The sequence below is a fragment of the Mytilus galloprovincialis genome, chromosome 11 (assembly GCF_965363235.1).
Source record: "Mytilus galloprovincialis chromosome 11, xbMytGall1.hap1.1, whole genome shotgun sequence".
Taxonomy (NCBI): Eukaryota; Metazoa; Mollusca; class Bivalvia; order Mytilida; family Mytilidae; genus Mytilus; species Mytilus galloprovincialis.
The window spans coordinates 84191386-84263474 of NC_134848.1; the positions used below are offsets into that span (position 1 = coordinate 84191386).

Genomic DNA, 72089 nt, shown 5'->3' on the forward strand with positions numbered 1-72089 from the left:
TGATTCCATACGGTTTTTAGAGGTACTGATTGTTTATCAATATTTTTTTAAAAGTACATGCAACAAAAACAACGTCTGCTTCCGCACTTAATTCTCAAAATAGTGCTCTTAAAGATATTAAATACAACAATAAGTTATAAAGTTTCAGACTTGAACAAGCATATTACAATATACCTTGCAGGTTTACCACTACTGGTTTTAACTCTTTTTTTTTATATCTGAATCATCCTCATTTAACACTAGGACACAATGAATAAACACCTTCAATACTATATTTGTTCGTAGATAACGTAGATTTATTGAATTCATTATTGATATCATATCAGTAAATAAATAAACTAAATTATCTTGGTTTCTTTATAATTTTATAAACGGACAGCTACTTAAAGGTCTATTATATATCAAGTCAATACCCAAGCTGATGATGCCACCGAGGACAAACTAATTGTTAACAAGCAGACGTATCGATCAAGGATGAATGTTACAATAAACATACTTTTGTAGTTATCGTGATCTGATTTGTTTAAAAGGTCGTCTTGAGTCTTGGTTCCACATGTGGAGCAGGATCTGCTTACCCATCCTGAGATCACCCCTATTTTTTGGTTGGGTTCGTGTTGTTTATTCTTTGGTTTTTTATGTTGTTTCATGTGTACTATTGTATGTCTGTTTGTCCGTTTCAATTTTTAGCCATGGCGTTGTCAGTTTATTTTCGATTGAGGAGTTTGGCTGTCCCTCTGGTATCTTTCATGTTCCTCTTTTAAAAGGATTATATGTGGGTTTTTTTATATACATGTCAACTGATATGATACATCTTTCAATCTGCTGCTCGATTGAATTGAATCTAAAAATAAGATCATGTTTTGCTGTTCATTTAACATCTTCTTGGTCATATAATTCTTAACGCTTAGATTTTTGTTCATACATTTCTAGCTTTCAAATGATTATTTTTGAACGTTATTGGTGAAGGATAATCAAAGAAACCGCTTGCTTTTCTCTTCTTGAACTTCTTTTATTAATTAAACTCAGGTTGTCTTTCCGTTGGATACTTATTATCTTAATGTGCAGAACGTTGCATTTTTTTGTCGACTTTTTTCTTTATTCATATGCGGCTGGATTCATACAGGAGTTTCTTATGAAGAAAACGATGATGTTCTTGAACTGCCTTCTTATCACGAGTGTGAACTACCAACTAAGACATATTACTTCCTTGTTAGTACAAATGTCTACTGTCTTCTTATCACGAGTGTGAACTACCAACTAAGACATATTACTTCCTTGTTAGTACAAATGTCTACTGTCTTCTTATCACGAGTGTGAACTACCAACTAAGACATATTACTTCCTTGTTAGTACAAATGTTTACTGTCTTCTTATCACGAGTGTGAACTACCAACTAAGACATATTACTTCCTTGTTAGTACAAATGTCTACTGTCTTCTTATCACGAGTGTGAACTACGTATACCAACTAAGACATATTACTTCCTTGTTAGTACAAATGTATACTGTCTTCTTATCACGAGTGTGAACTATCAACTAAGACATATTACTTCCTGTCTAGTACTTATCACGAGTGGGAACTACCAACTAAGACATATAATTTCCTGTCTAGTACTTATCACGAGTGTGAACTACCAACTAAGACATATTACTTCCTATCTAGTACAAATGTCTACTGGCTAATCTTATCACGAGTGTCAACTACCAACTAAGACATATTACTTCCTATCTAGTACAAATGTCTACTGGCTAATCTTATCACGAGGGTCAACTACCAACTAAGACATATTACTTCCTGTCTAGTACTTATCACGAGTGTGAACTACCAACTAAGACATATTACTTCCTATCTAGTACAAATGTCTACTGGCTAATCTTATCACGAGTGTCAACTACCAACTAAGACATATTACTTCCTATCTAGTACAAATGTCTACTGGCTAATCTTATCACGAGTGTGAACTACCAACTAAGACATATTACTTCATATCTAGTACAATGTCTACTGGCTAATCTTATCACTAGTGTGAACTACCAACTAAGACATATTACTTCCTTGTTAGTACAAATGTCTACTGTCTTCTTATCACGAGTGTGAACTACCAACTAAGACATATTACTTCCTTGTTAGTACAAATGTCTACTGTCTTCTTATCACGAGTGTGAACTACCAACTAAGACATATTACTTCCTTGTTAGTACAAATGTTTACTGTCTTCTTATCACGAGTGTGAACTACCAACTAAGACATATTACTTCCTTGTTAGTACAAATGTCTACTGTCTTCTTATCACGAGTGTGAACTACGTATACCAACTAAGACATATTACTTCCTTGTTAGTACAAATGTATACTGTCTTCTTATCACGAGTGTGAACTATCAACTAAGACATATTACTTCCTGTCTAGTACTTATCACGAGTGGGAACTACCAACTAAGACATATAATTTCCTGTCTAGTACTTATCACGAGTGTGAACTACCAACTAAGACATATTACTTCCTATCTAGTACAAATGTCTACTGGCTAATCTTATCACGAGTGTCAACTACCAACTAAGACATATTACTTCCTATCTAGTACAAATGTCTACTGGCTAATCTTATCACGAGGGTCAACTACCAACTAAGACATATTACTTCCTGTCTAGTACTTATCACGAGTGTGAACTACCAACTAAGACATATTACTTCCTATCTAGTACAAATGTCTACTGGCTAATCTTATCACGAGTGTCAACTACCAACTAAGACATATTACTTCCTATCTAGTACAAATGTCTACTGGCTAATCTTATCACGAGTGTGAACTACCAACTAAGACATATTACTTCATATCTAGTACAATGTCTACTGGCTAATCTTATCACGAGTGTGAACTACCAACTAAGACATATTACTTCATATCTAGTACAAATGTCTACTGGCTAATCTTATCACGAGTGTGAACTACCAACTAAGATATATTACTTCCTATCTAGTACAACTGTCTACTGGCTAATCTTATCAAGAGTGTGAACTACCAACTAATATATATTACTTCCTGTCTAGTACAAATGTCTACTCTTCAACTGTCTTCTTATCAAGAGTGTGAACTACCAACTAAGATATATTACCTCCTGTCTATTACAAATGTCTACTCTTCAACTGTCTTCTTAACACGAGTGTGAACTACCAACTAAGATATAGTACTTCCTGTCTAGTACAAATGTCTACTTATCACGAGTGTGAACTACCAACTAAGACATATTACTTCCTGTCTAGTACAAATGTCTACTTATCACGAGTGTGAACTACCAACTAAGACATATTACTTCCTATCTAGTACAAATGTCTACTGGCTAATCGTCACAGAATGAGGATGTTACTGTTCTGTGTACAAACAAAATACAGCACTTAAGCGAGGATCAGGACAGAAATGTTGATTGATAAGTCATGCATATGCAGGAAGCTAATTTGTCAAATAAAAGGCATGCAGTGATAGCAGAAGAACAGCTCATTCTAATAAAAGTGAATACAATACTAACCCTTCTTTTGTGACCCCTAACAACAGTAAAAATATAATCCCGGTCGGAAATGTTAAATGAATATTGTGTTGGTCTTCGTAATGTATCCGGGTTTTGTTTTCTGTAATTAGTTAATACTTCGGTTTTATCATGTATAATCTTTTATATTCCTTTGATAAAATTTACTGTTTGCAATAGCATAAATTGTTCTAAATAATAAGGATGTTCTTATCCCAAGCACAAAACCCTAGCCGTATTTGACACAACCTTTTTGAACTTTTGATCCTCAGTGCTGTACAACTTTTATTACTTTCGAACTTTTATATCTGGGCGTCACTGGTGAGTCTTGTGTGGACGACGCGCGTTTCTGGCGTATTGAATTTTAAACCTGATGCCTTTTGTTAGCTATTATTCATGTGTTTCTTTGTCAAATATGTTCTCCTATTTATTTGTATTTAAAAAAATGTCCTGTACCAAGTCGGGAATATGGTCATTGTTATATTATAGTTTGTTTTTGTGTTTCTTTTGTGTCGTTTGTTTTCTCTTATATTTGAGAGTGAATTACTATAAGACGTGTCGCGGTACTTTTCTATCCCAAATTCATGTATTTGGTTTTGATGTTATATTTGATATTCTCATCGGATTTTGTCTAATGCTTAGTCCGTTGCTGTGTGTGTTACATTTTAATCTTGTGTCGATGTTCTCCTCTTATATTAAATGCGTTTCCCTCAGTCTTAGTTTGTTACCCCGATTTTGCTTTTTGTCCATAGATTTACCAACAGCGATATACTACTGTTGCCTTTATTTAAAACAAAAACAACTCTCGGTTGCAAGTGATATTTTTTCAAAACACCCATCTTACCTTAGTGAAAAATGTAGAACACTATTTGTACTAACATTATCATCATTTTCAACACATGTCTAGAAGAATCTGCATACTATTCCTGATTACTTACCTGATACCACCCCTATTTTGAAGGGTTTTGTGTTACTCAATCTTTTGTGTTTTGTGTATTATTGTTAGTCTGTTTGCCATTGCTTTTTTTTCCTGTGTTGTTGTAAATGCGTATGAAGCAGATGCTATTTGACGTCGAGCATTTATGATTAATCAGTAAAAATTAGGATGTTGACTGTATAACCATACTTTATTAATTTTATCAATCAATTGTAATTTGCAAATATACAAATGAATGTTTACAAAATCAGAACTTTGTGTCTTTCAAGTCAGGAATGTGACAGTAGTTGTGCATTCGTTTTTAATGTGTTTTGTCATTTTATTTTGCCACGTGATTATGGACGTTCCGATTAGATTTTCCTCTGAGTTCAGTATTTTTGTGATTTTACTTTTTAACATATTTTCTAGAACAATGTCTTAAGCACGCATCATTTTCTTCGGATAATTGAGGTTCCAAGTCAGGAATATGACAATTGTATAACAGTAGATTTATATATTTTAGGATTCGGTGTTATCTTTTTTCTGAACTTTCTATTGTTTTCATTTACCTGAAATTGTTTGTGGTTAAAGTGTTTAAAGTTTGTTTAGTATAAAGATACTGTATTGTTAAAAAGCAATTGTATCAAAATCAAGTTAATTTTGTTAAACGGTATGTATATACATAACATTAACAACCCCTGTATATACATGACATTAACAACCCATGTATAACTAAACATGCTTCTAAAAAGTAAAATCACAAAAACTGAACTTGGAGGAAAATCAAATCGGAAAGTCCATAATCACAAGGCAAAATCAAATGACAAAATACATCAAAAACGAATGGACAACAAGACAATAACAATCAAAACCAAGGAGTAAACAAAGACTTACAAAACCAAAAGACATTTACATCAACAGTTATAAATAAGAAATAAGAAACAACACGAACTCAACTAAAAACAGGGAGTGAAATTATGTGCTCTGGAAGTGTAAGCATTTCCTGCACCGTATACGGCAACCGTCGTGTTATTTCTTCGTTCAGTTCGGTAATGATGGAGGGTTATTATGACTGAGGAAGAATATCAGATATGATTTCTGACACACTTTTGTCATAATGGCCAATCATCTCATGATAGCGACCGTAAAATTTATTTAGTGATGACCTTAATTTGATTAATTCATAGCCCTGTCTTAGCAACTTTTGAGAAAGCAGTTTTACTCGTTCAACAAAATCAGCGTACTTTGAGATAGCTCTATCGTAACGCATCAATTGAGACACATATGCTCCGTATGCTGGTGCCGCTGCAATGTTGCTACACAGAAATGGAAATTTGACTATAGGAAAATTAAAATCATCGCGTTTGTCATAAATTTTTGTATTTAATCTACCATCAGTAGTCATTTCGAGAAAAAAAGGTCTAAATATGAAGCAGATTTATCTGTGCAGGTAGTATCTTTAATTTCAAGTTCACTTGCATATATATTAAATAAAAGTGATCATAGAATCTATTAGTATTAAAAGACAGTACATCATCAATATACCGAAAGGTGAAATTAAAAGACTTGGCTAATTTATTTCTCCTTTCTGTACAAGCCCTTGGATACATTCTGCTTCATAGGAATATAAAAACAAATCTGCAAATAAAGGAGGAGAGCTATTGGTACCCATTGGGATTCCAATAGTCTGTTGGAAGACCACACCTCCAATTTCAACAAATATTTTGTCAATTAAAAAGTCCAGCATGGCAGTGATATCCTCTTCGGTGTATTTTTTGCTTGACTCGGTATGACTTTTCACAAAGTAAGCTGAATTCCTGCCAAAAACTAGACATTTAAAACGTCTAGTGCTATTCTGTTAAAGAAACATAAGCTGACGAGTTCTTTCAGTGGCGCTTAAGTTTAGTATGTGGAATAGTGATATACAGAGTTGAAAAATCAAAGGTTTTAATGTTGGTACAATGTTTAAATGATTGAGCATATAAATTCGCCACTAACTATTTTGAATTTTTAAGTATCAACATCTGACAACTGTCATATTCCTGATTTGATACAGACATTTTCAAATGTAGAAAATTATGGATTAAACCTGGTTTTATAGCGCTAAACCTCTCACTTTGTACGAAGGTCTCATCAAACTCCGTTATATTTACATTAATATATTGATGCGTGAACTAAAACATACATAATAAATAAAATGGTCAAGCAGTCATCATCGTGTTACAATTTTAAAACAATTCCACAGAACATGTTTAAAGTGATTTCATAACGTCCAAAGTCACTGTACTGTTATCTGATCCTATAATATTACGTACAGTACATGTATAATTCCCATGATCAGTATATGCCACACGTTGTATCAGAAGTCCATCTTCTCTGACTAGAAATTTGTTATTGTTCGATATTCTACTTCTGTTTACTGTCCACGTGACATAAGGTAGTGGATATCCGGTAACGTGACATGGTATGAGTAGGGTTGTTTTATGTGTTGCATACATGTGATTGGTTGAATTATTGATCAAAGGCGCCTCTGAAAAAAATATCAGACTTTAAATGGCATTTATTACTTCAAAAGTAAACAAAAGTGATAAAATACGATGAATAACTTTAATTAACTTTAAATTAGAAGATTAAGGATAAATTTATCATCGGTAATAGTAAATGAAATAAGATGTATTGTTTTAGGTGTCATAATTTGAAATCATTGTTTTGGTTTGTATAAATATGTTACACTCAAACACTAAAGTCTTTTGAATACTATTTTGTTATTGTAAATAGTTATCAAAGGTACCAGGATTATAATTTAGTTCGCAAGACGCGCGTTTCGTCTACATAAGACTCCTCAGTGACGCTCATATCAAAATATTTATAAAGCAAAACAAAAGTACAAAGTTGAAGTGCATTGAGGATCAACAATTCCAATAAGTTGTGCCAATACGGCTAAGGTAATCTATGCCTGGGATAAGAAAATCCTTAGTTTTTTGGAAAAATTCAAACCTTTGTAAAAGGAAATTTATAAAATTGACCACATTATTGATATTCATGTCAACACCGAAGTACTGACTACATTATTGATATTCATGTCAACACCGAAGTACTGATCACATTATTGATATTCATGTCAACACCGAAGTACTGACTACATTATTGATATTCATGTCAACACCGAAGTACTGATCACATTATTGATATTCATGTCAACACCGAAGTACTGATCACATTATTGATATTCATGTCAACCCCGAAGTGCTGACTACTGGGCTGTAATTATATATGTTCTTATGTTCTTATATCATATACAGGAATCTATATGCACTAATGAGGACAATGACAAGAGTTACATGTAAAACAAGGTGATATAACTGGCAATGGATATCAAACAATAACGTCTATTGGGATTACGAATCTTACTATATCGGAGTGGGGATGTTTTCTGTTCATAAAAAGTGCACACAAATATTTTTGTGGTTGTTTGAGCTAATATAAATCTACACAAATATGTTATTATGTCGTTATAATTTATATACAAAAGCAGCTACTTTACATTTAAACGTTACAATTTCAAACTATGTGCTTCATTGGTGTTTAAACAGTTTACTTACCAATGCATTTGCAATCACGTGATTCATGATCTGAACAAATGTGGGTACTATTACGACAGTGTTCCAACAGTATTTGACTCTAAGATATGCGAATGTAAAATAGAAAGTAACTATCATCAAAAATAAAAAATTTAGAAATTTTATTCACGGGTTTCATCTTACTTGGGTTAAAAGATTATTGAAGTCAAAATCTAAATGAATACAATTATTTACCGCCATATAACATATCAATTGTACAGAGTTTGAATTATTTTGTAATCATTTAAAAATTAAAAATAACCATATTTTGGGATGATTATTTTAATTCCTGAATTAGTATGACAGACGTCCTTTTCATTTTAGAAACTAATTTCGGTATCTCCATGCCATATCAAAATTGATAAGGTCAGCGTTTAGTATAAAAACAAATGCACATATGAGGTATGTACTGTGAATTACCTGTTAGATGAACAATGAAATATATCAACATATGAACATTTCCAAATAATGTATAATTTCATACCCATGATTCAAATTATTAGAGATTCCATAATATTATAGATGTGTTTGGATAGTTGTCTCATTGGCACTCACACCACATCTTCCTTTATATATATATCTCAGGAATAGAGAATCTAAGTATTTTCTTCCTCAGGGATAGAATACCTTAGCTGTATTTGGCAAAACGTCTAGGAATTTTTGATTCTCAAAGCTCTTCAGCTTCGTACTTTATTTGGCCTTTTTTGACATTGTTTTTTCTAGCGTGATTGTTTATTTTTGTGTCTACAAAACTCGCGTCTGGCGTAAATATAAAATTTCAATCCTGATGTCTATGATGAGTTTATATACCTGTACTTTTATCAGTTGTTCGACCAAAGCGTTGGATCTCTTCACGATTCTGTTTTCATGTATATCACAATCGACCTACAAATAGAAATAAGCCTGAAAATATTTATAAAACAAACTATAGAAAATTAGTCATAGAGTTTAATACCTCCACAATACATACACAACAAAACAAAAAGAAATTGAAATCTAAAGGACAAGCAAAATCATGAGACAGCAAAAACAAGTTGTTACAATTAATTCCAACGTGAAAGAAATAATTTTTGTTAAAAGACAAATTAAAGAATGGAAAATATTGATGAGACAGAACTAATGTTACACACTTACTCCATTTTGTGTTGTCACTATGACTGCTTCTAGTTTGAAAACCTTCAGTGCCAGATAAACCGTTATACACAAATGTACTACAGAAAAACAACTGATCCCTACCACGAATATCCTGTCTATTCTGTTAATACGGTGTTGTTCAGTGTGGAATAACATTTTGACTTTAATAAGATGAATGATCTGTCTTATCTATGTACATAGTGTGAACACAAAGGAATAATATAGCCTATATATAATTGACCTTATAATAAATAATAAATATTTTGGAAAGAAACTCAAATTCATTTGTACTCATGTGAAGAAAAAGGGTAAGATAAACAAAATACCGACTTCCTAGGATAATCTAAAACGGAAGTCCGGAATCAAATGGCAAATTCAACATTAAACCACACTAGACGAATTGAACAAATGCCGTATTCGTGACCAGGTACAGGCATTTTCGTATGTAGAAAATTGTGGATAACACCTGGTGTTATAATTAGCTGAACCTCTCACTTGTATGAAAACATTTACAATTCCATTATATTGAAAACGATGTGTGAACAAAACAAAGAAACACAATAGACAAACATGATAGAATAGGGGTGTAGCAGTCAACATTGTGTTTAATCTAAGCCACTTTCAAAACAAACAAATATGTAACAAAGAAACTCACATACGGCATATAGAAAAAACACCTTAGCAAAAACGAACGATAAGAATAAAAAGAAAATCACCCTAGCATAACAACACAATAACGGGACGTATAAGTAGAGAGCTACGTCAAATGGATATCCCCAAATGTAGACTAAACAGTTGAAGTAATATTCATAAAGACAAATAAAAAAGGAAACAGTAGTATACCGCTGTTCAAAACTCATAAATCCATGGACAAAAAACAAAATCGGGGTAACAAACTAAAACTGAGGGAAACGCATTAAATATAAGAGGAGAACAACGACACAACATTAAAATGTAACACACACAGAAACGGACTACTTTAACAGGTTATTAAGATGATAAATTGTCATAGAAAAATAACACAATAACGGGATGTATAAATACAGAGCAAGTCAAATGAAAATCACCAAAAATATACTAAACATCAACATTTAAAATCATAACGACAAATAAAAGAATGTTATAACTCGTTATCAATATGATAAGCAATGACAATACCCAGAATATATACTAAAAATCCATCGTATATCATTTGTGAGAAACACGACGGTGCCACATGTGGAGCAGGATCTGCTTACCCGTCTTGAACACCTGATACCATCCCAGACCAAATGACACAGAAATTAACAGCTATAGACCAGCATACGGCCTTTAACAATGAGCAAAGTCCATACCACATATCGCACCGAATTGGCAAAGTCAAATGAGAAAACTAAAGGCATAATCTATGAACAAAACATGAACGAAAAACAATATGTAACACATCAACAAAAGACAACCACTGACTTTAACTTCACTTTCAGTGACTTATTTTTTGGAAGTAACTAGAATCTAAAAGTTGCAGTACTGTGGTCATTTAACCATGCACAGGTTGTCGTTAAACACTAAAAAAGAAAAATTACGCTGACCTCAAAAGTGTTGCTATCATATCATACAGCAATGTAATTTAAAGGCAAATTATTGTACTTATTTCTGTTGAGTTATGTTAATGGTCATGCAGTGAATTTTGAAATAATTAGGCTTTTCTTCATCAGAAGTAGATTATCTTAGCTGTATACGGCAAAACTGCAAAAAATGCTCTTCAAACTTTCTTTTGCTTTTTCAACTTCTTTTTATTCTGATGAATCTTTTGTAGACGAAACTCGCGTCTGACGAAAATACAAATTTCATTTCTGGTGTCTATGAAGAGGTTTTTAGCAATCAGATATATGTTGTCTGTTATTTATAAGCTAATTCATTAAAGTTAAACAAAAGAAATTATCTCCAAAGTACAGTTTAGAAGGCTACCAATGAGTCTCCAGCATATCTTGAAAATTCTGCACTAGGAGGTGGCCCTTAAAAAATGTGTATTACTTCCTTCAAATACCGAAAAATATAAATGACCCAAAAGTCCAGAGGCTCCTGACTTGGGATGGCTCAAAACCGCGGTGTGGATAAACATGTGTTGTGAGATCTGAACCCTCTCCTAAATAGCATTGAATATTGAAACACCTATAAAAACAATTCAAACGAGAAACTAAAGGCCAGATTTATGTACAAAACAATGAACGAAAAACGAATATGATATACAGTAACAAACGATAAATATTTATCAAAACTAGCAAGGTTATAATTTTATACGCCAGACCCGCGTTTCGCCTACATAATACTCTTCAGTGACGTTCAGATCAAAATAGTGGTACAGCCAAAAAAGTACAAAGTTGAAGAGCATTGAGGACCCGAAATTCTAAACAAATTGTGCCAAATACGGCTAAGGTTACATATGCCGGTGATAAGAAAATCCTTTGTTTTTCGAAAAATACAAAGTTTTATAAACAGAAAATTTATTAAACTGACCACATAATTGATATTCATGTCAACACCGAAGTACTGACTACTGGGATAGTGATACCCTCGGGGGAAGACTGAATAACAAACACCTTCATTCGGTCAAGCACACATTGTTTGTGACCAGGTTAAACTAGTTTCTTGGCAACATTGTGTATGTTTCAAGACATACTTTTAAAAAACTGACTTATGGAAAAAATGTTAATCTGCCAGCATGATTATTTTCACATTTTTTAGTTAAGGGGTGATTTTTTTTCTCAAGATAAGCAATATTTCACTTTTCTAAAAAATATTTTGTTGTCAATAACATACAGAAACAAGATATTTTGAAAAATCAAACATCAAGAAGCCTCCGTTCAGCGGTAAGTTGGCCTGTGACTTAGCTTTTATTGGTGACCTGTGCTGTCCTTAGCAACGATCGATGATTAATTTTAAAAACTAAAGAAACACTAGTCAATATAATGAAATTCAATGCGATTGTCATACAAGTGAAACGTCAAGCTAGCTTTAAAACTAGGTTGAATCCACTATTTTCTACATGAAAATATGCCTGCACCAAGTCAAGAATATGAAATGTGTAATTTCTTCGTTTGATGTGTTTGAACTTTTGATTTAGAATTTACGTTAGAGATTTTCCGTTTTGAATTTCCCTCGAAGTTCGTTATTTTTTATTTTGCTTTCATTTAAAAATGTACTTTGAATTTATCGTGTTCATTCTGGACAAACTAGTTATAACACAAATTTTACTCCAGTAATAAAAATATTTATTTTCGGTTTCTATATTATCTGTTCTGTGCATGGATGTCTAGCTTTATTTGTGTTGATCCAATCAATGAACGAGGATACTCTAGTATACACTCCTGGTGCATGTCTTTTGGCGCAACCATATCCCCACGAGACTACTCCTGTTATTTTGTAGACACTGTCCTTCTTACAAACAAGAGGTCCACCAGAATCTCCCTGTATAGAGTTTAAAATATAATTATACACATGAAACATAGTTTTAGACTAACCTATACATAACGATTTGATAACTCAAGCACCTACATGTAGCGAAATTACAACTTCAACTATTTGTAACGAGATTATAAAATCACCTACACATTTTACCTTCACCTTCACGTTGTTACTTTAGCAACACATTTAGGAGATAGCTGTATTGTATTTTAAGCTCCGACGGCATCAATAAATGATTTAATGGTCGCAAATATCCATTTTTTGACTATGCTAACGCATCGCCAGTAAACTTTATTTGCGACCATCAAATCACCAATTGATACCATCAAGGCTTGAAATACAATGAGGTTATCCCCTTATTGACTCAGTGACAATTATATAAGCGTTACCTCATTTAATTTGATAAGTTAACAATTATCTTAACGCCAAGTGACTTATATTCAATTCATATTGAGCATTATTGTTTTCTCCATTTAAATGAAACTGATAGCAAACAACGTTAAAACATACATTAACAATCAGTCATACATCGTCTGCGCTTGCGCGTAAGTCCCGACATCAAATGTAAATCGATGCCATGAACATAAGTGACTTTGTCCAATTAAAATAGACGTTACAAACGATGTTGAGCATAGTAAACATATTACCTGGCAAGCGTCTCTGCCACCTTGATTATATCCAGCACAAATGTTACTTCCGTAAATAACGTTGCCAAGGTATTATTTGCATCTGTTACTGTCCATGATTGGGACATCGACTTCATTTAATAATCTAGTTCCTGGACCATCTGATAAATATAAATCATTACACATATATTCGGAAACTTTGGTTTTGGTGAATAACGATGTATAATTACAAATGCCTTTTGAGTCCTAAGGTATAACAAACAAGTACTGTTAAATATACGATTCTCCGTTTGATAATCAAATGCATTCTGGGTTACATTTTTCAAAGCGTACATACAAACGTCATGATGGGTTGGAAAGATATTTGAATGAGTCACTTTTTTCATAGTACGAAAAATGAAATTAGCCATAGTCCTTTAGATTTTGAAACAGCGAATTTAAAAATTAAGATTTGGCTTGATTTTAGATGACACATATATATGTTTATGTCGTAACATTCGTAACACGTATTTCATTTCAATGATATAATAAAATCTAGCGGCATTTTACGTTACCAAATATCACATAAGAATAAATAGTTATATACCTTATTATTAAGCAAGGTAATGAAGTAACCAGTCAATGAACCACATGTATGATGGTTGTACTTAACACTACAGGGAGATAACACTGTAAAATCAGCTAAACATTTTAATCACGTTGCATTGTTAAAAAAGTATTAAGCGTCTCAATGATCAAAATTAGTGTTTGTCAAACTGCTATCTATCCAACCAACTTTTTCCGATAAAACCCTTGTTTCAACTTTTTTTTATGTAGTGTTTTGTTAAAGTGTCAAAGTAAATATTTTCTTAAAATTTTATGAAAGGAGTAGGTCCAGTAAGACACCTTTTTGGCCCCAAAATATAGCAGTTAAAGTGTTCACCTCTATACTTAATTCAAGACTTAATACTCTGTCAGACAAGATCGGAATTATAACTGATGCCCAGGATGGTTTTCGTAAGGGGTATTCTGTCCAAGATAGTATGTTTGTCATACATGCTTTAATTTTACTATATTTGAGTTTGGGAAAGAGATTATTCTGCGCTTTTGTCGATTTTGAAACAGTGCGTAGGGTGGGACTATGGCAAAAAGTATTAGAATATAACATTGTTGGGAAATTTTTTTAAGTTTTATTGAGCATGTATACGTATATTAAGTCTTGTGTTAAAAAAAAGAACTAAACATATGTTTTTCCCCTTGTGAGGTAGTCGTAAGACAGAGAGAAAACATGTCATCTTTTTTCTTTGCCTTATACCTGAATGACTTGGAGGAATATCTGGATGAACACTCTGTGGAAGGTCTAACATTTATTAATGAAAAATTTACAGAGAATATTGATTTGTATATCAAGTTATTCATTCTTCTGTACGCCAACGACCCTATTATTTTTGCGGAGTCGGCAGAAGGGTTGCAAAAGGCTCTGGATGTTTTTGAGCAATTGTGTTAGCAGTGGAAACTCGATGTGAATGTATCAAAAACTGAGATTGAATTTTTTTCAAAGAGATCGTTTAATAAGAATGTTTCTTGTAAACTATGTAATGATATTATTGGAATTAAAGACGCATATGTTTATCTAGGTCTGCTGTATTATTACAACGGAAACTTCTTTCAAGCCTAAAAAAAATGGTAGAATAAGCTCAAAAAGCACTTGATGCTCTTTACAAGAAGATACAAAATATCTCACTCCCGATTGACCTACAGTTTAAATTATTGGATGCATTGGTGGTTCCTATTTTTATCCTCTAAGCAAAATTTTATGGTAAACGGAAAACTTGGAAGATTTCCACTTGAACTGCAGATCAAGTTAGAAATGGTATGTTTTTGACACAATCTTGCAACAAATGATAAAAATTTATCAGATAAACTGTATAAGATACTTTGGTTCATGCATGAGCATGAAGGTTGTAATTTCAAATGGTTTAACTATGTTTAATGACTGTAGCTTTAGTGAACTATACAATATTCCGGAGCAAGTTGATTATAATTATATTAAAACTAATTTTAGGCAGCGCCTCCAGGACCAGTTTATTTGAAAAATGGTTCTCTGATATGAACGACTCATCAAGGGGGAATTTTATTTACACTTTAAAGAAGAGTTTTGCTTAAAACTATATGTGTTTAAATTAAGGCGGGGTCATAGAGGTAATATATGTAAATGAAGAGTATGTAATACAAAGTTTCCCATTAAAACAGGAAGATGGAGAAATGTACCACGAAATGAGAAAATGTGTCCACTTTGTAAAGGTGGTCTTGGGGATATGTACCACTATATATGTATGTACCAATTGTGAAGTTTAAGATTAAAGGGGGAAGTTCATACCTCCATATCATTTAAAATATCTAAATGTTAAAAAAGTACTGGGCATGCTTATATATTGTAATATCAATGTGATGTCTGTCAATTTTTATTCAAAAGGTAGAAAATATGCTTGTCTGATTTAAAATTTCAATAAACAAAGATTTATTTCTGAAGATGTATCATTTAAAAATGTATACTGTATGTATTATGAAATATATTGTGATTTTTATTGTGTATAATATACTCCTGTTACAATGTCTTCTGCAGCTGGGTTTTCTTTGATTAATTATGAAACTATGTAACTGCTAGTAGTGTTTTATTTATTTATGTATAATTGTCATTTTGTTTAGTTTCTTTTGTTATATATTCTGACATTGGACTCGGACTGCTCTTAAACTGAGTTTAGCTATACGTTTTGTTGTTTGTTTGTTTTTGTCTACATTTGCTAGAGGTATAGAGGGAAGATTGAGATATCAAAAAACAGTTTTAACCTCGCTTCATTTTTGCGCCTATCCAAAGTCAGAAGATTCTGGCCTTGATGATTTTTATATTTTTTCATTTTTAATTATTGTGTATAAGAATGAGTTTAGTATGACGATCATTATCACTGAACTAGTAAACATATGTGTTAAGGGGCCAGCTGAATGACTCTTCCTGGTGCGGGAGCTTTTGCTGCATTAAAAACCCATTGGTGGCCTTCGCCTATTGGCTCTTTGACACCTTCCCTATTCTCATTCTAAATTTTATCAAAAATCTGTAGATACCTGTATCTTGGCATTATCCAAGGTAATGTTTTCCTCTAACTGTTAATTGCGTATTTACACTTCCTTAATTTGAAGATTGATGTGTTCTGATTGATAATTAAGTCTTAATGGCATTTTTTAACGGCTACTCTGTGTTATTGTTTTATATATTTCTATTTGTATCCAACTGATGAGTTAAACCTTTTTCAACTGATTTTTACATTCAGTTCTTATGATGTACTGATGCAATACTGTCCTAGGTTCTTTATTTTCCTGTCAGGAGACTGTAATTCAGTGATTGTCTTTTTTTGATATATTTATTGTTCGTTCTTAAGTTTGTAATGTCTAAAGCTAAAATTTTGAAATCATTTGTTTTCGTTTATTTTTTCTGTTCTTTTCTGATAGACAGATAGCCGGACTCTTCTTTATGCAATTAATTGTTTTACATGCTATAAAAGTATAAATTCTTCATAGATTGTCGTGAAATATTCCAGATGAAGAAAAATGTGAAAAGAAAATTTTAGATTTATTTTTAAATCCCTTTTTTATAAGGAATTTATGATAAATTGATTCACTTTTTGTGGGAAGAAATCATAAGTGTTCCCGATTTTTTTTATATTGCTCCTCTTAGAATTTTTTTTTTTTCGTGTTTATTAAAAGGTGCTTTTGTCGATTATATGCTCACTCACGGCACCCTTTAAACGTATTTAAAAGTAATATTGGTTTGGACGTTTTCTGTAAGACCAATGACCATTAGGCTAGCTTCCAGTTTAACACTATGAATACATTAACATGTTACAAAATTTAACCAAAACAAGTAAACCATTTAGATTCAAAAGTATGTTGTTATCAATGATTTTTTACTGACATGAATCATGGTACATTCTCGATAGCTTTTTCTTTCGAACCCACTACCAGCAGGTGCTTTAACATTGAGCGGTTGGAACCCCTCATATCCCTCGCCAAGGTTCGGGCGTACACGTAAAAATGACCCAGCTACGCCACTGGCCGTACGCTGACTTGTCATTGTTAATGTATATTTCTTTTGCAATCATACCACACCAAGGTCAGATGAAACCTGCTAGACGAAAATACACATCTTATCTGCAAATTGTACACCAAAGTGAGATCTTTAAAAAACGTTTTCAAACAGTCACTGAATTATATAAATGACACCAACAATAGACATATGAGAGGACATTTCGTTAGATAAGGCACCTCTAAAAAAGAGAACAGAGACTCCACGTATCTTACCCTCTGGAATATACCGATTACACAAACATATAAGCATTCTTTAAAAAACAAGATAATATACCTTTTTGCTCCGTCACTTTTTCCAATAATTTATGTTTTGGATCTGAACAGTCTTCGTTTTCTGAAAACAAAATTGTTAATGTGTTCATATGACCTCATGCACTTAATTTTAGTTGATATCTATTAAGTTTTGTATTATTACATTTAAAGTTTACATATCGAATACTAATTATAAATTTAAAAAAAATTGTCAAACACCGATAGTGTTCAAAAGTGTGACCTGGTACTGATGATATTTTCATAAGCAAAATGATACTTATGATATTCCAAAAAGGCATCTCATACTGAATAATTTTATATATCAAACTATCTGATACGGATTTCATTTAACATCAACAATCTTATACAGATTATTATACACATAAGCAGTTATAACAGATTGCATCTGAATGTGTCATTTGATACGGGTTGCTATCAGATGCGCAATCAAATGCGTAAACTGAAGTTGATTATAATTGCATGATAATTATGATACTGATTATATGTCTCAAGAAAATTTGATCCTACAAATTACAGAATATTTATGTTATATGCAAAAAATGTCAATCAAAGAAATGTTTAAACCTATTCAGAAAGTTGTTTCAATTTGGCATATGAAGCTATTTTGCATAGCATACCTTTAATCCATGTTTACATTGTTATATAATACGATACCTTTTTGATCAGTTTCTATTTCCAATGAGTTCAATTCAATAACAGAACTGCCGGATTTTCCTTAAAATAAACTTAAATGAATTGACATGATCCCATGCAATAGTTTTACATTGTACATATGCATCAGATACTGAATACCAAGCCATATGATACAGATTATATTTTACTGAAGTCATCTAATGCTTATTACATTTACATGAGTCAGATGATATGTTATATTCAATCGTAGCTAGAAATACAGTATACAACAGATACAGATAAGTCAACCTCAAATATTGACTTACATCATGAAATTGACAATGAGGGTCGGTTGAAAACAAAACTTTAAGACAAAAGAGATGATTTCAGCTTTCCAATTGTGACCTTTCAAATTCTGAGTAGCAACATTACAGCAGCACCAGCATAAGGGTTATTATCTCCCAATTCATACGATATTCACGTGCTTTTATTTCCTATCATTATTTTCTTGATAGAGGGTTGCTCTTTACAACGAAGCTATTAAACCAAGAGTTCCAAATGATGAAGTTGAAATCATGCATTCGTAAAGTTTACAGACGCCATCACGAGTTGGTTGGCTGTTATGGAATAACCGTGTCACAGATGATATCGGATATTTACTACAACCCCCATTCCTTTTCATGCATGTGACCTCCCGAATTATACTTTTTACCATATTTGGTATAACATGAACAACACGACAAATGCAATATGTTGAGCAGGATCTGCTGATCCTTGCAGAACACCTAAGATTACCTCCAACACACACACACACACACACACACATGTTTGGTGGGGTCCGTGTTGTTTATTATTTAGTATTATATGTTGTGTCATGTGTACTATTGTTTATCTAGGTTTTTTTTTTCTTTTTCAGTCAGTTGTCAGTTTATTTTCGATTTATGAGTTTGACTGTCTTTCTGGTATCTTTCGTCCCTCTTTTATATTAAACATAAGTCATTGCCCTCTAAGTATGTTAACGTAAGTCATCGCATATTGATCATATTGACCACGAGTCGTTTGATACTTCATTTGTACATGAGTTTTCTGATACTAATTTTATTGACATGAACAAGCTGATACTGATTATACTGCACTTGAGTCATTGGCTCTGAGTTTAGTATTTTTGTGATTTTACTTTTTGATATATCATATTGAATACGGGGCATCTGATACTGATTTTATTCACACTATCTAGGTGATAGGTCATAATAACATGCGTCATATGATATATCATATAGAACATGATCTTGATTGCTGATACGAAGGAACAGACCCTAGATGCTGATTATGTACTGATTGGTATTTTGAGCCTGATGTACGTTTTTTTTCATTCGTTGATATTGGCTTTTAAATAGTTCTCAGTAACTGCGATTGTTGTCAGGTCTGTGATACATGTTTATGTAGTGTTTTTGTTGGTGACTATGTTGAATGCATCAAATCAATCGAACTATAGATATTGAATACAACAGATAAAGTTAAGTCGGTCTCATATATTGACTTACATCTAGATATTGACCCCGAGGGTCGGTTGAAAACTAAACTTTACGACAAAAAGTGATGATTTTAGCTTTCCAATTGTGAACTTTCAACTTTAAAGTAGCAACATTCCAGCAGCACTTACATACCGGGTATATATCTCCCAATTGAAACGATATTCATGTGCTTGTATTTCCTATAATGCTTTTCTTGATAGAGGGTTGCTGCTAACAAGGAAGCTATTAAACCAAGAGTTCCAAATGGTGAAATTGAAGTAATACCTTTGTTAATTTTACGGACGCAATTACGAGTTGGTTGACCGATATTGACTAACCATTTCACAGATGATATCGGATATTTTCATTACGTCGTAACTACAATCTCATTCTCTTTCATGAATGTGACCTACCGAATTATAATATTGCCGGATTAGTTACAACATGGGCAATACGACGTGTGCCACATGTAAAACATGATCTGCTCACCCTTCCGGAGAACCTGATATCTTTCCAGTTTTTGGTGGCGTTTCACGTTGCTTATTCTTTAGTTTTCTATGTTGTGTCATGTGTACTTTTGTTAATTTTCAGTTGTGACCGATGTGCGGTACTATGATATAGGTTTAACTCAGATTGCGCAACATAAAATTTAAACATAAAAAGAATCAGGCTTATTATCTTATCTGCCAGCCGCGCGTTTCATCTATATAAGACTCGTCAGTGGCGCTCAGATCAAAATAATCAGAAAGCGAAACAAGTATAAACTTGAAGAGTATTGATGAACCAAAATTTCGAAAAGGTTTTCCAAATACGGCTAAGATTATTTATGATTCGGATAAGATGATATACTTTTAACTCATATTATGTTGCAAAACCATGATATAAATGTGTTACCTGTACTTTTGATTCGTCGTCTCCACAAATAAATGGAAAGTGTCACTGACCCTAACACTAATACAATAACTGCAATTATCAAGGCAGATCTGGTATAAAAAAAAAGAATGTGTACTTTTCATATCAGTTTCTATTATAAAAAAAACGCTGCATTGATGATCTTGTATTGTTGTCAAAGCGGGTGCACTAGGAATGAATCATATAACATGTTTTTCTTATAAAGAAATGATTTCATGAATAAAAAAACACTCCTTTTGAAGTTTTTTTTATGATATCCAAAATAAAAATACTATTAATCCTTTCAATGGTGATAAAAACATAAATAAATAATCTTAGCAAAATGTGTAATATTGGAAAACGTGTTTAGATATATACGTGTTTCTGTAACGTCTTATAATTTTAGAACGACAAGAACAATACAAAAATTGAAAAGTAGGTTTTGTCGAACAGTTCACAGTTTTAGGTTATTGTTCCAATTAGCTTTTAACTCAAGTTATACTGTGATATGTGAAATAGTAAAAAAGTTAAAGAACATTAAAAAACAAATATTAAGTATATTTGTTATTCCTATATTGGCTAGAGGTATATGGAGTATATGGAGAGGGTTGAGATCTCACTAAACATGTTTAACCCCGATGCATTTTCACCTGTTCCAAGTCAGGTGCTACACGCCTCTGTTATTCTTTGTTTGAAATTGCATGTATATGTTTTGGAGTTAAGTATACAATTATTTTTTTACTGCACTAGTAGACGTTTATGTTAACGGCCAGCTGAGAAAGTAAAAACACAAAATAAAAGATAACGGAAAGTCACTAATCAAACGACAAAATCAAAAGCTGAAACACATCAAACGAATGGATAACAACTGGAATATTCATGACTTGGTAGAGGTATTTTCTCATTTAGAAAATGGCGGATTAAATCTAGTTTAATAGCTAGTTTTACCTTTCTTGTGTATCATCAAATTCCATTATATTGACAATGAAGCGAAAAACTGTAAGTAATATCCCTTACCAATATAAAGCATTCAGAAACATGATACAATCTCAATATCTTTGTTTATCTCGAAATCCTTAAACATTTGCTGTACAAATCCCGAAATGGGTTTTCAACTCAGCGAGAAAATCCAGCACCAGGACGCGTGCTTTAGCTGGCCTCTAAACGAAACTCTACACTGAACCAGTGATAACGGACGCCATAATTAACTCCAAAAGATATAAAAAAAACTAACATTAAAAATCATACAAGACTTACAAAGATCAGAGGCTCCGGACTTGGGACAGGCGCAAACAAGTTGAGGGGCTAAACATGTTTTTTTGAGATCCCAACCGTACTCTTATAACTCTAGCCAATGTAGAAAAAAAATACACATCAATACGCATAATAACACCCAGTTTAAATGAAGTCCGAGTCCGATGTCATCATAGGTAACAAACAACAACTTAACAAAATGACAATAATATATCAATTTAAGAAGGACTAATAGCAGTAACTGACATGTCAGCTCCAGACCTCAATTGAACTGATTGAAATAGTATGTGTTCATCATATGCATATGAAGCACAATCCCTGGATCCCGTTTAGGGTTAAATATTATAGAACACAATCTGATGCCAGCAACTGGTTTGAGAAAAAAATGTGTTTATTTCCGATGCAAAGTTATACTATTTTAAAACTTTCAATTGAAGTAGACACATCTTGGCAACAAACTATGAGGAAAAATTGGTGTCGAGGTGAGGCAGGAAGGTATACTATTGTGAAGTACAGAAAAGGACATAATAGCACACCCGGAAAACAGTTCAAAGAATTAAGAAACAGTAGGCAAAATAGAATAGAAGATGACTTCAAAGTCTTTCCTCCCCTAAAATCTACAATAGTAAATGTTTGTTAATCATCATCAATTATTCTACATTTTCTACAAAGCTCAAATTAAAAAAAAACAATGGGCAAAAAAGTGACATTTAGGCAGATTTCCTCTAACTTTGGGGTTTATAACATAACAGATACTAATGTTTGGCAGATGTTTGTCCTCTGACATCTGAATTATACTATTTGGAAAGATATGTAATATTTCATTCCCTTTTCAAGGGACCAACAAGTGTTCTTAGACTACTCCATTTGTTCGATATAATAAATTGACAGAATATGGTAACCCTGTAAGAGATGACAAGTCATCAATTATATGTTTATTACATTAAGAAGGTAGCCTGAGACATACAGAGTTCTTACTTACATTTCGCTTTGAGATAATTGACCGTTCGGAACATCAGGTTGTGTAGGACTTATTGCTGAAATAAAATAATGTATGTAAACAAGAAAGTTGGTATAGGATTTTACTTAACATTTCAACTTGAATTACATTGTAGGTGTATACAAAAAATCAGGGATATCTAAATCCGTTGTTGCCTTCCGGATGCAAATAGTTTAAGTAAAATGCCTCTAGTTTAGGAAATGTATTAAGTGTAATACTTAATGTTTCTTTTTCAACATGTTTTTTTGACGCCATTTGGTTTCGGTCTCATTGAAAGGCACAACCTTTTATCTTCTATATTATGTGATATTTTTAGACGTTCTTTTAAAAATACACATCAAATTTCCTGTTAATTACTATGATGTGTCTCGGATGTTTTTACGTTTTAGTTTACTACTAATTTGTCCAGCGTCAACATTTAAATGAGGCCTGTGATGCATACTAAAATATGATAATGTGGTATGATTATCTCTGAGACAACTACAAAACGTACACAAATTGGAAAATGTACGAAAATTGGAACATATCCAATATCATCTGTAAAACAGATATACCATAACGGTTGACCAAATCGTGATGGCTTCCGTAAAATAGTCAAAGGGATATTTTCAATTCATCATTTAAACACTTCGTGTAATGGCTTACTTGTGAGCATCAACGCTCTATCAAGGAAATCATGATAAGAAATATAAGCCTAATATTGGAAAGTTCAATGGAAAGCTGAAAACATCTCTTTTCTCGTACAAATTTGGTTTTCAATTTATCTTCATGTCAATTTCTAGATGCAAGTAGAGATATGAAGCAGACTTAACCGTATCTCTTAAATTTGTTATCTCAAGTTTGATTAGATGGCTGCAGGAAACACAGTCCCCAAATTTTTATTTTTATTTAGCAAAAGAATATTACTATTATACATTTAGCGGGGAAAGGAGACAAACGATACTACGCACTTGTATTCTTTTCTTCCTACAAATTTCCTGTATGAAAAAAGAAAATAACAAAAATACCAATCTTCATCGGAAATTTAAGACGGACATATTTTTTTATATTGGCCAAATTAAAAGCTGAAACAAATTAAACGAATGAAAAAATACTGTCATATTCCTGACTTGGTTCAAATATTTTCTTATGCGGGAAATATGGTTTTACTTGTATGATAGTCGCATATAATTCATTTATACTGAGAAAAAAGTGTGAGCAAAGCAAACAGACATTTTTGGTAAAACTGAAAATATTTGGGTACAGCAGTCAATGTCGTCATGTAGTCTAAAACTTTATAAAATTAAATGTATAACTGTATATACAAAGAAACACTATATGGAATATAGACAAAGTACGTGAGAAAAATGAAAGACAATTTTAGAGACTTTTGGTTAGGATAAGAGTGACTTTTTGTACTTAGTCTATAAAGAACGATTCATTCATCCCTTAAACAATATACGTTGGACATTTTTGGATATTTTATATGAAAGATAGCAAGACAAACACTTACAACTTCTATATCAGTTTGTAATAAGAAAAACGTGTATAAACTTGTGAAAGGTCAATTGTTTTGATACTATTGACAAATAAAAAAGTCTTATATTGTATGTATTCTAAAAGATCTTTGGAAAGTTTAAAGTTTAACTACATCTAGTTCCCGGCCGCACCATTTTGAGTATGTTGTCCAGCTTTGATTGCTGATAATATTGATGTTGGAAGACCGAGCAATGTAACGTTGTTTGTAAGAATAATTGTGTAGTTAAGGTAATGAATATGGTGGAAGAAAATCCAGTGTTCTATGTATGGTTGAAAATTCAAAGAAATATAGAACAGCACTATGATTAAATAGGATTTCCTCTTGTGTAAGACTCTTTGATAATATATTCAATTTCTAAATATATGGCCAATACCTAATTCATTTTTTAAGCAGTTTATTTAATGAAATTTAAACACAAAAATATATGTTTTTTGGATTTATCAGCAGGGACAATGACCTATTTTTAACGAAAGTATGACAGTTTTTTTAAACATGTGGGTCTATAAAGTTTGTATCAATGACTATTCGTTAACCTATTCAGTGGGTGATTTTTTTCTTTTGACTTGTATTAACGACCACACAGTCTAAAAGCGGAAAGAGTATCAATGTCTTCATTCGCGCGTGCTACACATTGCCTGAAAGAGTAATTGTTAGTTCTTGGAATGTCATCATGGTCTTAGCATCATAAACGATACATTTGTGGATATATTATTTAATTTTATATACATATATTAATATTTTCATAATAATTATTGACATTCAATATCTATCGAGTGTTTGCACTTACGATTAAAAACGTCCTCTTCCAGTAGAAATTTTCTTTCCCCTAACGTGACACCATACAAATAGGAATACGAAACATTCAAATCATTTTTTGTCAGATTTTGGATGATTAAGGTGTATCCATCCTTCATAACCTTTCCATCATACTTTTTATTTGGTCGTCCTGTCTTTACATCTATAAAAAGTGTTTGTTGTACAGGAGTCCATCTATCCCATCCAGAATCCTCAGGACAACAGTGCGGAACATTGCAAAATAATGTCACGTTTTGTCCATAATCCGTAACCTTCCCAACAACCGTCCATTCTAAAATACCTAAAATGGTTTTCTGTTCCAGTTCAATTGATTTTTTACTAACTTTACATTACATTAATAGAGATACACACAATAATAAACCTTGATAAATAATAATAAATGTGTTACTGTCAAATATTCATAATACCGACAATTGTTTTCTAAATTTTACTGCTATAAAACAGTTGGTAGAAATAGAGACAGAACAATGAAAACATATTCAAATTAAAAGACGAATCATCATCATACCAAAAGTTTTTACAAGTTTACGTAAATAATATAAAATATTATTTTGCTGTTATCCAAAATCGCCACAATATGATGGATCCTAGCATTTCGACCAAATCTTGATTGAAATTGACATATGATACATTTAAGTCGAAATGACATATTTTAACATGTACAATACATGTTTTATTACCTTGTACACTAAGAAAATCAATCAGAATCAGAATCAGCAATGGGAGTAAATACTTCATTTCTAGCAAATGTCTGCACTACAAAAAAAATACATTATTAATAGTGGACAAATTTTCTATACTTCATGGTTCAATAGAAGGATATACTATCATTCAAGCGTATTTATTTGTTTTATTTGAATTTACAGTGTCCATATAGATTTTACTCAATATGATAAATATGATAAACATATGTATGACTATATCAAAACCGTCCGTTAAAATTTGAAAATTTGAACTTTTTTTCTTTCAGTTATTCAAATTAATGATTAAGTAGTTTTTTCAATGTTTAGACATGATAGTGAATTTGCTGTATAAAGAATCGTACTTCATTTTACCCATACAACTGGTAGTAAGTTACCTGCATTTATCGGTAATAGGTTATACTATTTTTATCATTGGTCAATTTGTGGTCAAGTGCCACGCATTTTGCACGTTAAGAACCCTTGCAACAACTCTTTTGAGGGGTCCGTAGGTGGCCTGTTGTAAGGCAAAATTTCTGTCCCTATCCAAGATACCCTCATTTTCCAGTGGCAGTCCAAATTTCCCCGACCATCATCCCAGATGGTCTCTATCATATCAACCTACCTATTGTATTTATTGTGAACTTGTTTTCGTCCTGACTTTGCATGAAATGTTTGCCACTGGACGTTAAACAACCAACAATCAATCAATCAATCAATCTGTGGTCAATAGTTAATGAACATAGCTTTTCAAGTCATTGTTAACACGTACATCGCTAAAAGCTCGTGCTCTCGCCACAGTTGACATGAAAGTTACGGTCCTGTATTTTACCCTGATACAATAATTAATTTCCGAAATCACAAGCAAATGCAATGAAAGTTGATAAGGTAATAAGTAATGATATAAGACACGTAACTCGATCATTTACAAGTTTACTACTATCATGTTAAATGATCATTTAAATGTGGACTGTATTGTTCCCTTTATTCTTTTAAAGTTATTTTTAACAGTGAAATTCAATATGAAACACGTAAACAACGATGACTGGCAAACCTGTCAGACAAGTTTCTAAAATTAGATGTATTTAAACATGTTATTGAATGACTATGCTATTATCTTACAAAAAAGATATTGTACAGGTTTCCGCTTTTCTATTGTTCGATTAAAATGTACCACTAAAACATTGGCGTGATGAGTTGCTTTATGGCAAATATTCAGTGACAGTAGTCTACAATATTATTAATTCGTTCATTTTTATATCAACGGAAAAAGGTGAGGAGAACAGGAAGTACGCCCTACCTAAAAAAGTGGATCTAGATCTAGATCTTTTAAAAGAGGGAAATAAATATTAATGGAAGTCTTTTCTAATGCACAAAAGACGTCATTTTCAGGCATATGTATAGTTCCAGTGCCAACCAGTATTTACCGTCATATATATGATTCTCCTCATTTCGGTTATGGTTTTAACACAAGCAAATATAGAGTAGATTATATCTTAATTTAAATTCTGAATTAGGAACAAGGCGTTTTTAATAAAACGAATTAGATTTACACATACCTTCAAAAGTTGAAAACGTCTTCTTTGTTTAAAATACACACTTCCACTTGAGATTCATATTTATTTATATATTTGGCCGACTGATGGCTAGTCGAGACATTTAAACATACGGGTATTTAATTCGTGCAAATGTAATTGAATCAATTCAGAGGTCTTCGAGTGCATGGTTATAAATAATGACAGCAAATAGATACGTTATTATTCATACATCATATATATAATATATCACAATGTTTTATTTAAAAACTGATGGATTTAAGGTATTTTTATTAAAATAGTGACGTAGCCAAGAATCTTAAAAATGAGTAAATAGGGCAATTACAGCGCGTCTGTCTGTTAGACACATCAGACGATTAAAACAAATAAAAAGCGTTACATACGGTGCGAATGGTGATCCCCTTGTTGGATGTTTGATCTTTGTGTAATTGAGGCTACCTGTAATGCAGTCACTGTGTTTTTAAGATATCGATATGTTTTGATATCTTCTGAATAGTTTTTCGTTGCTTCGTAAATTGTACCATAGTTTCTGTCGAAATCCTTGGCCTTAACCTCACAACTCTTGTATAATTTATTACACATGTTAAATGTATACAAAGAAAACTATAAAAAAAAAGGAAATGCAATAGTTGTTTGAAACTATTGCAGCTTATTTTTTTTACCTTAAAAATAAGTTAATATAATTTTGCCTGAATATTAAACCCATATATTTTTGAAGAAACTATACATTTAGAGATAGTCTATTGATTTGAGTCCGTCGATTTTAGTAGCAAAAATCCGTTGATATAATCAGAATGAATCGGGTTGATTTCAGTTGTATTAGTTGACGTGTAAAATGGATCACATGATATGATTAGAAATTGTCAGTTTATCTAAGAAGTGAAAAAAAGCATAATAAGAGTAATAAAATCCAAGGCAAAATTAAATAGGGGAGAGCAAACCGACAACATCAAACAATATCAGTTAACATTCAAATATCAACTTCCTTATTCTTTTAAACCTGATAAAAAAAGATCGCTGAAACTACCATGTGTAAACAGTTGCTTATAGTTTAAATTGGGGTTAGTAGAAGTCCTAACAATTAAATAATCAAAATATGATGCACTTACTAGGTAGAAATATAAATTTAAGCAAAATGCAACTAATAAAGACTTCTGCAATTGTTCTGTCTATCCTAGCACTTTCTCTGATTGCAATTCTCTTCCTGAAACAAAAGGCATGTCTGTCACCCTGTAATCCTTCAAAAGTTGCATATTAACTCTATCATTTGAAGAACCCACAACAGCTTATTAAACTACCTAAGCCACTGTACATAATGTATATGTGCAAAGATTTAAATTTTCTGCTCTTTAAAGTTACATATGATGTTGACTTTGATGGTGTCTTTAGATCCCTTTCTCTGTCTGCTTTTTTCTTCTACATTGAGATAGTTTAACCAATTATCTTTTATATTATTCATTCATTCAAAGGTTGGATCTGCAAAATGAGCTCCAAATGTGAAAAACTGCTTTGTATGGTAAATTCAAGTCAAAAAGTTCGACCAATTGAATTGTTTGTTTCATTATTACATTAAAAAAATATTAAAAAAAGTAATAATATTGTTCTATATTAATATAATATAATATGGTCTTTTCCTTATAAAAAAGAAAAAGTTTAGGACAAGTATTCACAATTTGAAATGTATATGAAAATTTATCATTCAGATATTATTACAAACAATAATATTCGGAACAAGATTCTGCTTTGAAATACAATTTAAAACATGTATTATAACTCATATGTCATTTGTTTTGCTCTGTGAATTTACGGAAGGGTTAATATGGAGATGGAACAGCATTTTTGTCAACTTAACGATGACTTTTTCAGTCAACTTTTAAAGAAATCATGATCATGATGATACCAAAAGAGGCAAAAAGCATTAAATCGAATAGAAAATTAATAAGCAATGCATCAAAATGGATGTGTGGATCTCTGTAATCAATTGGGTGGAATAAAATGTATTTGATACTTTAAGTCTGAAATATTTTTAGAAACATCTTTACTTGGTTAAAATTGTTGATTAGTTTTGTTTTAAGAAGAAGACACTCTGTTTAGTTTTATCCGTTGGACTTAATAGTTGGATTAGGTTGCACTTGGTGGTTTGATATGTTGCTCTATGAAGTTTGGTTCCTTTACTTTAAGTAGTATAGTTATGTTGATCTTCGTAGAATGGTTGCATTGATTTAAATAACTTAAGTTCGATACACTTGTAATAAGAATACACAGCTGGTCTTAATTGCATAGGCAATTGATTTGAGAAGCATGGGACCATTGATTTGAGAAGCAGTGGTCAATTGATTGCAGAAGCATGGTTCCATTGATTTGAGAATCATGGGTCCATTGTTTGAAAAGCAAAGGACATTTGATTTGAGAAGCATGGTTCCATTTATTTGAAAAGCATGGTTCCATTGATTTGATAGGCATGAGTCCATTGATTTGTGAGGCATTGGTCCACTGATTTGAGAAGCATAGGTTCATTGATTCAAGAAGCGTGGCTTCATTGATTGAAGAAGCATGGGTAAATTTATTTGAGAAGCATGGGTCAATTGATTTGAAAAGCATAGGTCCATTGATTTGAGAAGCATGGGTCCATTGATTTGAGAAGCATGGGACAATTGATTTGAGAAGCATGGTTCCATTTATTTGAGAAGCATGGGTTCATTTATTTTAGAAGCAGGGTTCCATTGATTTGAGAAGCGTGGTTACAATGATTTGAGAAGCATTGGTCTATTGATTTGTGAAGCATGTGTCCACTGATTTGAGAAGCATAGGTTCATTGATTTGAGAAGCGTGGGTCCATTGATGTGAGAAGCATATGTCCATTGATTTGAGAAGCATGGGTCCATTGTTCTTAGTAGTATGGATTTCTTGATATAATCGGTATTGATCTATTTATCTGAGAACTATTGTCCCTTGATCTGATTATTATGGATCCATTGATCTGCGAAGTATGGGTCCATTGATCTGAGTAGTATGGGTCCATTGATCTGAGAAGTATGGGTTCAGTGATCTGAGAAGGACGGGTCCATTGATCTGAGTACTTTGGGACCATTGATTTGAGAAGTATGAGTCCTTTAATCTGAGAAGTTTTTGTACAATTTTATGAGTAGCCTGTGTACAATGACAGAAGTTATCGATCTGATTATAGTCTCGTTGTGTTATGTAGTATTGGTCCAATGATCTAGATTTTTACATTTGTACTCGACTGTTGATCTGAGTTAAAAGGGTCTGTTAAACTACGTTGTATGGGTCCGCTGATTTCGATTAATCGAGAAATACAATTAAAGATAACCTTCTAATATAATAGTTTTTTTGAAACGACAGATCGGACAACATACATGTATGTCATATCAACATACAAATATCACAAAATTATGAGGATTTGCATGTGTCACTATTGCAATATACACTTTGTTAAATAATAAAGTTTGACATAGTGATTCTATTGGTATTTTGTAACATAATATTTACCAGTAGTTAGTAATATCAATATGTATCGGTAGTTAGTAACAATGTTTTATCTGTAGATAGTAATATTGTATAATGAAAAAAATGTGTGTCCCTTTTCTTATCGTTTATTCTTATAGGACTAACTTCATACAGGAAGACGTTTCTGCCTGTGTTTAAAATCACTTTTAAATGTTTGTGCTTACGATTGATAAAAATCTAATCGAAAAAACGCATTTCGTTGTTCATGTTGTAGGTGTTATTTCTTACATTAAATGTCTTTTTTTATATATGAACATGCTATAACTGGTTATTCACTATCATAACTAGTGAAACGTTAGAAGGATGTTGTAACAAATAATGTACGACTGAAGCAAGTAATGTCTTAGGGTCAAGACCTTCTGGTAAAAATATTCCATATGCATTTGTATCATTTCGTGTAAGCGGAAATTCATATAAATTACGTATGAGCGAGAGGTTTTGGCTAGCCAGAAAACCAGGTTTATGATAAAATTACCGGTTAATAACGTTAAGCACTATATTTCTAACTAACTTGACTAATTGACCACATAAGAATACAATTTGAGAAAATAAAGAAACACTTCGACCTGAGTAATTTTTTTTTTTTTTAAATTTACAAATGTTTACAAATGTTAGTTAAACATCATGTTTAAACCAATTTAACAGTCCTTATAAACTTATTGTGAAGCACCTGTATTTCGTCTCTCTTCTCGACTTGTTCTTTTATTCAAGTAAGGCTGATTTCATACCGGAATTTCTGATGAAAAGGAAAAGTAGTTGGCAACTATTAACAGAAGTTTTAAGGAAGCCATCATGAGTTGATTGCCCGTTATTGAATGTCCGTTTCACAGATGACAGCGGAAAAATTCCGTATGTCGTAACTACAATCCATCCCCTTTAAACGAATGTGACCTACCGAATTAGACCTATTACTTGAATGTGTAATACATAAGCAACACGATGGATGCCACATATGCAGGATCTGCTTACCATTCCGGAGCGCCATCTCCCCCAATTTTTTGCGGGGTTCCTGTTGCTTTAGATTTTCCTATAATATTTTTGTCTGTTTGTCTTTCTTGTGTATGTTTATTTCTTTTCTCTTTTCTTAGTCATGTCGCATTTAGACTAATGAGTTTGAACGTCCCAATGGTTTTTCCCCCTCTTTTCACATTTAATATTCTTCTTTGTCCTTGTTGTAAATACGTATGAACCAGTTGCCTTTGGATGCACAACATTAATAATTAATCAATACAAATCAAAATGTTTACAATAAGACATTGTTTAGTTCAATTGAATGGAATGTTTACAAAAATGGGACGAACGATACCAGATGGAGAGTGAAACTCATAGATAGAAAATAGAATGACAACGCCATGGCTAAACCTAAAAAGACAAACAGACAAATAAAAGTACAGAAAATACAACATAGAAAACTAAAGACTAAAAACAACATGTAATGTCTATGACAAATCGTTAGAACACTGTGAAAATGCTTAAACCAAGTCGATAAAATTACTCTTGTATTGTAGTCATTTTTTTATATATGTAAACCTCAGATCTATGTACGACCTCAAATCTGTGTCCGTTTATCAAAGCTATGCCCCATCCTAACGTCAATCGCTAATCTATGTCCATACAAAAATATTCGACCTCAAATCTGTGGCCGATTTTTAATCATTACGTCATCCGCAAATCTATGTCCTAAAAAAATTAAATTCGACCTCAAATCTGTAGCCGATTTTTAATTGTGACGTTTGTTTGAAATCTATGTCCGTTATAAAAGAAAAGGCTTTAAAACTGTGTAATGTTTAATTCTTTTTTAGCGGCATGTACAAATTTATGCCCGTCTAATAATTTCGGCCTTATAGGTTTGTTTTTTTATCAAGTCATTTGTTTATGTAATATATAAGTGTTTCTCGTTTCTCGTTTTGTTAATATAGATTAGACCGTTGGTTTTCCCGTTTGAATGGTTTTACACTAGTAATTTTGGGGCCCTTTATAGCTTGTTGTTCGGTGTGAGCTAAGGCTCCGTGTTGAAGGCCGTACTTTAACCTATAATGGTTTACTTTTTAAATTGTTATTTGTATGGAGAGTTGTCTCATTGGCACTCACACCACATCTTCCTATATCTATTTCCCATAGTTCAATATTAATTTGTTGGTATTTGTTTTCCATGTGTGTACAAAAGCTCAAGTATAAGTAAATCTAGCTAGATTATTGCGCTTGTATTTAAACAGGGACTAAGAAAGTTCCTGATTAAAAATATTGTTTTTTTAATACGGTCTTGAATGATTTTTGTTTTATAAAGTAATTTCTCCATGTTTGTGGTTAAAATCATGTGTGTGTCATTATTGTATGCCGTCTTCGAGAATTAAACTACACATATTTGTTTTTACTAAAGATATAATAAAGAATTACTTTTTATATCTGTCTGGTCTTAAAAATTGAAACAACTTCAGCCAAGTTTACATTTGTAAGTTTTTTGCCGTTGTTACTCTGTAATATTCTTGGCGGACCATACAGATATACATATTTAAAAGTTAGTTCCGCTACTTGTTTTTCAAATTTTTCTTTTAATGGGCCACCAAATGCTAAGCGAGAAAAGCAATCTACTATGTTGCAAATGTAATTGTAACCTCTGACTGGTGTCATTTTCTTTAAGTTTATTTGCCAACGACTGTAAGCATACGTTGCAGGAATTGGGTGCATAAAAACTGTTGTTTTGGAAATTTCTACTGCATTATTACAGCACTGGCAGTTCACGTTTAATTTAAATATTACCTTGCTGCTTTCTCTAACGACAGGAAATACTGTACTACTTAAACAGTCATAAATTGCCTCATATTTTCTATGGTCTTTCATGTGGTTTTTGTTAATTATGGGAATAAATTGCTCTAAACATTTTCTATGATTGCTATTTAAGTCTTGAGATTTTTTGTAGATACATTTAGATTCTTGATCATAAAAGTAAAGCGACAAAAACTTTTTACCATTCTGTCCGAAAACGGCACTTTCAATTCGTCAATATATTTTTTTTTGCTCCCCAATTTTGATGTTTTTCTTTGGCTTTTGCAATCTGTGCAAAGATATAGCAATACTCCCCGACACAATAGAATATGTAAGAGATGTTGTGGTAATGAGGTCGAAGATGAAACACATTTTCTTTTCAACTGTGATAGTTTATCAGATCAAAGGAATGACATGATAACAATGATAAATAATTGCTGCAAGAATTTTCAAAATCTTGACTCTAACCAAAAACTGATATGGTTGATGAATAATGAAGATGAGAATTTATTATCAGAATTATGCATGTTCATTAAGAAATATCTCCCTCTACTACTTGTAATTTGAACTTTATATTTTCTCCATAGTGAGTTCTAGAGCACCGTCCCTTGATGAATATTGCCCAGTAGCAATGTCAACCCTTGCTGCTGTGCATTAGTCATGGGGAGAATCACTATTGGAGTAATCTCGTGTATCTATAGCTAGTTCTGAAGGATCTCCCCATGATGACCATTGCATTGTTGTGATGTAAAAGTCCCTCACTACTGTGCACTGGTCATGATGGGAACTACTGCAGAATGAGATACTATATTCCAGGTTCTATTTTTACTACTTTTCAGTTTCCGTATTTTAAAATAAACTTAATATCATATCCTTTTGATATTAAATCGGCCTCGTTACACTCAATGTCTCTTACTATAATTATATCCTACATGTACATTGCTCATATTATCAATTTATTATTTGTGTATTACTTATTGTGTATTTCACTAATGTTTATATAATTATTGTATTATGATGTGTTTGTATCTTGCAAGGGCCCATGATTGGTATAATAAAATTAAAAAAATAATGTCTAATGTCTAATAATGTGCAATATACGGCATATCCGCCCAAAACGATTCTGGATTTGGATCTTTTGAAATACCTTTTTTGCGCTTATTTGATATAGTGTATCCTTCATTTGGAATAGTGTCCTGCTCCGCCATCATTCCGTTTTTGCAAGGACGTCATATACTTGATAAAGTTTTGTTATGTTTTACGTCGATGAAAGGACAAACCCATAGATTGAAGCCAAAAATGGCCATAGATTTGAGTAAATAAAGGACATAGATTTGAGTAAATAAAGGACATAGATTTGAGTAAATAAAGGACATAAATTTGAGATACTACAGGACATAGATTTGTGGAGCAGGATCTGCTTACCCTTCCGGAGCACCTGAGATCACCCCTAGTTTTTGGTGGGGTTCGTGTTGTTTTTTCTTTAGTTTTCTATGTTGTGTCATGTGTACTATTGTTTTTCTGTTTGTTTTTTTTAATTTTTAGCCATGGCGTTGTTAGTTTGTTTTAGATTTACGAGTGTGACTGTCCCTTTGGTATATTTGGTCCCTCTGTTTGAGACAATACTGGACATAGATTTGGAACGTCTATGACGCAATATTAATAGATAGACGCTTAGATTTGGGGAAAGGACATAAATTTGAGGCCGGACATATATTTGAGGCTTACATATATAAAGATTAGACCATTGGTTTTCCCGTTTGAAGGATTTTACACTAGTAATTTTGAGGTCCTTTATAGCTTGTTGTTCGTTGTGAGGCAAGACTTCGTGTTCAAGCCTACATTGACCTATAATGGTTAACCATTTTTTTAAATTGTTATTTGGATGGAGAGTTGTCTCATTGGCATTCACACCACATCTTCCTATATCTATATAAAGTTGATTGGTAAACTGAAGGATTCGGTGCTTCCATGTTTATGAACTTTCCATTATTTTTGTTTTTATTCCTTCAAATAGTGGGTGCTTAATAATGGCAACAATGGCAAAACACGTATGTTTATATTTAACATATGGTATTGTTCAAAAGAAGAGTGGATACAACCATTATATCTGAAATAAATATGTTTAAAGTGATTCAATAATAACCAATGTCGTTTTTCTGTTATGTATTCCTACAATATTACGTGCAATACATGTATAACTCCCATGATCAGCATATGCCACTCGTTGTATCAGAAGTCCATCTGCTCTGACCAGAAATTTGTTATTGTTCGATATTCTACCTCCGTTTACTGTCCACGTGACTTAAGGCATTGGATATCCGGTAACGTTACATGGGATGTGTAGGTTTGTTTTATGTGTTGCATACATACGATTGATTGAATTCTGGATCAAAGGCGCCTCTGAAAAAAATCATATGCAAATTGGACTTTAAATGACATTAAATACTTCAATAGTGAACAAAATGATAAAAGACGATGAATAAATTTAATTAAATAATTTTTAGAAGATCTAGGATTAATTTGTTCATCAGTTAGGGTAATTAATATGAAATGCACTTTTAGGTGTCATAATTTGAAATCATTATTTTATAAAAATATGTTACACGCATACACGAAAGTGTTTTGCATGCTATTTTATTATAAGTATATGTTGATTTGGTCTTATATCGTTTCATATGCAGGCATTTATACGTACAAATAAGGAATATGACTAAAAGAGCATTTAAACAAGGTGGTATTACTGGCAACGGATATCAAACAGTAACGTTTAGTTGAATAACGACGCTTACTGTATCGGAGTGGGGATGTTTTCTGTTAAAAAAAGTGCACACAAATACTTGAGCTGACATAAATCATCAACAAATATGTTATTGTTTCGTTATAATTTATATACAAAAGCAGCTACTTTACATTTAAATGTAACGATTTCAAACTATGTGCTTCATTGGTGTTTAAATTGTGTACTTACCATTGCATTTGCAATCACGTGATTCATGGTCTATGCAAATGTGGGTACTATTACGACAGTGTTCCGACAGTATTTGACTCTAAGATTTGCAAGTGTAATACAAAAAATTAACAATTATTAAAAATAAGAAATTTGAAAAATGTTATACAAGGGTTTAATCTTTCTGGTTAAAATATGATTTCAGTCAAAATCTAAATGAATACAATTATTCACCGCCATAAAACATATGACGTTTTCATGTTCCTTACGTCGTAACTACAATTCCCTTCCCTTTCGTAAATGTGACCTACCGATTTTGACTATTTGCCGGATTTTTTATCACATAACAAACACGACGGGTGCTACATGTGGAGCAGAATATGCTTACCCTTCCAGAGCACCTGAGATCGCCCCTAGTTTTTGGTTGGGTTCATGTTGTTTTTCTGTAATTTTTTATGCTGTGTCATGTTAACTATTTTTTGTCTGTTGTCTTTTTCATTTTTAGTCATCGCGTTGTCAGTTTTTTTTTCGATTGATGAGTTTGACTCTCCCTCTCGTATCTTTCCTTTTTTTTTTACAGATTTGGCTTATTTTTTTATCATTAGTAAATAAAAAGTAAAGATATTTTGGGATGAAAATTTTAATTTCGTTATAATTATGTCAAACATTAGACGTCCTTTTAATTTTAAGGAAATCATTTTAGTATCTCCATGCCATATCAAAATTGATAACGTTAGCGTTTTGTATGAAATAAAATTGCACATATGGGGTATTTACTGTAAATTAAATGTTAGATGAACAATAAAATGTATCAACATACGAATCTTTCGATTTAATGTATAATTTCATACCCATTTTTCAGATTTTTAGAGATTTCAAAAAATTAAAGATGTGTTATAACTCAGTTATTGATTACCCAAGTAATTTCGACCTCAGGAATAGATTACCTTAGCTTTGTTTGACAATACGTCTAGGAATTAGTGGCTCTCAATGCTCTTCAGCTTCGGACTTTATTCGGACTTTTTAATAACAAAATTTCGAGCTTGATTGATTAGTTTTTGGCTTCAAAACTCTCGTCTGGCGTAAATATAACATTTCAATCCTGGTATATATGATGAGTTTATATACCTGTACTGTTATCAGTTGTTCCACCAATGCGTTAGATCTCTTCACGATTCTGTTTTCATGTATATCACAATCGACCTATAAATAGAAATAAGCTTGAAAATATTTATAGAAAAGACTATAAACAATTAGTAATACAGTCCAATTCCTCCATAATACCTACACAACAAAATAAAAAGAAATTGACATTTAAGGGACAAACAATATCATGAGACAGCAAAAAACAACTTGTTACAATTAATTCCAAAATGAAAGAATTTTTTATGTTAAAAGACAAAAAAGAGAATGGAAAATATTGATGAGACATAACTGAGGTTATACACTTACTCCATTTGGTGTTGTCTCTGTGACTGCTTCTAGTTTGAAAGCCTTCAGTGCCAGATAAACCGTTATACACTTACTCCATTTGGTGTTGTCTCTATGACTGCTTCTAGTTGGAAAACCTTCAGTGCCAGATAAATTGTTATACACTTACTCCATCTGGTGTTGTCTCTATGACTGCTTCTAGTTTGAAAACCTTCAGTGCCAGATAAATTGTTATACACTTACTACATCTGGTGTTGTCTCTATGACTGCTTCTAGTTTGAAAACCTTCAGTGCCAGATAAACCGTTATACACTTACTACATCTGGTGTTGTCTCCATGACTGCTTCTAGTTTGAAAACCTTCAGTGCCAGATAAATTGTTATACACTTACTCCATTTGGTGTTGTCTTTATGACTGCTTCTAGTCTGAAAACCTTCAGAGCCAGATAAATTGTTATACACTTACTCCATTTGGTGTTGTCTCTATGACTGCTTCTAGTCTGAAAACCTTCAGAGCCAGATAAATTGTTATACACTTACTCCATTTGGTGTTGTCTCTATGACTGCTTCTAGTTTGAAAACCTTCAGTGCCAGATAAACCGTTATACACTTACTCCATCTGGTGTTGTCTTTATGACTGCTTCTAGTTTGAAAACCTTCAGTGCCAGATAAACTGTTATACACTTACTCCATTTGGTGTTGTCTTTATGACTGCTTCTAGTTTGAAAACCTTCAGTGCCAGATAAACCGTTATACACTTACTCCATCTGGTGTTGTCTCTATGACTGCTTCTAGTTTGAAAACCTTCAGTGCCAGATAAATTGTTATACACTTACTCCATCTGGTGTTGTCTTTATGACTGCTTCCAGTTGGAAACCTTCAGTGCCAGATAAACCGTTATACACTTACTCCATCTGGTGTTGTCTTTTTGACTGCTTCTAGTTTGAAAACCTTCAGTGCCAGATAAACCGTTATACACTTACTCCATCTGGTGTTGTCTTTATGACTGCTTCTAGTTTGAAAACCTTCAGTGCCAGATAAACCGTTATACACTTACTCCATCTGGTGTTGTCTCTATGACTGCTTCTAGTTTGAAAACCTTCAGTGCCAGATAAATTGTTATACACTTACTCCATCTGGTGTTGTCTCTATGACTGCTTCTAGTTTGAAAACCTTCAGTGCCAGATAAACCGTTATACACTTACTCCATCTGGTGTTGTCTCTATGACTGCTTCTAGTTTGAAAACCTTCAGTGCCAGATAAACCGTTATACACTTACTCCATCTGGTGTTGTCTCTATGACTGCTTCTAGTTTGAAAACCTTCAGTGCCAGATAAACCGTTATACACTTACTCCATCTGGTGTTGTCTCTATGACTGCTTCTAGTTTGAAAACCTTCACTGCCAGATAAATTGTTATACACTTACTCCATTTGGTGTTGTCTCTATGACTGCTTCTAGTTTGAAAACCTTCACTGCCAGATAAATTGTTATACACTTACTCCATTTGGTGTTGTCTCTATGACTGCTTCTACTTTGAAAACCTTCAGAACCAGATAAACCGTTATACACTTACTCCATCTGGTGTTGTCTTTATGACTGCTTCTAGTTTGAAAACCTTCAGTGCCAGATAAACCGTTATACACTTACTCCATCTGGTGTTGTCTCTATGACTGCTTCTAGTTTGAAAACCTTCAGTGCCAGATAAACCGTTATACACTTACTCCATCTAGTGTTGTCTCTATGACTGCTTCTAGTTTAAAAACCTTCAGTGCCAGATAAACCGTTATACATTTACTCCATTTGGTGTTGTCTCTATGACTGCTTCTAGTTTGAAAACCTTCAGTGCCAGATAAACCGTCATACACAAATGTACTACAGAAAAACAACTGACCCCTACAACGAATATCCTGTCTATTCTATTATAACAGTGTTGTTCAGTGTGGATTAACATTTTGACTTTAATATGAATGATCTGTCTAATAAATGTACAAAGTGTGTGAACAAAATAATAATATAGCCTAGATATAATTGACCTTATAAACAATGATAAATATTTTGAAACGAAACTCATATTAATTTGTACTCATATAAAGAAAAGGGGTAAAATAACAAAAAATAATTAATTCCTAAAACAGAAGTTCGTAATCAAATGGCGAATTCAACATTCAAACACACCAGACGAATTGAATAACAATGCCGTATTCCTGACCTGGTGCAGAAAATTGTGGATAACATCTGTTTTTATAATTAGATAAACCTCTTATTTGTATGATAGTTCTATACAATTCAATTATATAGAAAACGATGTGTAAAAAAAACAAAAAGACACAATAGGCAAAAATAATAGAATAGGGATGCAGCAGTTGATAAAGTTACTTTAAAAACAGACAAATATGTAACAATGCAACGAACATAACGCTTATAGAACACATAACCAAAAAAAAACGACAAGAAAAAACTAGCTTATCATTACAAAAAAGAGATGTACAAGAAGAGAGCCACGTCAAATGGATATCCCCAAATTTAATTAAACAGTTAGAGTAATATTCATAAAGACAAATAAAAGAATACTTTAACACGTTATTAGGATGATAATTTACTAAAAGCAGAAAACACAATAACGGGATGTATTAGTTAAATGAATATCACCAAAAATATACTAAACATCAAAACGTAAATTCATAAAGATAAATAAAGGAATATTATAACTCGTTATCAAGATGATAAGCAATGACAATACACAGAATCTATACTAAAAGTCCATAGTGTATCATTTGTGAGAAGCGGAACGGATGCCACAAGTGAATCAGGTTCTGCTTACCCGTTCTGAATACCTGATACCACCCAGACCCAATGGCACAAACAACTATATGTCACCATACGGACTTCCGCGATGAGCAAAGTCCATACCGCATATTGCACCGAATTGACAAATTCAAGCGAGAAAGCTAAAGGCCTTATCTATGCACAATAGTTATTAAAGGTACCAGGATTATAATTTTGTACGCCAGACGTGCGTTTTGTCTACATAAGACTCATCAGTGACGCTCATATCAAAATATTTATAAAGCCAAAAAAGTACAATGTTGCAGAGCATTGACGATCAAAATTCCAAAAAGGTGTGACAAATACGGCTAAGGTAATCTATCTCGAACCTGAACAAAAAACATATGTAACACGTCAACAAACGACAACCACTGACTCCATCTTCACTTTCAAAGTCTTATTTTTTGGAAGTAAGTAAGTCTACGGTTGCAGTACTGTTGGTCATTTGAACATACAAAGGTTGTCGTTAGACAATACAACATAACAATTACACTGACCTCTAGTGTTGCTACCATATCAAATACAGCAATCTGATGATAAAACAGATTATTGTCCCTTTTTCTGTTTAGTTATGTAAATAGTCATGCAATGCATTTTGCAATAATTAGGCTTTTTTTCAGAAATAGATTATCTTAGCTGTATACGACAAAACGGCAAATACATGCTCTTCAACTTCAAACTTTCTTTTTTTTTTCAGCATTTGTTGTTCTGATGAATCTTTTGTAGACGAAACTCGCGTGTGTCGAAAATACAGATTTCATTTCTGGTGTCTATGAAGAGGTTTTAGCAATCAGAAATATGTTGTCTACTATTTTTCAGCTAATGCATCAAAGTTAAAAAAAAAAAAAAAAACATAACTCCAAAATACAGTTTAGAAGCCTACCAATCGGTCTCCATCATATCGTGATAATCCTGCACTAGGAGGGGGGATTCAGAAAGCCCTTACAAAATGAGTACTATGAGCTGCAAATATTTGCACCCAAGTCAGGAATCTGGTGTACAGTGGTTGTCGTTTGTTTATGTAATTTATACGTGTATCTCGTTTCTCTTTTTTTTATATAGATTAGATCGTTGGTTTTCTCCGTTTGAATGGTTTCACACTAGTAATTTTGTGGCCCTTTTAACTTGTTGTTCGGTGTGAGCGCAGGCTCCGTGTTGAAGGCCGTACATTGACCTATAAAGGTTTACTTTTTTTTAAATTGTCATTTGGATGGAGAGTTGTCTCATTGGCACTCACACCGCATCTTCCTATAAATATCTACTAGTTCCTTCAAAATGAATGTTAATCTGCCAGCACGATGTTTTTCACTGAAAGGCAGTGCTAGTATTTGTTATTTACCTATATGATATTTTCAGAAAAAATTGTATTTCTTGTTACAGAAACTGCTCATCATTCATTTCATAACAATACAATCAATCATAAAAATCTGAAGTATGATTGATGCAACTGAATTGTTGTTTGTTGCTTGATGTCCAGAAACAAATGGTGCATACATGTTTATGATTATTGTCAACGGAATTGTTGTTTGTTGTTTGATGTCCAGAAACAAATGGTGCAGACATGTTTATGATTATTGTCAACAGATATGTTGTTTGTTGTCTGATGTCCAGGAATAAATGGTGCATACATGTTTATGATTATTGTCAACAGAATTGTTGTTTGTTGTTTGATGTCCAGGAACAAATGGTGCATACATCTTTAAGATTATTGTCAACTGAATTGTTGTTTGTTGCTTGATGTCCAGAAACAAATGGGGCATACATCTTTATGATTATTGTCAACTGAATTGTTGTTTGTTGCTTGATGTCCAGAAACAAATGGGGCATACATCTTTATGATTATTGTCAACGGAATTGTTGTTTGTTGCTTGATGTCCAGAAACAAATGGGGCATACATCTTTATGATTATTGTCAACGGAATTGTTGTTTGTTGCTTGATGTCCAGAAACAAATGGTGCATACATCTTTATGATTATTGTCAACGGAATTGTTGTTTGTTGCTTGATGTCCAGAAACAAATGGGGCATACATCTTTATGATTATTGTCAACTGAATTGTTGTTTGTTGCTTGATGTCCAGGAAGAAATGGTGCATACATGTTTATGATTATTGTCAACTGAATTGTTGTTTGTTGCTTAATGTCCAGGAACAAATGGTGCATACATGTTTATGATTATTGTCAACGGAATTGTTGTTTGTTGTTTGATGTCCAGGAACAAATGGTGCAGACATGTTTATGATTATTGTCAACTGAATTGTTGTTTGTTGCTTAATGTCCAGGAACAAATGGTGCATACATGTTTATGATTATTGTCAATGGAATTGTTGTGTGTTGCTTGATGTCCAGAAACAAATGGTGCATACATGTTTATGATTATTGTCAACTGAATTGTTGTTTGTTGTTTGATGTCCAGAAACAAATGGTGCAGACATGTTTATGATTATTGTCATCGGAATTGTTGTTTGTTGCTTGATGTCCAGGAACAAACGGTGCATACATGTTTATGATTATTGTCAACCGAATTGTTGTTTGTTGCTTGATGTCCAGGAACAAATGGTGAATACATCTTTATGATTATTGTCAACGGAATTGTGTTTGTTGCTTGATGTCCAGGAACAAACGGTGCATACATGTTTATGATTATTGTCAACAGAATTGTTGTTTGTTGTTTGATGTCCAGGAACAAATGGTGCATACATGGGGCATACATCTTTATGATTATTGTCAACTGAATTGTTGTTTGTTGCTTGATGTCCAGGAACAAATGGTGCATACATCTTTATGATTATTGTCAACGGAATTGTTGTTTGTTGCTTGATGTCCAGAAACAAATGGTGCATACATGTTTATGATTATTGTCAACAGAATTGTTGTTTGTTGCTTGATGTCCAGAAACAAATGGGGCATACATCTTTATGATTATTGTCAACGGAATTGTTGTTTGTTGCTTGATGTCCAGAAACAAAGGGTTCATACATCTTTAGGATTATTGTCAACTGAATTGTTGTTTGTTGCTTGATGTCCAGAAACAAATGGGGCATACATGTTTATGATTATTGTCAACTGAATTGTTGTTTGTTGCTTGATGTCCAGGAAGAAATGGTGCATACATGTTTATGATTATTGTCAACTGAATTGTTGTTTGTTGCTTGATGTCCAGGAACACATGGTGCATACATCTTTATGATTATTATCAACTGAATTGGTGTTTGTTGTTTGATGTCCAGAAACAAATGGTGCATACATCTTTATGATTATTGTCAACGGAATTGTTGTTTGTTGCTTGATGTCCAGAAACAAATGGTGCATACATGTTTATGATTATTGTCAACGGAATTGTTGTTTGTTGCTTGATGTCCAGAAACAAATGGTGCATACATCTTTATGATTATTGTCAACTGAATTGTTGTTTGTTGCTTGATGTCCAGAAACAAATGGTGCATACATGTTTATGATTATTGTCAACTGAATTGTTGTTTGTTGCTTGAAGTCCAGGAACAAATGGTGCATACATGTTTATGATTATTGTCAACTGAATTGTTGTTTGTTGCTTGATGTCCAGGAACAAATGGTGCATACATCTTTATGATTATTGTCAACTGATATGTTGTTTGTTGCTTGATGTCCAGGAACAAATGGTGCATACATGTTTATGATTATTGTCAACTGATTTGTTGTTTGTTGCTTGATGTCCAGGAACAAATGGTGCATACATCTTTATGATTATTGTCAACTGAATTGTTGTTTGTTGTTTGATGTCCAGGAACAAATGGTGCATACATGTTTATGATTATTGTCAACTGAATTGTTGTTTGTTGCTTGATGTCCAGGAACAAATGGTGCATACATCTTTATGATTATTGTCAACTGAATTGTTGTTTGTTGCTTGATGTCCAGAAACAAATGGTGCATACATGTTAATGATTATTGTCAACTGAATTGTTGTTTGTTGTTTGATGTCCAGAAACAAATGGTGCATACATGTTTATGATTATTGTCAACTGAATTGTTGTTTGTTGTTTGATGTCCAGAAACAAATGGTGCATACATGTTTATGATTATTGTCAACTGAATTGTTGTTTGTTGTTTGATGTCCAGAAACAAATGGTGCATACATCTTTATGATTATTGTCAACTGAATTGTTGTTTTTTGTTTGATGTCCAGAAACAAATGGTGCATACATCTTTATGATTATTGTCAACTGAATGGTTGTTTGTTGCTTGATGTCCAGGAACAAATGGTGCATACATGTTTATGATTATTGTCAACTGAATTGTTGTTTGTTGTTTGATGTCCAGAAACAAATGGTGCATACATCTTTATGATTATTGTCAACTGAATTGTTGTTTGTTGTTTGATGTCCAGGAACAAATGGTGCATACATGTTTATGATTATTGTCAACTGAATTGATGTTTGTTGTTTGATGTCCAGGAACAAATGGTGCATACATCTTTATGATTATTGTCAACGGAGTTGTTGTTTGTTGTTTGATGTCCAGGAACAAATGGGGCATACATCTTTATGATTATTGTCAACTGAATTGTTGTTTGTTGCTTGATGTCCAGGAACAAATGGTGCATACATGTTTATGATTATTGTCAACTGATTTGTTGTTTGTTGCTTGATGTCCAGGAACAAATGGTGCATACATGTTTATGCTTATTGTCAACTGAATTGTTGTTTGTTGCTTGATGTCCAGAAACAAATGGTGCATACATCTTTATGATTATTGTCAACGGAATTGTTGTTTGTTGCTTGACGTCCAGGAACAAATGGTGCATACATGTTTATGATTATTGTCAACTGAATTGTTGTTTGTTGTTTGATGTCCAGAAACAAATGGTGCAGACATGTTTATGATTATTGTCAACGGAATTGTTGTTTGTTGCTTGATGTCCAGGAACAAACGGTGCATACATGTTTATGATTATTGTCAACTGAATTGTTGTTTGTTGCTTGATGTCCAGGAACAAATGGTGAATACATCTTTATGATTATTGTCAACGGAATTGTTGTTTGTTGCTTGATGTCCAGGAACAAACGGTGCATACATGTTTATGATTATTGTCAACTGAATTGTTGTTTGTTGCTTGGTGTCCAGAAACAAATGGTGCATACATGTTTATGATTATTGTCAACTGAATTGTTGTTTGTTGCTTGATGTCCAGAAACAAATGGTGCATACATGTTTATGATTTTTGTCAACTGAATTGTTGTTTGTTGTCCAGGAACAAATGGTGCAGACATGTTTATGATTATTGTCAACTGAATTGTTGTTTGTTGTTTGATGTCCAGGAACAAATGGTGCATACATCTTTATGATTATTGTCAACAGAATTGTTGTTTGTTGTTTGATGTCCAGGAACAAATGGTGCATACATCTTTATGATTATTGTCAACAGAATTGTTGTTTGTTGCTTGATGTCCAGAAACAAATGGTGCATACATCTTTATGATTATTGTCAACTGAATTGTTGTTTGATGTTTGATGTCCAGGAACAAATGGTGCATTCATCTTTATGATTATTGTCAACTGAATTGTTGTTTGTTGTTTGATGTCCAGGAACAAATGGTGCATACATCTTTATGATTATTGTCAACAGAATTGTTGTTTGTTGCTTGATGTCCAGAAACAAATGGTGCATACATCTTTATGATTATTGTCAACTGAATTGTTGTTTGTTGCTTGATGTCCAGAAACAAATGGTGCATACATGTTTATGATTATTGTCAACGGAATTGTTGTTTGTTGCTTGATGTCCAGAAACAAATGGTGCATACATGTTTATGATTATTGTCAACGGAATTGTTGTTTATTGTTTGATGTCCAGAAACAAATGGTGCATACATGTTTATGATTATTGTCAACGGAATTGTTGTTTGTTGCTTGATGTCCAGGTACAAATGGTGCATACATGTTTATGATTATTGTCAACTGAATTGTTGTTTGTTGCTTGATGTCCAGAAACAAATGGTGCATACATGTTTATGATTATTGTCAACGGAATTGTTGTTTGTTGCTTGATGTCCAGGAACAAATGGTGCATACATGTTTATGATTATTGTCAACTGAATTGTTGTTTGTTGTTTGATGTCTAGGAACAAATGGTGCATACATCTTTATGATTATTGTCAACTGAATTGTTGTTTGTTGCTTGATGTCCAGGAACAAATGGTGCATACATGTTTATGATTATTGTCAACTGAATTGTTGTTTGTTGTTTGATGTCCAGGAACAAATGGTGTTTACATGTTTATGATTATTGTCAACGGAATTGTTGTTTGTTGCTTGATGTCCAGAAACAAATGGTGTTTACATGTTTATGATTATTGTCAACGGAATTGTTGTTTGTTGCTTGATGTCCAGGAACAAATGGTGTTTACATGTTTATGATTATTGTCAACGGAGTTGGTGTTTGTTGTTTGATGTCCAGGAACAAATGGTGCATACATGTTTATGATTATTGTCAACTGAATTGTTGTTTGTTGCTTGATGTCCAGAAACAAATGGTGCATACATGTTTATTATTATTGTCAACTGAATTGTTGTTTGTTGCTTGATGTCCAGAAACAAATGGTGCATACATGTTTATGATTATTGTCAACTGAATTGTTGTTTGTTGTCCAGGAACAAATGGTGCAGACATGTTTATGATTATTGTCAACTGAATTGTTGTTTGTTGTTTGATGTCCAGGAACAAATGGTGCATACATCTTTATGATTATTGTCAACAGAATTGTTGTTTGTTGTTTGATGTCCAGGAACAAATGGTCCATACATCTTTATCATTATTGTCAACAGAATTGTTGTTTGTTGTTTGATGTCCAGAAACAACTGGTGCATACATGTTTATGATTATTGTCAACGGAATCGTTGTTTGTTGCTTGATGTCCAGAAACAAATGGTGCATACATGTTTATGATTATTGTCAACTGAATTGTTGTTTGTTGTTTGATGTCCAGGAACAAATGGTGCATACATGTTTATGATTATTGTCAACTGAATTGTTGTTTGTTGCTTGATGTCCAGAAACAAATGGTGTATACATGTTTATGATTATTGTCAACTGAATTGTTGTTTGTTGTCCAGGAACAAATGGTGCAGACATGTTTATGATTATTGTCAACTGAATTGTTGTTTGTTGTTTGATGTCCAGGAACAAATGGTGCATACATCTTTATGATTATTGTCAACAGAATTGTTGTTTGTTGTTTGATGTCCAGGAACAAATGGTGCATACATCTTTATGATTATTGTCAACAGAATTGTTGTTTGTTGCTTGATGTCCAGAAACAAATGGTGCATACATCTTTATGATTATTGTCAACTGAATTGTTGTTTGATGTTTGATGTCCAGGAACAAATGGTGCATTCATCTTTATGATTATTGTCAACTGAATTGTTGTTTGTTGTTTGATGTCCAGGAACAAATGGTGCATACATCTTTATGATTATTGTCAACAGAATTGTTGTTTGTTGCTTGATGTCCAGAAACAAATGGTGCATACATCTTTATGATTATTGTCAACTGAATTGTTGTTTGTTGCTTGATGTCCAGAAACAAATGGTGCATACATGTTTATGATTATTGTCAACGGAATTGTTGTTTGTTGCTTGATGTCCAGAAACAAATGGTGCATACATGTTTATGATTATTGTCAACGGAATTGTTGTTTATTGTTTGATGTCCAGAAACAAATGGTGCATACATGTTTATGATTATTGTCAACGGAATTGTTGTTTGTTGCTTGATGTCCAGGTACAAATGGTGCATACATGTTTATGATTATTGTCAACTGAATTGTTGTTTGTTGCTTGATGTCCAGAAACAAATGGTGCATACATGTTTATGATTATTGTCAACGGAATTGTTGTTTGTTGCTTGATGTCCAGGAACAAATGGTGCATACATGTTTATGATTATTGTCAACTGAATTGTTGTTTGTTGTTTGATGTCTAGGAACAAATGGTGCATACATCTTTATGATTATTGTCAACTGAATTGTTGTTTGTTGCTTGATGTCCAGGAACAAATGGTGCATACATGTTTATGATTATTGTCAACTGAATTGTTGTTTGTTGTTTGATGTCCAGGAACAAATGGTGTTTACATGTTTATGATTATTGTCAACGGAATTGTTGTTTGTTGCTTGATGTCCAGAAACAAATGGTGTTTACATGTTTATGATTATTGTCAACGGAATTGTTGTTTGTTGCTTGATGTCCAGGAACAAATGGTGTTTACATGTTTATGATTATTGTCAACGGAGTTGGTGTTTGTTGTTTGATGTCCAGGAACAAATGGTGCATACATGTTTATGATTATTGTCAACTGAATTGTTGTTTGTTGCTTGATGTCCAGAAACAAATGGTGCATACATGTTTATTATTATTGTCAACTGAATTGTTGTTTGTTGCTTGATGTCCAGAAACAAATGGTGCATACATGTTTATGATTATTGTCAACTGAATTGTTGTTTGTTGTCCAGGAACAAATGGTGCAGACATGTTTATGATTATTGTCAACTGAATTGTTGTTTGTTGTTTGATGTCCAGGAACAAATGGTGCATACATCTTTATGATTATTGTCAACAGAATTGTTGTTTGTTGTTTGATGTCCAGGAACAAATGGTCCATACATCTTTATCATTATTGTCAACAGAATTGTTGTTTGTTGTTTGATGTCCAGAAACAACTGGTGCATACATGTTTATGATTATTGTCAACGGAATCGTTGTTTGTTGCTTGATGTCCAGAAACAAATGGTGCATACATGTTTATGATTATTGTCAACTGAATTGTTGTTTGTTGTTTGATGTCCAGGAACAAATGGTGCATACATGTTTATGATTATTGTCAACTGAATTGTTGTTTGTTGCTTGATGTCCAGAAACAAATGGTGTATACATGTTTATGATTATTGTCAACGGAATTGTTGTTTGTTGTTTGATGTCCAGGAACAAATGGTGCATACATGTTTATGATTATTGTCAACTGAATTGTTGTTTGTTGTTTGATGTCCAGAAACAAATGGTGCATACATGTTTATGATTATTGTCAACTGAATTGTTGTTTGTTGCTTGATGTCCAGAAACAAATGGTGCATACATCTTTATGATTATTGTCAACTGAATTGTTGTTTGTTGTTTGATGTCCAGGAACAAATGGTGCATACATGTTTATGATTATTGTCAACTGAATTGTTGTGTGTTACTTGATGTCCAGAAACAAATGGTGCATACATGTTTATGGTTATTGTCAACTGAATTGTTGTTTGTTGCTTGATGTCCAGAAACAGATGGTGCATACATCTTTATGATTATTGTCAACTGAATTGTTGTTTGTTGCTTGATGTCCAGAAACAAATGGTGCATACATCTTTATGATTATTGTCAACTGAATTGTTGTTTGTTGCTTGATGTTCAGAAACAAATGGTGCATACATGTTTATGATTATTGTCAACTGAATTGTTGTTTGTTGCTTGATGTCCATAAACAAATGGTGCATACATGTTTATGATTATTGTCAACTGAATTGTTGTTTGTTGCTTGATGTCCAGAAACAAATGGTTCATACATCTTTATGATTATTGTCAACGGAATTGTTGTTTGTTGTTTGATGTCCAGAAACAAATGGTGCATACATGTTTATGATTATTGTCAATTGAATTGTTTTTTGTTGCTTGGTGTCCATGAACAAATGGTGCATACATGTTTATGATTATTGTCAACTGAATAGTTGTTTGTTGCTTGATGTCCAGAAACAAATGGTGCATACATCTTTATGATTATTATCAACTGAATTGTTGTTTGTTGCTTGGTGTCCAGAAACAAATGGTGCATACATGTTTATGATTATTGTCAACTGAATTGTTGTTTGTTGTTTGATGTCCAGAAACACATGGTTCATACATCTTTATGATTATTGTCAACTGAATTGTTGTTTGTTGCTTGATGTCCAGAAACAAATGGTGCATACATGTTTATGATTATTGTCAACGGAATTGTTGTTTGTTGCTTGATGTCCAGAAACAAATGGTGCATACATGTTTATGATTATTGTCAACTGAATTGTTGTTTGTTGTTTGATGTCCAGAAACACATGGTTCATACATCTTTATGATTATTGTCAACTGAATTGTTGTTTGTTGCTTGATGTCCAGAAACAAATGGTGCATACATGTTTATGATTATTGTCAACGGAATTGTTGTTTGTTGCTTGATGTCCAGAAACAAATGGTGCATACATGTTTATGATTATTGTCAACTGAATAGTTGTTTGTTGCTTGATGTCCAGGAACAAATGGTGCATACATCTTTATGATTATTGTCAACTGAATTGTTGTTTGTTGCTTGATGTCCAGAAACAAATGGTGCATACATGTTTATGATTATTGTCAACGGAATTGTTGTTTGTTGCTTGATGTCCAGAAACAAATGGTGCATACATGTTTATGATTATTGTCAACTGAATTGTTGTTTGTTGTTTGATGTCCAGAAACACATGGTTCATACATGTTTATGATTATTGTCAACTGAATTGTTGTTTGTTGCTTGATGTCCAGGAACAAATGGTGCATACATGTTTATGATTATTGTCAACTGAATTGTTGTTTGTTGCCTGATGTCCAGGAACAAATGGTGCATACATGTTTATGATTATTGTCAACTGAATTGTTGTTTGTTGTTTGATGTCCAGAAACAAATGGTGCAGACATGTTTATGATTATTGTCAACGGAATTGTTGTTTGTTGCTTGATGTCCAGGAACAAACGGTGCATACATGTTTATGATTATTGTCAACTGAATTGTTGTTTGTTGCTTGATGTCCAGGAACAAATGGTGAATACATCTTTATGATTATTGTCAACGGAATTGTTGTTTGTTGCTTGATGTCCAGGAACAAACGGTGCATACATGTTTATGATTATTGTCAACTGAATTGTTGTTTGTTGCTTGGTGTCCAGAAACAAATGGTGCATACATGTTTATGATTATTGTCAACTGAATTGTTGTTTGTTGCTTGATGTCCAGAAACAAATGGTGCATACATGTTTATGAATTTTGTCAACTGAATTGTTGTTTGTTGTCCAGGAACAAATGGTGCAGACATGTTTATGATTATTGTCAACTGAATTGTTGTTTGTTGTTTGATGTCCAGGAACAAATGGTGCATACATCTTTATGATTATTGTCAACTGAATTGTTGTTTGTTGTTTGATGTCCAGGAACAAATGGTGCATACATGTTTATGATTATTGTCAACAGAATTGTTGTTTGTTGTTTGATGTCCAGGAACAAATGGTGCATACATCTTTATGATTATTGTCAACAGAATTGTTGTTTGTTGCTTGATGTCCAGAAACAAATGGTGCATACATGTTTATGATTATTGTCAACGGAATTGTTGTTTGTTGCTTGATGTCCAGAAACAAATGGTGCATACATGTTTATGATTATTGTCAACGGAATTGTTGTTTGTTGCTTGATGTCCAGGAACAAATGGTGCATACATGTTTATGATTATTGTCAACTGAATTGTTGTTTGCTGCTTGATGTCCAGAAACAAATGGTGCATACATGTTTATGATTATTGTCAACGGAATTGTTGTTTGTTGCTTGATGTCCAGGAACAAATGGTGCATACATGTTTATGATTATTATCAACTGAATTGTTGTTTGTTGTTTGATGTCTAGGAACAAATGGTGCATACATCTTTATGATTATTGTCAACTGAATTGTTGTTTGTTGCTTGATGTCCAGGAACAAATGGTGCATACATGTTTATGATTATTGTCAACTGAATTGTTGTTTGTTGTTTGATGTCCAGGAACAAATGGTGTTTACATGTTTATGATTATTGTCAACGGAATTGTTGTTTGTTGCTTGATGTCCAGAAACAAATGGTGTTTACATGTTTATGATTATTGTCAACGGAATTGTTGTTTGTTGCTTGATGTCCAGGAACAAATGGTGTTTACATGTTTATGATTATTGTCAACGGAGTTGGTGTTTGTTGTTTGATGTCCAGGAACAAATGGTGCATACATGTTTATGATTATTGTCAACTGAATTGTTGTTTGTTGCTTGATGTCCAGAAACAAATGGTGCATACATGTTTATGATTATTGTCAACTGAATTGTTGTTTGTTGCTTGATGTCCAGAAACAAATGGTGCATACATGTTTATGATTATTGTCAACTGAATTGTTGTTTGTTGTCCAGGAACAAATGGTGCAGACATGTTTATGATTATTGTCAACTGAATTGTTGTTTGTTATTTGATGTCCAGGAACAAATGGTGCATACATCTTTATGATTATTGTCAACAGAATTGTTGTTTGTTGTTTGATGTCCAGAAACAAATGGTGCATACATCTTTATGATTATTGTCAACTGAATTGTTGTTTGTTGTTTGATGTCCAGAAACAACTGGTGCATACATGTTTATGATTATTGTCAACGGAATCGTTGTTTGTTGCTTGATGTCCAGAAACAAATGGTGCATACATCTTTATGATTATTGTCAACTGAATTGTTGTTTGTTGCTTGATGTCCAGAAACAAATGGTGCATACATGTTTATGATTATTGTCAACTGAATTGTTGTTTGTTGCTTGATGTCCATAAACAAATGGTGCATACATGTTTATGATTATTGTCAACTGAATTGTTGTTTGTTGTTTGATGTCCAGAAACAAATGGTGCATACATGTTTATGATTATTGTCAACTGAATAGTTGTTTGTTGCTTGATGTCCAGAAACAAATGGTGCATACATGTTTATGATTATTGTCAACTGAATTGTTGTTTGTTGCTTGATGTCCAGAAACACATGGTTCATACATGTTTATAATTATTGTCAACTGAATTGTTGCTTGATGTCCAGGAACAAATGGTGCATACATGTTTATGATTATTGTCAACTGAATTGTTGTTTGTTGCTTGATGTCCAGGAACAAATGGTGCATACATGTTTATGATTATTGTCAACTGAATTGTTGCTTGATGTCCAGGAACAAATGGTGCATACATGTTTATGATTATTGTCAACTGAATTGTTGTTTGTTGTTTGATGTCCAGGAACAAATGGTGCATACATCTTTATGATTATTGTCAACTGAATTGTTGCTTGATGTCCAGGAACAAATGGTGCATACATGTTTATGATTATTGTCAACTGAATTGTTGTTTGTTGTTTGATGTCCAGAAACAAATGGTGCATACATCTTTATGATTATTGTCAACAGAATTGTTGTTTGTTGCTTGATGTCCAGGAACCAATGGTGCATACATCTTTATGATTATTGTCAACTGAATTGTTGTTTGTTACTTGATGTCCAGAAACAAATGGTGCATACATGGTTATGATTATTGTCAACTGAATTGTTGTTTGTTGCCTGATGTCCAGGAACAAATGGTGCATACATGTTTATGATTATTGTCAACGGAATTGTTGTTTGTTGTTTGATGTCCAGGAACAAATGGTGCATACATGTTTATGATTATTGTCAACTGAATTGTTGTTTGTTGCTTGATGTCAAGTAACAAATGGTGCATACATGTTTATGATTATTGTCAACTGAATTGTTGTTTGTTACTTGATGTCCAGAAACAAATGGTGCATACATGTTTATGATTATTGTCAACTGAATTGTTGTTTGTTGCCTGATGTCCAGGAACAAATGGTGCATACATGTTTATGATTATTGTCAACTGAATTGTTGTTTGTTGCTTGATGTCCAGGAACAAACGGTGCATACATGTTTATGATTATTGTCAACGGAATTGTTGTTTGTTGCTTGGTGTCCAGAAACAAATGGCGCATATATGTTTATGATTATTGTCAACGGAATGGTTGTTTGTTGTTTGATGTCCAGAAACAAATGGTGCATACATGTTTATGATTATTGTCAACTGATTTGTTGTTTGTTGCTTGATGTCCAGAAACAAATGGCGCATACATGTTTATGATTATTGTCAACGGAATTGTTGTTTGTTGTTTGATGTCCAGGAACAAATGGTGCATACATCTTTATGATTATTGTCAACTGAATTGTTGTTTGTTGTTTGATGTCCAGAAACAAATGGGGCATACATCTTTATGATTATTGTCAACTGATTTGTTGTTTGTTGCTTGATGTCCAGAAACAAATGGTGCATACATGTTTATGATTATTGTCAACTGAATTGTTGTTTGTTGTTTGATGTCCAGAAACAAATGGTGCATACATCTTTATGATTATTGTCAACTCATTTGTTGTTTGTTGCTTGATGTCCAGAAACAAATGTTGTATACATGTTTATGATTATTGTCAACTGATTTGTTGTTTGTTGTTTGATGTCCAGAAACAAATGGTGTATACATGTTTATGATTATTGTCAACTGAATTGTTGTTTGTTGTTTTGTGGCCAGAAACAAATGGTGCATACATCTTTATGATTATTGTCAACTGAATTGATGTTTGTTGTTTGATGTCCAGGAACAAATGGTGCATACATCTTTATGATTATTGTCAACTGAATTGTTGTTTGTTCTTTGATGTCCAGAAACAAATGGTGCATACATGTTTATGATTATTGTCAACTGATTTGTTGTTTGTTGCTTGATGTCCAGAAACAAATGGTGCATACATGTTTATGATTATTGTCAACGGAATTGTTGTTTGTTGTTTGATGTCCAGAAACAAATGGTGTATACATGTTTATGATTATTGTCAACTGAATTGTTGTTTGTTGCTTGGTGTCCAGAAACAAATGGCGCATACATGTTTATGATTATTGTCAACAGATTGGTTGTTTGTTGTTTGATGTCCAGAAACAAATGGTGCATACATGTTTATGATTATTGTCAACTGGATTGTTGTTTGTTACTTGATGTGCAGGAACAAATGGTGCATACATGTTTATGATTATTGTCAACGGAATTGTTGTTTGTTGCTTGATGTCCAGGAACAAATGGTGCATACATGTTTATGATTATTGTCAATTGAATTGTTGTCTGTTGTTTGATGTCCAGGAACAAATGGTGCATACATGTTTATGATTATTGTCAACTGAATTGTTGTTTGTTGCTTGATGTCCAGGAACAAATGGTGCATACATGTTTATGATTATTGTCAACTGAATTGTTGTCTGTTGTTTGATGTCCAGAAACAAATGGTGCATACATGTTTATGATTATTGTCAACTGAATTGTTGTTTGTTGTTTGATGTCCAGGAACAAATGGTGCATACATGTTTATGATTATTGTCAATTGAATTGTTTTTTGTTGCTTGATGTCCATGAACAAATGGTGCATACATGTTTATGATTATTGTCAACTGAATTGTTGTTTGTTGCTTGATGTCCAGGAACAAATGGTGCATACATGTTTATGATTATTGTCAACGGAATTGTTGTTTGTTGCTTGATGTCCAGGAACAAATGGTGCAGACATGTTTATGATTATTGTCAACTGAATTGTTGTTTGTTGTTTGATGTCCAGGAACAAATGGTGCATACATGTTTATGATTATTGTCAACTGAATTGTTGTTTGTTGCTTGATGTCCAGAAACAAATGGTGCATACATCTTTATGATTATTGTCAACTGAATTGTTGTTTGTTGTTTGATGTCCAGGAACAAATGGTGCATACATGTTTATGATTATTGTCAACTGAATTGTTGTTTGTTGCTTGATGTCCAGAAACAAATGGTGCATACATCTTTATGATTATTGTCAACTGAATTGTTGTTTGTTGTTTGATGTCCAGAAACAAATGGTGCATACATGTTAATGGTTATTGTCAACTGAATTGTTGTTTGTTACTTGATGTCCAGAAACAAATGGTGCATACATGTTTATGATTATTGTCAACTGAATTGTTGTTTGTTGCCTGATGTCCAGGAACAAATGGTGCATACATGTTTATGATTATTGTCAACTGAATTGTTGTTTGTTGTTTGATGTCCAGAAACAAATGGTGCATACATATTTATGATTATTGTCAACGGAATTGTTGTTTGATGTTTGATGTCCAGGAACAAATGTTGCAGACATGTTTATGATTATTGTCAACTGAGTTGTTGTTTGTTGCTTGATGTCCAGGAACAAATGGTGCATACATCTTTATGATTATTGTCAACAGAATTGTTGTTTGTTTGTTTGATGTCCAGAAACAAATGGTGCATACATGTTTATGATTATTGTCAACTGAATTGTTGTTTGTTGTTTGATGTCCAGAAACAAATGGTGCATACATCTTTATGATTATTGTCAACTGAATTGTTGTTTGTTGCTTGATGTCCAGGAACAAATGGTGCATACATGTTTATGATTATTGTCAACTGAATTGTTGTTTGTTGTTTGATGTCCAGGAACAAATGGTGCATACATCTTTATGATTATTGTCAACTGAATTGTTGTTTGTTGCTTGATGTCCAGAAACAAATGGTGCATACATGTTTATGATTATTTTCAACGGAATTGTTGTTTGATGTTTGATGTCCAGGAACAAATGTTGCAGACATGTTTATGATTATTGTCAACTGAATTGTTGTTTGTTGCTTGATGTCCAGAAACAAATGGTGCATACATCTTTATGATTATTGTCAACTGAATTGTTGTTTGTTGTTTGATGTCCAGGAACAAATGGTGCATACATGTTTATGATTATTGTCAACGGAATTGTTGTTTGTTGCTTGATGTCCAGAAACAAGTGGTGCATACATGTTTATGATTATTGTCAACGGAATTGTTGTTTGTTGCTTGATGTCCAGAAACAAATGGTGCATACATCTTTATGATTATTGTCAACGGAATTGTTGTTTGTTGTTTGATGTCCAGAAACAAATGGTGCATACATCTTTATGATTATTGTCAACAGAATTGTTGTTTGTTGTTTGATGTCCAGAAACAAATGGTGCATACATGTTTATGATTATTGTCAACTGAATTGTTGTTTGTTGCTTGATGTCCAGAAACAAATGGTGCATACATGTTTATGATTATTGTCAACTGAATTGTTGTTTGTTGTTTGATGTCCAGGAACAAATGGTGCATACATGTTTATGATTATTGTCAACTGAATTGTGGTTTGTTGCTTGATGTCCAGGAACAAATGGTGCATACATGTTTATGATTATTGTCAACGGAATTGTTGTTTGTTGCTTGATGTCCAGGAACAAATGGTGCATACATGTTTATGATTATTGTCAATTGAATTGTTGTTTGTTGTTTGATGTCCAGAAACAAATGGTGCAGACATGTTTATGATTATTGTGAACGGAATTGTTGTTTGTTGTTTGATGTCCAGGAACAAATGGTGCATACATCTTTATGATTATTGTCAACTGAATTGTGTTTGTTGCTTGATGTCTATAAACAAATGGTGCATACATGTTTATGATTATTGTTAACTGAATTGTTGTTTGTTGTTTGATGTCCAGAAACAAATGGTGCATACATGTTTATGATTATTGTCAACGGTATTGTTGTTTGTTGTTTGATGTCCAGAAACAAATGGTGCATACATGTTTATGATTATTGTCAACGGAATTGTTGTTTGTTGCTTGATGTCCAGAAACAAATGGTGCATACATTTTTATGATTATTGTCAACGGAATTGTTGTTTGTTGTTTGATGTCTAGAAACAAATGGTGCATACATGTTTATGATTATTGTCAACTGAATTGTTGTTTGTTGTTTGATGTCCAGGAACAAATGGTGCATACATGTTTATGATTATTGTCAATGGAATTGTTGTGTGTTGCTTGATGTCCAAAAACAAATGGTGCATACATCTTTATGATTATTGTCAACGGAATTGTTGTTTGTTGTTTGATGTCCAGGAACAAATGGTGCATACATCTTTATGATTATTGTCAACGGAATTGTTGTTTGTTGCTTGATGTCCAGGAACAAATGTTGTATACATGTTTATGATTATTGTCAACTGAATTGTTGTTTGTTGCTTGATGTCCAGGAACAAATGGTGCATACATCTTTATGATTATTGTCAACTGAATTGTTGTTTTGTTGTTTGATGTCCAGGAACAAATGGTGCATACATGTTTATGATTATTGTCAACTGAATTGTTGTTTGTTGCTTGATGTCCAGAAACAAAGGGTGCATGCATGTTTATGGTTATTGTCAACGGAATTGTTGTTTGTTTCTTGATGTCCAGGAACAAATGGTGCATACATGTTTATGATTATTGTCAACGGAATTGTTGTTTATTGTTTGATGTCCAGAAACAAATGGTGCATGCATGTTTATGGTTATTGTCAACGGAATTGTTGTTTGTTTCTTGATGTCCAGGAACAAATGGTGCATACATGTTTATGATTATTGTCAACGGAATTGTTGTTTGTTGCTTGATGTCCAGAAACAAATGGTGCATACATGTTTATGATTATTGTCAACTGAATTGTTGTTTGTTGCTTGATGTCCAGGAACAAATGGTGCATACATCTTTATGATTATTGTCAACTGAATTGTTGTTTGTTGTTTGATGTCCAGAAACAAATGGTGCATACATGTTTATGATTATTGTCAACGGAATTGTTGTTTGTTGCTTGATGTCCAGGAACAAATGGTGCATACATCTTTATGATTATTGTCAACTGAATTGTTGTTTGTTGCTTGATGTCCAGAAACAAATGGTGCATACATCTTTATGATTATTGTCAACTGAATTGTTGTTTGTTGTTTGATGTCCAGAAACAAATGGTGCATACATCTTTATGATTATTGTCAACTGAATTGTTGTTTGTTGTTTGATGTCCAGAAACAAATGGTGCATACATGTTTATGATTATTGTCAACTGGATTGTTGTTTGTTGTTTGATGTCCAGGAACAAATGGTGCATACATGTTTATGATTATTGTCAACTGAATTGTTGTTTGTTGTTTGATGTCCAGAAACAAATGGTGCATACATCTTTATGATTATTGTCAACGGAATTGTTGTTTGTTGCTTGATGTCCAGGAACAAATGGTGCATACATGTTTATGATTATTGTCAACTGAATTGTTGTTTGTTGTTTGATGTCCAGGAACAAATGGTGCATACATGTTTATGATTATTGTCAACGGAATTGTTGTTTATTGTTTGATGTCCAGAAACAAATGGTGCATACATGTTTATGATTATTGTCAACGGAATTGTTGTTTGTTGTTTGATGTCCAGGAACAAATGGTGCATACATGTTTATGATTATTGTCAACGGAATTGTTGTGTGTTGCTTGATGTCCAAAAACAAATGGTGCATACATCTTTATGATTATTGTCAACGGAATTGTTGTTTGTTGTTTGATGTCCAGGAACAAATGGTGCATACATCTTTATAATTATTGTCAACGGAATTGTTGTTTGTTGCTTGATGTCCAGAAACAAATGGTGCATACATGTTTATGATTATTGTCAACTGAATTGTTGTTTGTTGTTTGATGTCCAGAAACAAATGGTGCATACATGTTTATGATTATTGTCAACTGAATTGTTGTTTGTTGCTTGATGTCCAGGAACAAATGTTGTATACATGTTTATGATTATTGTCAATTGAATTGTTGTTTGTTGTTTGATGTCCAGAAACAAATGGTGCAGACATGTTTATGATTATTGTGAACGGAATTGTTGTTTGTTGTTTGATGTCCAGGAACAAATGGTGCATACATCTTTATGATTATTGTCAACTGAATTGTTGTTTGTTGCTTGATGTCCATAAACAAATGGTTCATACATGTTTATGATTATTGTCAACGGTATTGTTGTTTGTTGTTTGATGTCCAGAAACAAATGGTGCATACATGTTTATGATTATTGTCAACGGAATTGTTGTTTGTTGCTTGATGTCCAGAAACAAATGGTGCATACATTTTTATGATTATTGTCAACGGAATTGTTGTTTGTTGTTTGATGTCCAGAAACAAATGGTGCATACATCTTTATGATTATTGTCAACTGAATTGTTGTTTGTTGTTTGATGTCCAGGAACAAATGGTGCATACATGTTTATGATTATTGTCAATGGAATTCTTGTGTGTTGCTTGATGTCCAAAAACAAATGGTGCATACATCTTTATGATTATTGTCAACGGAATTGTTGTTTGTTGTTTGATGTCCAGGAACAAATGGTGCATACATCTTTATGATTATTGTCAACGGAATTGTTGTTTGTTGCTTGATGTCCAGAAACAAATGGTGCATACATGTTTATGATTATTGTCAACTGAATTGTTGTTTGTTGCTTGATGTCCAGGAACAAATGTTGTATACATGTTTATGATTATTGTCAACTGAATTGTTGTTTTGTTGTTTGATGTCCAGGAACAAATGGTGCAGACATGTTTATGATTATTGTCAACGGAATTGTTGTTTATTGTTTGATGTCCAGAAACAAATGGTGCATGCATGTTTATGGTTATTGTCAACGGAATTGTTGTTTGTTTCTTGATGTCCAGGAACAAATGGTGCATACATGTTTATGATTATTGTCAACGGAATTGTTGTTTGTTGCTTGATGTCCAGAAACAAATGGTGCATACATGTTTATGATTATTGTCAACTGAATTGTTGTTTGTTGCTTGATGTCCAGGAACAAATGGTGCATACATCTTTATGATTATTGTCAACTGAATTGTTGTTTGTTGCTTGATGTCCAGGAACAAATGGTGCAGACATGTTTATGATTATTGTCAACTGAATTGTTGTTTGTTGTTTGATGTCCAGAAACAAATGGTACAAACATGTTTATGATTATTGTCAACGGAATTGTTGTTTGTTGCTTGATGTCCAGGAACAAATGGTGCATACATCTTTATGATTATTGTCAACGGAATTGTTGTTTGTTGCTTGATGTCCAGGAACAAATGGTGCATACATCTTTATGATTATTGTCAACTGAATTGTTGTTTGTTGCTTGATGTCCAGAAACAAATGGTGCATACATCTTTATGATTATTGTCAACTGAATTGTTGTTTGTTGTTTGATGTCCAGAAACAAATGGTGCATACATCTTTATGATTATTGTCAACTGAATTGTTGTTTGTTGTTTGATGTCCAGAAACAAATGGTGCATACATGTTTATGATTATTGTCAACTGGATTGTTGTTTGTTGTTTGATGTCCAGGAACAAATGGTGCATACATCTTTATGATTATTGTCAACTGAATTGTTGTTTGTTGCTTGATGTCCAGGAACAAATGGTGCATACATGTTTATGATTATTGTCAACTGAATTGTTGTTTGTTGTTTGATGTCCAGGAACAAATGGTGCATACATGTTTATGATTATTGTCAACGGAATTGTTGTTTATTGTTTGATGTCCAGAAACAAATGGTGCATACATGTTTATGATTATTGTCAACGAAATTGTTGTTTGTTGTTTGATGTCCAGGAACAAATGGTGCATACATCTTTATGATTATTGTCAACGGAATTGTTGTTTGTTGTTTGATGTCCAGGAACAAATGGTGCATACATGTTTATGATTATTGTCAACGGAATTGTTGTGTGTTGCTTGATGTCCAAAAACAAATGGTGCATACATCTTTATGATTATTGTCAACGGAATTGTTGTTTGTTGTTTGATGTCCAGGAACAAATGGTGCATACATCTTTATGATTATTGTCAACGGAATTGTTGTTTGTTGCTTGATGTCCAGAAACAGATGGTGCATACATGTTTATGATTATTGTCAACTGAATTGTTGTTTGTTGTTTGATGTCCAGAAACAAATGGTGCATACATGTTTATGATTATTGTCAACTGAATTGTTGTTTGTTGTTTGATGTCCAGAAACAAATGGTGCATACATGTTTATGATTATTGTCAACTGAATTGTTGTTTGTTGCTTGATGTCCAGGAACAAATGTTGTATACATGTTTATGATTATTGTCAACTGAATTGTTGTTTGTTGCTTGATGTCCAGGAACAAATGGTGCATACATCTTTATGATTATTGTCAACTGAATTGTTGTTTGTTGCTTGATATCCAGGAACAAATGGTGCATACATGTTTATGATTATTGTCAACTGAATTGTTGTTTGTTGCTTGATGTCCAGAAACAAATGGTGCATACATCTTTATGATTATTGTCAACGGAGTTGTTGTTTGTTGCTTGATGTCCAGGAACAAATGGTGCATACATCTTTATGATTATTGTCAACTGAATTGTTGTTTGTTGCTTGATGTCCAGGAACAAATGGTGCATACATGTTTATGATTATTGTCAACTGAATTGTTGTTTGTTGCTTGATGTCCAGAAACAAATGGTGCATACATGTTTATGATTATTGTCAACGGAGTTGTTGTTTGTTGCTTGATGTCCAGAAACAAGTGGTGCATACATGTTTATGATTATTGTCAACGGAGTTGTTGTTTGTTGCTTGATGTCCAGGAACAAATGGTGCATACATGTTTATGATTATTATCAACTGAATTGTGTTTGTTGCTTGATGTCCAGAAACAAATGGTGCATACATCTTTATGATTATTGTCATCGGAATTGTTGTTTGTTGCTTGATGTCCAGAAACAAATGGTGCATACATCTTTATGATTATTATCAACTGAATTGGTGTTTGTTGTTTGATGTCCAGGAACAAATGGTGCATACATCTTTATGATTATTGTCAACTGAATTGTTGTTTGTTGTTTGATGTCCAGGAACAAATGGTGCATACATCTTTATGATTATTGTCAACTGAATTGTTGTTTGTTGCTTGATGTCCAGAAACAAATGGTGCATACATGTTTATGATTATTTTCAACGGAATTGTTGTTTGATGTTTGATGTCCAGGAACAAATGTTGCAGACATGTTTATGATTATTGTCAACTGAATTGTTGTTTGTTGCTTGATGTCCAGAAACAAATGGTGCATACATCTTTATGATTATTGTCAACTGAATTGTTGTTTGTTGTTTGATGTCCAGGAACAAATGGTGCATACATGTTTATGATTATTGTCAACGGAATTGTTGTTTGTTGCTTGATGTCCAGAAACAAGTGGTGCATACATGTTTATGATTATTGTCAACGGAATTGTTGTTTGTTGCTTGATGTCCAGAAACAAATGGTGCATACATCTTTATGATTATTGTCAACGGAATTGTTGTTTGTTGTTTGATGTCCAGAAACAAATGGTGCATACATCTTTATGATTATTGTCAACAGAATTGTTGTTTGTTGTTTGATGTCCAGAAACAAATGGTGCATACATGTTTATGATTATTGTCAACTGAATTGTTGTTTGTTGCTTGATGTCCAGAAACAAATGGTGCATACATGTTTATGATTATTGTCAACTGAATTGTTGTTTGTTGTTTGATGTCCAGGAACAAATGGTGCATACATGTTTATGATTATTGTCAACTGAATTGTGGTTTGTTGCTTGATGTCCAGGAACAAATGGTGCATACATGTTTATGATTATTGTCAACGGAATTGTTGTTTGTTGCTTGATGTCCAGGAACAAATGGTGCATACATGTTTATGATTATTGTCAATTGAATTGTTGTTTGTTGTTTGATGTCCAGAAACAAATGGTGCAGACATGTTTATGATTATTGTGAACGGAATTGTTGTTTGTTGTTTGATGTCCAGGAACAAATGGTGCATACATCTTTATGATTATTGTCAACTGAATTGTGTTTGTTGCTTGATGTCTATAAACAAATGGTGCATACATGTTTATGATTATTGTTAACTGAATTGTTGTTTGTTGTTTGATGTCCAGAAACAAATGGTGCATACATGTTTATGATTATTGTCAACGGTATTGTTGTTTGTTGTTTGATGTCCAGAAACAAATGGTGCATACATGTTTATGATTATTGTCAACGGAATTGTTGTTTGTTGCTTGATGTCCAGAAACAAATGGTGCATACATTTTTATGATTATTGTCAACGGAATTGTTGTTTGTTGTTTGATGTCTAGAAACAAATGGTGCATACATGTTTATGATTATTGTCAACTGAATTGTTGTTTGTTGTTTGATGTCCAGGAACAAATGGTGCATACATGTTTATGATTATTGTCAATGGAATTGTTGTGTGTTGCTTGATGTCCAAAAACAAATGGTGCATACATCTTTATGATTATTGTCAACGGAATTGTTGTTTGTTGTTTGATGTCCAGGAACAAATGGTGCATACATCTTTATGATTATTGTCAACGGAATTGTTGTTTGTTGCTTGATGTCCAGGAACAAATGTTGTATACATGTTTATGATTATTGTCAACTGAATTGTTGTTTGTTGCTTGATGTCCAGGAACAAATGGTGCATACATCTTTATGATTATTGTCAACTGAATTGTTGTTTTGTTGTTTGATGTCCAGGAACAAATGGTGCATACATGTTTATGATTATTGTCAACTGAATTGTTGTTTGTTGCTTGATGTCCAGAAACAAAGGGTGCATGCATGTTTATGGTTATTGTCAACGGAATTGTTGTTTGTTTCTTGATGTCCAGGAACAAATGGTGCATACATGTTTATGATTATTGTCAACGGAATTGTTGTTTATTGTTTGATGTCCAGAAACAAATGGTGCATGCATGTTTATGGTTATTGTCAACGGAATTGTTGTTTGTTTCTTGATGTCCAGGAACAAATGGTGCATACATGTTTATGATTATTGTCAACGGAATTGTTGTTTGTTGCTTGATGTCCAGAAACAAATGGTGCATACATGTTTATGATTATTGTCAACTGAATTGTTGTTTGTTGCTTGATGTCCAGGAACAAATGGTGCATACATCTTTATGATTATTGTCAACTGAATTGTTGTTTGTTGTTTGATGTCCAGAAACAAATGGTGCATACATGTTTATGATTATTGTCAACGGAATTGTTGTTTGTTGCTTGATGTCCAGGAACAAATGGTGCATACATCTTTATGATTATTGTCAACTGAATTGTTGTTTGTTGCTTGATGTCCAGAAACAAATGGTGCATACATCTTTATGATTATTGTCAACTGAATTGTTGTTTGTTGTTTGATGTCCAGAAACAAATGGTGCATACATCTTTATGATTATTGTCAACTGAATTGTTGTTTGTTGTTTGATGTCCAGAAACAAATGGTGCATACATGTTTATGATTATTGTCAACTGGATTGTTGTTTGTTGTTTGATGTCCAGGAACAAATGGTGCATACATGTTTATGATTATTGTCAACTGAATTGTTGTTTGTTGTTTGATGTCCAGAAACAAATGGTGCATACATCTTTATGATTATTGTCAACGGAATTGTTGTTTGTTGCTTGATGTCCAGGAACAAATGGTGCATACATGTTTATGATTATTGTCAACTGAATTGTTGTTTGTTGTTTGATGTCCAGGAACAAATGGTGCATACATGTTTATGATTATTGTCAACGGAATTGTTGTTTATTGTTTGATGTCCAGAAACAAATGGTGCATACATGTTTATGATTATTGTCAACGGAATTGTTGTTTGTTGTTTGATGTCCAGGAACAAATGGTGCATACATGTTTATGATTATTGTCAACGGAATTGTTGTGTGTTGCTTGATGTCCAAAAACAAATGGTGCATACATCTTTATGATTATTGTCAACGGAATTGTTGTTTGTTGTTTGATGTCCAGGAACAAATGGTGCATACATCTTTATAATTATTGTCAACGGAATTGTTGTTTGTTGCTTGATGTCCAGAAACAAATGGTGCATACATGTTTATGATTATTGTCAACTGAATTGTTGTTTGTTGTTTGATGTCCAGAAACAAATGGTGCATACATGTTTATGATTATTGTCAACTGAATTGTTGTTTGTTGCTTGATGTCCAGGAACAAATGTTGTATACATGTTTATGATTATTGTCAATTGAATTGTTGTTTGTTGTTTGATGTCCAGAAACAAATGGTGCAGACATGTTTATGATTATTGTGAACGGAATTGTTGTTTGTTGTTTGATGTCCAGGAACAAATGGTGCATACATCTTTATGATTATTGTCAACTGAATTGTTGTTTGTTGCTTGATGTCCATAAACAAATGGTTCATACATGTTTATGATTATTGTCAACGGTATTGTTGTTTGTTGTTTGATGTCCAGAAACAAATGGTGCATACATGTTTATGATTATTGTCAACGGAATTGTTGTTTGTTGCTTGATGTCCAGAAACAAATGGTGCATACATTTTTATGATTATTGTCAACGGAATTGTTGTTTGTTGTTTGATGTCCAGAAACAAATGGTGCATACATCTTTATGATTATTGTCAACTGAATTGTTGTTTGTTGTTTGATGTCCAGGAACAAATGGTGCATACATGTTTATGATTATTGTCAATGGAATTCTTGTGTGTTGCTTGATGTCCAAAAACAAATGGTGCATACATCTTTATGATTATTGTCAACGGAATTGTTGTTTGTTGTTTGATGTCCAGGAACAAATGGTGCATACATCTTTATGATTATTGTCAACGGAATTGTTGTTTGTTGCTTGATGTCCAGAAACAAATGGTGCATACATGTTTATGATTATTGTCAACTGAATTGTTGTTTGTTGCTTGATGTCCAGGAACAAATGTTGTATACATGTTTATGATTATTGTCAACTGAATTGTTGTTTTGTTGTTTGATGTCCAGGAACAAATGGTGCAGACATGTTTATGATTATTGTCAACGGAATTGTTGTTTATTGTTTGATGTCCAGAAACAAATGGTGCATGCATGTTTATGGTTATTGTCAACGGAATTGTTGTTTGTTTCTTGATGTCCAGGAACAAATGGTGCATACATGTTTATGATTATTGTCAACGGAATTGTTGTTTGTTGCTTGATGTCCAGAAACAAATGGTGCATACATGTTTATGATTATTGTCAACTGAATTGTTGTTTGTTGCTTGATGTCCAGGAACAAATGGTGCATACATCTTTATGATTATTGTCAACTGAATTGTTGTTTGTTGCTTGATGTCCAGGAACAAATGGTGCAGACATGTTTATGATTATTGTCAACTGAATTGTTGTTTGTTGTTTGATGTCCAGAAACAAATGGTACAAACATGTTTATGATTATTGTCAACGGAATTGTTGTTTGTTGCTTGATGTCCAGGAACAAATGGTGCATACATCTTTATGATTATTGTCAACGGAATTGTTGTTTGTTGCTTGATGTCCAGGAACAAATGGTGCATACATCTTTATGATTATTGTCAACTGAATTGTTGTTTGTTGCTTGATGTCCAGAAACAAATGGTGCATACATCTTTATGATTATTGTCAACTGAATTGTTGTTTGTTGTTTGATGTCCAGAAACAAATGGTGCATACATCTTTATGATTATTGTCAACTGAATTGTTGTTTGTTGTTTGATGTCCAGAAACAAATGGTGCATACATGTTTATGATTATTGTCAACTGGATTGTTGTTTGTTGTTTGATGTCCAGGAACAAATGGTGCATACATCTTTATGATTATTGTCAACTGAATTGTTGTTTGTTGCTTGATGTCCAGGAACAAATGGTGCATACATGTTTATGATTATTGTCAACTGAATTGTTGTTTGTTGTTTGATGTCCAGGAACAAATGGTGCATACATGTTTATGATTATTGTCAACGGAATTGTTGTTTATTGTTTGATGTCCAGAAACAAATGGTGCATACATGTTTATGATTATTGTCAACGAAATTGTTGTTTGTTGTTTGATGTCCAGGAACAAATGGTGCATACATCTTTATGATTATTGTCAACGGAATTGTTGTTTGTTGTTTGATGTCCAGGAACAAATGGTGCATACATGTTTATGATTATTGTCAACGGAATTGTTGTGTGTTGCTTGATGTCCAAAAACAAATGGTGCATACATCTTTATGATTATTGTCAACGGAATTGTTGTTTGTTGTTTGATGTCCAGGAACAAATGGTGCATACATCTTTATGATTATTGTCAACGGAATTGTTGTTTGTTGCTTGATGTCCAGAAACAGATGGTGCATACATGTTTATGATTATTGTCAACTGAATTGTTGTTTGTTGTTTGATGTCCAGAAACAAATGGTGCATACATGTTTATGATTATTGTCAACTGAATTGTTGTTTGTTGTTTGATGTCCAGAAACAAATGGTGCATACATGTTTATGATTATTGTCAACTGAATTGTTGTTTGTTGCTTGATGTCCAGGAACAAATGTTGTATACATGTTTATGATTATTGTCAACTGAATTGTTGTTTGTTGCTTGATGTCCAGGAACAAATGGTGCATACATCTTTATGATTATTGTCAACTGAATTGTTGTTTGTTGCTTGATATCCAGGAACAAATGGTGCATACATGTTTATGATTATTGTCAACTGAATTGTTGTTTGTTGCTTGATGTCCAGAAACAAATGGTGCATACATCTTTATGATTATTGTCAACGGAGTTGTTGTTTGTTGCTTGATGTCCAGGAACAAATGGTGCATACATCTTTATGATTATTGTCAACTGAATTGTTGTTTGTTGCTTGATGTCCAGGAACAAATGGTGCATACATGTTTATGATTATTGTCAACTGAATTGTTGTTTGTTGCTTGATGTCCAGAAACAAATGGTGCATACATGTTTATGATTATTGTCAACGGAGTTGTTGTTTGTTGCTTGATGTCCAGAAACAAGTGGTGCATACATGTTTATGATTATTGTCAACGGAGTTGTTGTTTGTTGCTTGATGTCCAGGAACAAATGGTGCATACATGTTTATGATTATTATCAACTGAATTGTGTTTGTTGCTTGATGTCCAGAAACAAATGGTGCATACATCTTTATGATTATTGTCATCGGAATTGTTGTTTGTTGCTTGATGTCCAGAAACAAATGGTGCATACATCTTTATGATTATTATCAACTGAATTGGTGTTTGTTGTTTGATGTCCAGGAACAAATGGTGCATACATCTTTATGATTATTGTCAACTGAATTGTTGTTTGTTGCTTGATGTCCAGAAACAAATGGTGCATACATCTTTATGATTATTGTCAACTGAATTGTTGTTTGTTGTTTGATGTCCAGAAACAAATGGTGCATACATCTTTATGATTATTGTCAACTGAATTGTTGTTTGTTGCTTGATGTCCAGAAACAAATGGTGCATACATCTTTATGATTATTGTCAACTGAATTGTTGTTTGTTGTTTGATGTCCAGAAACAAATGGTGCATACATCTTTATGATTATTGTCAACTGAATTGTTGTTTGTTGTTTGATGTCCAGAAACAAATGGTGCATACATGTTTATGATTATTGTCAACTGGATTGTTGTTTGTTGTTTGATGTCCAGGAACAAATGGTGCATACATGTTTATGATTATTGTCAACTGAATTGTTGTTTGTTGTTTGATGTCCAGAAACAAATGGTGCATACATCTTTATGATTATTGTCAACGGAATTGTTGTTTGTTGCTTGATGTCCAGGAACAAATGGTGCATACATGTTTATGATTATTGTCAACTGAATTGTTGTTTGTTGTTTGATGTCCAGGAACAAATGGTGCATACATGTTTATGATTATTGTCAACGGAATTGTTGTTTATTGTTTGATGTCCAGAAACAAATGGTGCATACATGTTTATGATTATTGTCAACGGAATTGTTGTTTGTTGTTTGATGTCCAGGAACAAATGGTGCATACATGTTTATGATTATTGTCAACGGAATTGTTGTGTGTTGCTTGATGTCCAAAAACAAATGGTGCATACATCTTTATGATTATTGTCAACGGAATTGTTGTTTGTTGTTTGATGTCCAGGAACAAATGGTGCATACATCTTTATAATTATTGTCAACGGAATTGTTGTTTGTTGCTTGATGTCCAGAAACAAATGGTGCATACATGTTTATGATTATTGTCAACTGAATTGTTGTTTGTTGTTTGATGTCCAGAAACAAATGGTGCATACATGTTTATGATTATTGTCAACTGAATTGTTGTTTGTTGCTTGATGTCCAGGAACAAATGTTGTATACATGTTTATGATTATTGTCAATTGAATTGTTGTTTGTTGTTTGATGTCCAGAAACAAATGGTGCAGACATGTTTATGATTATTGTGAACGGAATTGTTGTTTGTTGTTTGATGTCCAGGAACAAATGGTGCATACATCTTTATGATTATTGTCAACTGAATTGTTGTTTGTTGCTTGATGTCCATAAACAAATGGTTCATACATGTTTATGATTATTGTCAACGGTATTGTTGTTTGTTGTTTGATGTCCAGAAACAAATGGTGCATACATGTTTATGATTATTGTCAACGGAATTGTTGTTTGTTGCTTGATGTCCAGAAACAAATGGTGCATACATTTTTATGATTATTGTCAACGGAATTGTTGTTTGTTGTTTGATGTCCAGAAACAAATGGTGCATACATCTTTATGATTATTGTCAACTGAATTGTTGTTTGTTGTTTGATGTCCAGGAACAAATGGTGCATACATGTTTATGATTATTGTCAATGGAATTCTTGTGTGTTGCTTGATGTCCAAAAACAAATGGTGCATACATCTTTATGATTATTGTCAACGGAATTGTTGTTTGTTGTTTGATGTCCAGGAACAAATGGTGCATACATCTTTATGATTATTGTCAACGGAATTGTTGTTTGTTGCTTGATGTCCAGAAACAAATGGTGCATACATGTTTATGATTATTGTCAACTGAATTGTTGTTTGTTGCTTGATGTCCAGGAACAAATGTTGTATACATGTTTATGATTATTGTCAACTGAATTGTTGTTTTGTTGTTTGATGTCCAGGAACAAATGGTGCAGACATGTTTATGATTATTGTCAACGGAATTGTTGTTTATTGTTTGATGTCCAGAAACAAATGGTGCATGCATGTTTATGGTTATTGTCAACGGAATTGTTGTTTGTTTCTTGATGTCCAGGAACAAATGGTGCATACATGTTTATGATTATTGTCAACGGAATTGTTGTTTGTTGCTTGATGTCCAGAAACAAATGGTGCATACATGTTTATGATTATTGTCAACTGAATTGTTGTTTGTTGCTTGATGTCCAGGAACAAATGGTGCATACATCTTTATGATTATTGTCAACTGAATTGTT

At 32.9% G+C, this 72089-nt stretch overlaps 1 protein-coding gene and 2 long non-coding RNA genes across 3 annotated transcripts; all 3 read right to left on the bottom strand.

Annotated features, from left to right (window-relative positions):
* Positions 1 to 6654: 6654 nt before the first annotated feature.
* On the bottom strand, positions 6655 to 9348 carry LOC143051453 (uncharacterized). Its single transcript, XR_012970780.1, has 4 exons — positions 9194 to 9348; positions 8870 to 8944; positions 8042 to 8120; positions 6655 to 6969 (listed from the first exon to the last, which is right to left on the bottom strand). It is a non-coding gene; the product is annotated as an uncharacterized LOC143051453 (long non-coding RNA).
* Positions 9349 to 12421: 3073 nt separating this feature from the next.
* Positions 12422 to 13422, bottom strand: LOC143051454 (uncharacterized). Its single transcript, XR_012970781.1, has 2 exons — positions 13285 to 13422; positions 12422 to 12640 (listed from the first exon to the last, which is right to left on the bottom strand). It is a non-coding gene; the product is annotated as an uncharacterized LOC143051454 (long non-coding RNA).
* A 4175-nt stretch (positions 13423 to 17597) lies between these two features.
* LOC143051455 (uncharacterized) lies at positions 17598 to 26028 on the bottom strand. The gene is made up of 6 exons (XM_076224343.1): positions 25945 to 26028; positions 25236 to 25544; positions 22912 to 22966; positions 20679 to 20767; positions 18313 to 18372; positions 17598 to 17719 (listed from the first exon to the last, which is right to left on the bottom strand). The coding sequence occupies exons 1-6, from the start codon at positions 26000 to 26002 to the stop codon at positions 17616 to 17618; spliced, it is 675 nt and encodes a 224-aa protein (XP_076080458.1). The 5' UTR covers positions 26003 to 26028; the 3' UTR covers positions 17598 to 17615.
* Positions 26029 to 72089: the final 46061 nt, after the last annotated feature.

What these genes read in the sequence shown, in the direction of transcription:
- LOC143051455 (XM_076224343.1), bottom strand. Translation starts at nt 26,002, where the DNA reads ATGAAGTATTTACTCCCATTGCTGATTCTGATTCTGATTGATTTTCTT. An exon ending in TGATTTTCTTAGTGTACAAG is followed by an intron (nt 25,545 to 25,944) that starts GTAATAAAACAT and finishes AAACCATTTTAG; the next exon opens with GTATTTTAGAATGGACGGTT. An exon ending in AATAGAAACTGATCAAAAAG is followed by an intron (nt 17,720 to 18,312) that starts GTATCGTATTAT and finishes TTTTGTTTTCAG; the next exon opens with AAAACGAAGACTGTTCAGAT.